This window comes from Trachypithecus francoisi, unplaced genomic scaffold (assembly GCF_009764315.1).
Source record: "Trachypithecus francoisi isolate TF-2019V2 unplaced genomic scaffold, Tfra_2.0 Contig00653, whole genome shotgun sequence".
Classification (NCBI taxonomy): Eukaryota; Metazoa; Chordata; class Mammalia; order Primates; family Cercopithecidae; genus Trachypithecus; species Trachypithecus francoisi.
Window position 1 is genome coordinate 157 of NW_022680798.1, and position 71,556 is coordinate 71,712.

Consider the following 71,556-nt stretch of genomic DNA (forward strand, 5'->3'; position numbering starts at 1 on the left):
GCACCTCAAATCAGGCACCTTAGCTCCAACAGTCATCGGTTTATACGTGGCTGACATCCCAGTTCAGAAGAGCTCATTTCACACTGTTTGGGACTGGGGGTTGATCAAGGAAAATGATAGGATCACCAGAGGCAATACCACACAAGCAGCTTTATTGGGTGGTGCTTGGACAGGGAATGCAGGGAGGGGACAGACTGTCCAGAGTCTGCGTTTCCAGGGTCACCATCAGAACGGGAGGAAGGCAGGAGAACTGATGGGCAGATGGGAATTGGAGAAGGACCTTATGAGTATAGGTGATATTGCTCAGCAGCTGGGCAAAGTGGCTTGGGAGTCTCGTAACCGTAAGATTCTATCTTATCTATGGTTAGCAGATGTTAGGTGAGGACTAGCAGGGTATGGAAGCCAGCAAGGCTCTGAAAGCCTAACAATCTGCTTAGCAGTGCCACGTTTCAAACAATCAAATGTGTGAAAAATTCAGTTTCGTGCTGATGGGCTTCTGAGCCAACAGGTCTCAGTCTTGTGAAGGAAAACGTAGAGAAACATGAGCAATGCTGCACGACAGCTGAGATGCTGCTGCAAGGCCCTTTGCCAGCCACATCCCATGTCTAAACAATAAGCAAGGCCTTCCTCCAGCCTAGGGGCTACACACACAGGTCATCTTTGGTTCATTTATAGAACACAAGCTGAAAGCTGTTTTTAAAGACTCTGAAGATGGATCTCCACCTGGAGACCGTCTCTCTTTTTCCATGTGGATTTCCTTCCTCCAGGGATCCCAGGAGGCAAGAATTATCACCTTCAGAAACGCTTTCTGTTTCCCATACTTGAAAAACTTAACGCAAACACACACGCAGAGTTAGACAGAAAAAGCGTGAAAGCAAATCCAAGCACTAGATATAGATTGATTGCGAATAATGTTAATACTACAATTCCTCACAGACAAAGTTTCCTCCAAAAGGCTTTTAAGATTCTGTAGAAAAGAAAATCAGTGGAAATCACGAGCATCCAAGTATCCCTATCTAGAGCAAGGGAGGAAAGCTCAGTGTTAAGCAAAGCTAGCACTGTCTCCTTTAGAAAGGCTGATTAACTGACCGGCCTGTGTGAAACACCATTCGGGGAGGCCACTGCTGTGGACTAGCCTCCTGCCCTTAGCCCCAGCTGATCACACCCGACCAGAATGGGGTCACTTGTGCTGAGTGCCACATAATCATCCTGAACTTTCCAATGGGCTAATTAAAAAGAAAAAAAAAAAAGAAAGAAAAAGAATAAACAAAACTTAGAATCTTCCAATTAACCTGAGCCAGCGAAATGAGGAAGACCCTTCTGCTCTAATCTTAGAAGGAAAGGAACTTTGAAATGCTGAATCTCTTTTCCTTTTCTTTCCTTTTCTTTCTTTCTTTCTTTTTTTTTTTCTTTCAGTTTCTGCTTTCTTTAGCACTGTTCTGCCTACAAAGCCAACCTCGTCTGCTTGGTTCATTGTAACACTCATTTTATTTTACAGAATGTAGTGTTGCTCAATTCTAGCATCGCCAATAAAAGCCAGTTTGATCTTTAAATCATATTTGCTGTTATTATTTTTTTGGCAGATTCTGGTGGTTTGGAGGGACCCAAAAGACACAGCTGATGTCTCTGGAGACCCCTTGACAAATGCAGGGGAGATGCCGCTGACAGCTTTGGAGGCCCCTCTCACCCTCACAGAGGCACAAGGGTTGTCAGTTCCTCTCGGGTCACATTTTTGCATTGATTCCCCTGATCCTTTTGGCTCTTGATTCCAGGATTCGTTTGTCCTGTGAGAGAGAACATGACCTGGGGGTTTGTGGGGGCTGACAAGTCACTGACAAGACGTGTAGTTTTAAAGGAAACTGATGGAGGGAGCAGATGATCACAGGCAGTGTGTGACTCTGGCTTTGGGAAATCTGCAGGGATCTGGGTTCTCCAGTTTCTTTTGCTTGTATGCTTCGGTAGGAGAGATTCACTGGTTACGTTAGTCAAGAGAAGCTCAGAGTCATAGCCAGGACTGACTGGTGGCTCCAGTTTGGGCACTCAGGAGCGACTGGAGCACTCGCCACCTAAAAACTAGATGTCTGTATTAGGATCAGCTGGTCATGAAACAAGTGAAATACCATGTCACCGCCAGCCTCAAGACAGCATCCATGCAGCAACAGGGAGGACTCTGTGCAGCTGCTGACACTTACTGTTGTATGTGGATGAAGAAGACAAACAGGCTGGTTGGTTAGAATGGGTAGATTCCTCATCTGGCTCATTCTTTGGTCTGTTCAATTTCAGTTGGTTTAGCTCATGGGAAGCCTGCCTAAGGGGCTGTTTTCAGAGCCCCCAGCCAACCTGAGATTCTAGTACCAGAGTATCTGGAAAGGCTGACCTAACTGGAAATGGAGGGGAGCTGATGGCAGGTTTTTCCAGCATGCTTTCCATAGGGTAATTCTTGTGCCTGGCAGACAGCCTAATATCCAGTTGTCCAACCCACCGGTGATCACGTGGCCCCTCATATGGGAAACTTGTTTACTCTGGCAGATGTCCTTGTGCTTCTTGTCTGATCTGTGTCCAGCTTATGCCTGCCTGTGACCATCATTCGGGCGCTTGGAGTTTGAAATTCTCTCCATCCCCCAGCATCCCAGATAAAGTCTGACCTTGGTTGCCATCTGATGTTCAGGTGAAAGGCACACCTTCAAATCACCACCACAACACAAAATAAATTCAAAGATTTGTTACTTACTGATCCTGGGCAGAGAGAGCTCAAAGAGTTGAGAGGACAATTCTCCGTTCCCTGATCACGTGAGGCAGAAACGAAGAGTCAAAGAATCAGGCAGGTAGAGAGAGAGAGAGGGAAGAGAGAGAGAGAGAGAAAGTATAAATATACAGGAATAGGGAATGGGTCAGGTAGGTTCACAGTCAAATGTCTGAATAGTCCTTTCAAAGAAAAGGATTTTGAGGGAAAAGCGGGGAGAGATGCCTCTAAAGTTTTATCTCTGCCCACAGGCTTGAGCCAGTTGAGTGTACTGTTCTACTTCAACTTCCTAGGCAGCAACCTCCACTCTGCCATTCCCATTACAAGGGCATACTCCGAACTATGGGTATGATCCTCTTGACAGTCATAAGAGTAGTCTCCCTGGTTCACTGCATCCTCTCAAAAAGGCTTATTAATCTCCATGCAGCCATTGTTGAATGCTATATGGTCTGTCTGCAGCTGGAATGATGAAAGCTCCAAGAAACACATGGTAACAAGGACACTGCAACATATGAATGGCATGTTAACTCCGGAAACCCAAAACTGATGGTGACTAAGTGTAGCATTCATGCCCTACGATTTGGTCATGGCCCAAAGGAAGGGAGACTGTGAAACAAAATTAATGGGAGGCCATTGTGCCAGCCTAGCTTCCTGTACTAGGCCCTGGAAGACAATAAAACCAGAATGGGGTCACTCATGCTAAGTGTCATGAAATCAAACTGAACTTTCACAGAGGCCAGTTAAAAAGTTTCAGAAGATGCCAATCAATATGACTCAGCATAATCAAGAGATGTGCTCTGCTTGAACCCTAAATGGAAAGGAACTTGGAAATGAGCAATCTGCTCTTTGCTTGCTGTTTCTGCTTTCTTCAGCACTTTTCTGTGTAGAAAGGCAAACTCCTCTGCACAGATCATTAGAATACCCATTCTAAATGAGTGAGGTTGCAGATCCGAGGGTCTGACCTTGTGGGCCTATTTCTGGTCCTCTACTTCCTCACTGTGGAGCCAGGGTCATGGCTCAATCCCACCATTGCAAAGGTTAGCTCATTACAGAGATGGCCTCATTCCTACTAACCACCCAAGGGAGGCTTGCACACAGAAAATGACACAGACCAGCAGAGCGCTTAGCAGAGCAGCTGCCTGGCACCCAGTAAACCCTGAACCAAGCAGGGTGAAGGGCAACTGGTGTGGCAGATGCCTGAGTGTGTGAAAAAGAGGAGTGCAGTGGCTGACAAAGAAGAAAGGAAGGCCTGAGACATCTGAGGAGTTGATGTCCATGCAATCAACAAGTTCTGAGCCGTGATTCAGCATATACTCATGTCCTGGGGACAGAATTCCTCTTCTGGCTGCTTTCTGGAAGGTAATACAGAAAAGGAAATTGGAACGATCATAGGTTCAAGAGAGATTTGCAGCTACTAAATAGGTAACCGCAGGCTGTTTCAAACCGTGAAAACAACTGTGTGGGCGAGACTGTGTTTCAAATAGCCATGTAGAGGGCTGCCCTGCATGTCTAAGCTGTGGCCGAAGAATTTGCAATGTGGCTTCAGCCCTCCTTAGAAACTTGCACCTGAAAGGTTGAGGACAAGCAAAGTGGGGGCATCCACAGTGTCCAGGCGGAGGACTCTCCTCTCAGAGCTTTTGAGTTGTGGGGATGGATACAGGCAGGGTGAGCCTGGAGAATGTCTTGGAAGACTCCCCCAGGGCCGACTCCCCCAGACACATGTATTGATCCTGGGTCTGGTTCAATAGCCCTGGCTGTCGTCCCAGGCAGGACTAGAACAAGTTCCACCATGCCTACACAGGTCTGAGATGTGAGATGATTTATCCGTGATGGCAGATTTTCAGGAGAAAAAGAAAATAAATGCATTAACCAATGTGCATGTGGATCATAAGACACATATAGGTTTAGAAATGTTAAAATATGGGGGGAAGTTACAACTTAGGCACACAGTAAAGAAAGCTACTTCTTATTCACCACGTCATTTGGGCCAGGCATTTTACATGCAGGTGACCTCAGGTATAAACTCACAACAATGCTCTTACTTCGTACTGTTCCATGTCCATTTTACAAATGAAGAACTGAGGCACACAGAAGGCACATGATTGGCTCAGCTTATAACCAGCAGCAGTCACATTTCACAGAGCCCTGCCCTCGCCCTGGCCTGGCTGTGTTCCCCACGACCAGGGGAGGGATGCGCTCATCAACAGTTACCCAATGTCCGAAGCCCCATGCCACATGGCTGAGGCCTGCAAGGAAGCCAGTGAGAGACTGTCACTGGATCCGGCCCACCTGGCCTCTCCCCAACCCCATTAGGACACCACCCTTTCTGAAATTCAGATGAGGGCTCTGCTGGAGACGTTGGGTTTAGAACAGAGTGAGTGAGGATGGAGAAGCTTCCACTTGTACATGGATGATGCAGGTCCCTTCCGCCCTTCAGAGGCTGCACTCCTGTCCCGGCGTGGGGCCTGCACCCCCATAAACCTGCCCCGACTCCTCCCCATCTCTCCCCGCTGACTGGGTGGCCCAATGATCTCCTGTGGACCAACTCTAATAGGTCAAAGAGGAAAATATATGAACAAATATTACTAAGGTTAGTAATTGTGTGCAGCCTTCTTCATAACTGCAGTCATATATGAAATACTGTGACCAGCAAGCTAAGTCATCCTAAGACATCTATCAAAAACCTTGACAGATCACACTGCATATAGTTTCACCCAAGGAGTCAAGATCATGAGAAATTTTTTCTTTCACAAATGAAGATTTAAAAAAGGACATCTCTTCATTTATTGAGCAAGTGTCAATGTTTATTCATGTACCCACAGTGCTTGCACACAGAGTTAACAATGGGATAACGTACGTTTGTGGAGTCAAATCTGAAAAATGCATAAAACAAATTAGAACTCTCTCAAAGTCTCCACACAATTTATACCTCCAGCATTGGAAATAATGCAAGGAAAGGAATAGGCACTACAGGTAAAGATATAAGCAATTGCCTGGGGATAGTCCTTAAGAGCTGGCTGAATTTCACAGTCGCTAACTATATGTTGAAGTTTTGCATCACATGTACCTGCTGTTTTTTCCTTTAGGACATGTGTGTCCTCAAAGGATATCTCACATTCATTTTCTATTTGGCGCTACTCTTTTAGAAATTCTATGATACACGAAATGAGCATTCCTTATTAACCCTCCCTATTTTCTGCTTAGGGGTATTGATCATTTCGAAATTAGATGTCAAAGATATTGACATTATGGGCTTCCAGCATTTGGCATTATGGCCTACGGGGTGGGGTCTTTTGGGATTCTGATCCAAACCCACTAGGTTTATGCACTACTTTTGTTCGTGTCTCTTAATCCTCTCTCCCTCTGCTTAATGAGTGCACAGATCGTAAATGTAGGGCTCTTTAATTGTCACCCGTGAACATCCTTGGGGAGCCCATCACCCACCACACAAAAAACATCTGCCATGAGGATTTCCCCTCATTTCCCTCCCAGTCTCTGTCTCCCAAGGTAGCCACTATCCTGACTTTAGTGCCATAGAGTAGTATTGCCTCTTTTGATCTCCATCTAAATGGAATTATGGAACTGATATTCTCTGCATTGGCTACTTTTGCTCAACATGAGGTTCGTGGTCTTCTTCCACGTTATGGATGTAGCCATAGCTTTTTTACGCTCAGGGCTGTATAGTATTCCTTTGTATGAGCTCCAACGTATTTCCCCATGCTCGTGGTGATGAACATGGGGGTTGCTTCTAGCATGCTCCTAAGGGCGTTCTTGTACACATCTTCTGTTGAATGAATGTGTGCCTTTCCACTAGTACATACCTCTGAGAGGACATTCTGAGGGGCTTAAAGTATGGGTGTTCAGCATTAGTTCATACATTTGGGTCTCTTTCAGTCTCTAGCAGACCTATGGCCCACAATGCCCTCCTGCATCCCACCATCCTTTTCCATTGTATTGACTTGTTGTAGCGGACTGATCAGTGGACCTACAGCATGTCTCACCACTACTCATTTGTCTGTCTGCTGCCTCATTGTGTCATTTAACGCTTGCTCCTTCCCATGGATTCTGATTATCGGGCTTTAGGCTCATATCTACGTTTGAGGCAGGTCTCACTCTTTTCTGACGAAAATGCTTCGTCGCTGGTTCCCTGTCTCCTACTGCATCCTAGCATGAGGCATATGATTTCTGGTTGTTTCACTCTTGAGCTTATTGACACTGACAGGTGGGTTCAGGTGATGACAGTCTCATTCCTCTCTTGTAGGATGCCTCACTGACCTTGAACCAAAGCGTTTCATCCATCCTACAGCAAGTGTCTCACTGGGAGTTGCAGATACTGGGTTTGGTTTTGGTTTTGGTTTTTTTCTGAAACATACCCTTTACCATCCTCAGCTGCAATGTTTCAGTGAGGAAGACCTCTCCCTCAACTACTGTAACTATTGTGAAATCTTGAAATACACAGGAAGGGCAGAAAAAAAATTAATGATTTCCAATGGATTGCCGATAGTCACCAAGTAAGGAGTGGTTGCACTTCTTCCTTTTTTTTTTTTTTCTGAGATGGAGTCTCGCTCTGTCCCCCAGGCTGGAGTGCAACAGCACAATCTTGGCTCACTGCAACTTCTGCCTCCTGGGTTCAAGCAATTCTCCTGCCTCAGCCTCCTAAGTAGCTGGGATTGCAGGCACCCACCACCACACCCAGCTAATTTTTGTATTTTTAGTAGAAGTGTGGTTTCACCATGTTGGCCAGGCTTGTCTCAAACTCCTGACCTCTGGAGAATCACATGCCTCTGCCTCCAAAAGTGCTGGGAATGCAGGCATGAGCCATCGTGCCCGGCTCGTACTCCTAATGACATCCAAGTGTCATTTTAAAATAAACTTTTAGATTTCAGAACAGTGTTAGATTTACAGAATTATTGCAAACATGTTACAGAGAATTTCCATACACTTCACACCCAGTTTCCCTATTATTAACATCTTACATTAGCATCTATATTTGCCCCCATTAATGAATCAATATTGATACATTGTTATTAAGTCCATACTTTATTCAAGTATCCTCAGTTATACCGAATGTTCTTGTGCTGTTTCAAGATCCCATCGACGATACTTCATGACATTTGGTCATCCTGTGTCCTTTGTCTTATCTTCGTTGTGACAGTTTCTGAGGTTTTTCTTGTTTCTGATGACCTTAACAGCATTGAGGAGTATTGATTAGGTCTTCTGCATAAAGTCCATCCAGTGGGATTTGTCTTATCTCTTTTCTCATGATTAGCATTGGAGGTATGAGCTCTCAGAGGAAGATCTCAGATGGAAAACCCCATTCTCATTACATCATGTCAAAGGAAGTTACCAGAAATATGACTTCTCACGACTGATGTTAGCTTTGGTATGCATTTCTTCTGTAAAGCGACACTAATCAAGAAAATATGGGTATTGGTGGAGGAATAGACACACATCGATGGAACAAAATAAAACCCCAAAATGGACCCACACAAATATTGTCAACTGACTTTTGACAAAAGTGCACAGGCTATCATATGGAGAAATTGTAGTTTTTTCAACAAATGGCACCTGACAAAATGAATGCCAAGACACAATGAAATGAACCTAGGGAGAACGTCACACCTTTCACAAAGAATTAACTCAAAATAGGTCATAAACCCAAATATAAAATACACGATTTTAAAATTTCTGGAAGAAGACACAATGGAACATGCACATGACCTTGATGTTGGAGATGGGTGTTTAGATACAACATCACAAACATGGCCCATAGAACACAAAATGGAAAAGGTGCACTTTCTGAAAATTAAAAAAAAAAAAATTGCTCTGCAAAAGACACTACTAAGAAAAAGAAAAGGCAAGCTACAGACTATAAGAAAATATTTGCAAGGCATACATCTGACAGAAGACTCATATCTAAAATCTTTACAGAAAGCTTAAAATTAAACAATAACAAGTATCTAAAATCTACAGAGAATGCTTAAAAGGAAATGATTTAAAAAATAGCTGAGGGGACTGTACCCTGCAGAGCCAAATGGGCAGAGATGCCCAAGGTCTTGGGAGCCCACCTCTTGCATCAGTGTGGTCTGATTACTAGACAACGTCAATGGAGATTATTTTTGAAGCTTTAAGATTTAATGACTGCCCTGTTGGGTTTCAAACTTGCCTGTAGCCCTTTTGTTTTGGCCAATTTCTCCCATTTGGAACGGGAGCATTTACTCAATGCCTATGCCTTCATTGTATCTTGGAAGGAACTAACTTGTTTGTTATCTTACAGGCTCATAGGCACAAGTGACTTGCCTTGTCTCAGATGAGACTTTCGACTTGGACTTTTGAGTTAATGCTGGAATGAGGTAAGACTCTGGGGGACTGTTGTGAAGCCTTGGTTGTGTAAGAACATGTAAGAAAAGACATGAGATTTGGGAGGGGCCAGGGGTGGAATGATATGGTTTGGCTCCGCGTCCCCACTCAAATCCCATGTTGAATTATAATTCTCAGTGTTGGAGGAGAGGCCTGGTGGGAGGTGATTGGATCATGTTGCGGGGGGACTTCCTCCTTGCTGTTCTCAAGGAGTTGATTGAGTTCTCACAAGATGTGGTTGTTTAAAAGTGTGAAACTATCCCCTCTTTGCTATCTCTCTCTCTCCTACTCCACCAAGTGAAGTTGTGCCTGCTTCCCTTCCACCTTTCCTCATGATTGTAAGTTTCCTGAGGTCTCCACAACCATACTCCCTGTACAGCCTGCAGAACTGTGACTCAATAAACCTCTTTTCTTGGTAAATTACAAAGTCTCAGGTAGTTCTTTACAGCAATGTGACAACAGAATAATTATCTACCTATCTATCTATCTATCTATCTATCTACCCCATAGTCCAACTAATTATATAGATGAAGGATGGTGAGAAGTAGCTTTCTCACTGTTGAAGTAAATACTTACAGATAAACAAAGGAAGGAGACTAAAAGTTCTTTGTGGTATTAGAGTAGTGTCGTGGACATCAGGCAATACTCATACAGAGGGTGCACACATAAACACTGATAAACAGGTAAATAAACACACATATATTTCTTTGTTCTGTAAATGAGAGAGCAAGAAGCAACATCTCCCAAGGAATGATGAGCATGCCTAGCACGAACATCTAGGATTCTAACACTTTTCCTCAATACAAGAAAGCAGAAATACTTGGAAAATGGATTCTTCTGTGACTGGAACAGAAGATATAAAAATGATAATCATTGTAATTATTCAATGAAAATGCAAATATAAAGAGCAGTACAATTTCTCTACACACCTAATACAATGAATACAATTCAAAGACCTGAAAATACCAGACTCTGGAGAGGATGTGGAAGTCTCATTCATTGCTGGGAAAGAAGAAAACTGTTACATTGCACGGCAGGACCTTTTGATTGTTTCTTACATAGAGAAACATAGAATTACCATTAGACTCAGCAATCCTACTCCTAGATTTCGCTTAAAATGAAAATGTAGGTTCCCATAGACAAAACTGTGTGCACAAACATATATAACAGGTTTGCAGTTCTCCTTGAAGAGATACTTCACGTCCTTTGTAAGTTGGATTCCTACGTATTTTATTCTCTTTGAAGAAATTGTGAATGAGAGTTCACTCATGATTTGGCTCTTTGTTTGTCTGTTATTGATGTACAGGAATCCTTGTGATTTTTGCACATTGATTTTGTATCCTGAGACTTTGCTGAAGTTGCTTATCAGCTTAAGGAGATTTGGGGCTGAGATAATGGGGTTTTCTAAATATAGAATCATGTCATCTGCAAACAGAGACAATTTGACTTCCTCTTTTCCTAATTGAATACCCTCTATTCCTTTCTCCTGCCTGATTATCCTGGCCAGAACTTCCAAAAATATGTTGAATAGGAGTGGTGAGAGAGGGTATCCCTTTCTTGTGCCAGTTTTCAAAGGGAATGCTTCCAGTTTTTGCCCATTCAGTATATTGGCTGTGGGTTTGTCATAAACAGCTGTTATTATTTTGAGATACGTTCCATCAATACCGAATTTATTGAGGGTTTTTAGCATGAAAGGCTGTTGAATTTTGTCAAAGGCCTTTTCTGCATCTATTGAGTTAATCATGTGGTTTTTGTCTTTGGTTATGTTTATATGGTGGATTACGTTTATTGATTTGCATATGTTGAACCAGCCTTGCATCCCAGGGATGAAGCCCACTTGATCATGGTGGATAAGCTTTTTGATGTGCTGCTGGATTCTGTTTGCCAGTATTTTATTGAGGATTTTTGCATCGATGTTCATCAGGGATATTGGTCTAAAATTCTCTTTTTTTGTTGTTTCTGCCAGGCTTTGGTATCAAGATGATGCTAGCCTCATAAAATGAGTTAGGGAGGATTCCCTCTTTTTCTATTGATTGGAATAATTTCAGAAGGAATGGTACCAGTTCCTCTTTGTACCTCTGGTAGAATTTGACTGTGAATATTTGTGGTCCTTGGCTTTTTCTGGTTGGTAGGTTATTAATTATTGCCTCAATTTCAGAGCCTGTTATTGATCTATTCAGGGATTCAACTTATTCCTGGTTTAGTCTTGGGAGGGTGTATGTGTCCAGGAGTTTACCCATTTCTTCTATATTTTCAAGTTTATTTGTGTAGAGGTGTTTATAGTATTCTCTGATGGTAGTTTGTATTTCTGTGGGATCGGTGGTAATATCCCCTTTATCATTTTTTATTGCAGGTATTTGATTCTTTTCTCTTTTCTTCTTTATTAGTCTTGCTAGTGGTCTATCACTTTTGTTGATCTTTTCAAAAAACCAGCTCCCGGATTGATTGATTTTTGAAGGGATTTTTGTGTCTCTATCTCCTTCAGTTCTGCTCTGATCTTAGTTATTTCTTGCCTTCTGCTAGCTTTTGAATGTGTTTGCTATTGCTTCTCTAGTTGTTTTAATTGTGATGGGTATCAATTTTAGATCTTTCCTGCTTTCTCTTGTGGGCATTTAGTGCTATAAATTTCCCTCTACACACTGCTTTAAATGTGTCCCAGAGATTCTAGTATGTTGTGTCTTTGTTCTCATTAGTTTCAAAGAACATCTTTATTTCTGCCTTCATTTAGTTATGTACCAAGTAGTCATTTAGGAGCAGGTTGTTCAGTTTCCATGTAGTTGAGCGGTTTTGATTGAGTTTCTCAGTCCTGAGTGCTAGTTTGATTGCACTGTGGTCTGAGAGACAGTCTGTTATAATTTCTGTTCTTTTACATTTGCTGAGGAATGCTTTACTCCAACTATGTGGTCAATTTTGGAATAAGTGTGATGTGGTGCTGAGAAGAATGTATATTCTGTTGATTTGGGGTGGAGAGTTCTGTAGATGTCTATTAGGTCCGCTTGGTGCAGAGCTGAGTTCAATTCCTGGATATCCTTGTTAATTTTCTGTCTTGTTGATCTGTCTAATGTTGACAGTGGGGTATTAAGGTCTCCCATTATTATTGTGTGGGAGTCTAAGTCTCTTTGTAAGTCTCTAAGGACTTTCTTTGTGAATCTGGGTGCTCCTGTATTGAGTGCATATATATTTAGGATAGTTAGCTCTTCTTGTTGAATTGATCCCTTTACCATTATGTAATGGCCTTCTTTGTCTCTTTTGATCTCTGTTGGGTTAAAGTCTCTTTTATCAGAGACTAGGATTGTAACCCCTCCTTTTTTTTATTTTCCATTTGCTTGGTAAATCTTCCTCCATCCCTTTATTTTGAGCCTATGGTGTCTCTGCACATGAGATGGGTCTCCTGAATACTGATGGGTCTTGACGCTTTATCCAATTTGCCAGTCTGTGCCTTTTAATTGGCACATTTAGCCCATTTACATTTAAGGTTAATATTGTTATGTGTGAATTTGATCCTGTCATTATTTTAGCTGGTTATTTTACTCGTTGGTTGATGCAGTTTCTTCTTAGCATTGATGGTCTGCAATTTGGCATGTTTTTGCAGTGGCTGGTACCAGTGGTTCCTTTCCATGTTTAGTGCTTCCTTCAGGAGCTCTTGTAAGGCAGGCCTGGTGGTTACAAAATCTCTCAGCATTTGCTTGTCTGTAAAGGATTTTATTTCTCTTTCACTTATGAACCTTAGTATGGTTGGATATGAAATTCTGGGTTGAAAATTCTTTTCTTTAAGAATGTTGAATAATGGCCTCCACTCTCTTCTGGCTTGTCGAGTTTCTGCCCAGAGATCTGCTGTTAGTCTGATGGGCTTCCCTTTGTGGGTAACCCGACCTTTCTCTCTGGCTGCCCTTAATATTTAATATTTTTTCCTTCATTTCAACTTTGGTGAATCTGACAAGTATGTGTCTTGGGGTTGCTCTTCTTGAGAAGTATCTTCTATAGAAGTAACTTGCCTTGCTGAGAATTAAAAAGAAAATTTTATATTTGAGTGCTATTCCTTTTGCGGCACTGAAACTTTATATAGAACAATTCCGGTGCTCGCCTGTGATACATTCCCCTCTGGGGATGTTCGCTGGTTCTCTCTTGTGAGGAGGCATGCTGCGCCCCCTTGTGGCAGCCTTAGAGGTGAGAAATCAAGACCCATCTAGTGCAAGGAGTAACCTGGGCTCTCAGGCAGGGGGAGGGGCAGGGACGGGAACTGTCCAGCAACCTAGCTTAAAGGATCTTCACATACTGTGGCGACGACTCTGTGCACAGACCAAGGAAGCAGAAGCCGAGGGAGCTGGTAAAGTATTTCCTTGGTGGTTGGGACCAAGGTAAGAAAGACGTGGCAGGGCAGGAGCGGTGAAGTACTCCTTGATCAGGGTGACTTAGAGGTTAAAAAGCGGTGAGACATCCCCATTGCGGGGAGGGGAACTGAACCTCACTCAAACCTCCAGTAGTAGAAATGGCAAGAAATTTCCAGTGGGGAAACTGAGCCTCACCCCAAAAGGTGAGAAATTCCCAGTATGGGAAATTGAACCTTGAACCTTACCCCAAAACCATCAATATGGGAAATACCCCAAGCAAGACAGGATAAAGATGGTAACAAAGATATCCCCTTGGATAGCCCCCTAGGTCTCATGCTAAAACACAGGAAGGATAATGAAAGGACTAAATATAAAAAAAAGCAACAAATGATAAAACATTGCTGTTTTATTTGAACTCAGGGACCCATCCTTAAACACTAATCTTCTGACCAAAGTTTAGGTTGAATGAGGATGTAATGTGTCACCTTCTAATCTGATATGTTAATGATAAAAGTCCAGTGTCTCAAGAAGAACTAGGCTATGGAGGCAAGTACCTGCCCTCCTTTTTTCCTTAAAAACAAATAGGAAGAACTCAATCTGGCACTTCAAAATGAAAAGTCAGAGGAGCCAGCTCTCATGCCTAAAAATTCCAGCACATGGGATCCTCTAGACTATCTTCCCCCATTCAGTGTCCCCAATCTTTCCCCTCAGACAGCCACTGCCACCTCAGATTCCATTCCAAATTATCCCTCTACTCATGTTATCCCTTCTTCTTAAAACACTGACTCTTGGGAATTACCATCCCATCAGCCTGTTCCCTCCCGACCTAATACCCCTCTCTAAAAGGACTCCAGCATGAGGTAGAACGATGTAAAAAAGATATTCAGAATTTCTCATTTCCCTCTGTACCTAAGAGGTTAGCCCCAACCCTCTTCCCTTTGAAAGACGTACCACAAGGAGGGTGGGGGGTGGAGGGGCATTGGCTTTGTTAATGCTCCCCTAACCAGTTCAGAAGTCCAGAATTTTAAAAAAGGAGCTGAAATCACTAGTAGATGACCCTTAGAGTGGCAGATCAAATTGACCAATTCTTAGGACTTCAGTTGTACACTTGGGTTGAGTTAATGTCCATCTTGGGCATTCTCTTTTCAGGGGAAGAAAGAGTAGCTCCACTCTTGCAGGTCCCTCCCCTAGGGGAAGGGGAAGGACAGGGGAGAACAGCAGCATAAGCAGCTGGCAGAGGCAGGGAAAGAACAGCAGAGAGGAAAGAGAAAGAGAGAGAGAGAGATAGGCAGAGAGAGAGAGGAAGAGACATAGAGACAAAGAGGGAATCAAAGAGAGAGAGAGAGAAAGAGAGAGGCAGAGAGAGAGATGAAGAGACAGAGAGACAAAGAGGGAGTCAGAGAGAGAGAGGGAGGCAGAGAGGAGGAAGAGACAGAGAGATAAAGAGGGAGTCAAAGAGAGAGAGAGACAGAAAGTCAAAGACAGAAAGAGAGAGAGAAAAAGAGAGGCAGAGAGAGAGGAAGAGACAGAGAGACAAAGAGGGAGTTAGAGAGAGAGAGACAGGGAGAGAGGGAGTCAAAGAGAGAGAAGAGAGAGAGAGAAAGTCAAAGAGAAGAAAGAGAGAAAGAGAGAGAAAAAGAGAGGCAGAGAGAGGAAGAGACAGACAAAGAGGGAGTCAAAGAGAGAGAGTCAAAGAGAGAAAGAGAGAAGTAGTAAAGAGAAAACAGTGTACCCTATTCCTTTAAAAGCCAGGGTAAATTTAGAACCTATAATTGATAATTAAAGGTCTTCTCCATGACCCTATAACACTCCAATACCACCTTGTTGTCAGTGTAAACAAGGGCATAGCCTGAAATCACTGAGGCCACTGACAACCCGTAGCCTTCCTATCAAAAATCCTTACCCAGTAACCGCGGATACCCCAGAGGCAACTAATCTGTAGCAGCAACTGCTTTGCTAGCAGAAGAAATTAGAAAAATAGCTTTTAGAGGAAACTTCATTGTGAGCACACCTCACAAGTTCAGAACTATCCTTAGAAAAAAAAAGGCAAAAAGGTAGCTTACTAACTCAAAAATCTTAAAGTACTGGGCTATTCTGTTAGAAAAAGATGATTTGGCCGGGCGCGGTGGCTCAAGCCTGTAATCCCAGCACTTTGGGAGGCCGAGGCGGGCGGATCACGAGGTCAGGAGATCGAGACCATCCTGGCTAATACGGTGAAACCCCGTCTCTACTAAAAAAATACAAAAACTAGCCGGGCGAGGTGGCGGGCACCTGTAGTCCCAGCTACTCCGGAGGCTGACGCAGGAGAATGGCGTGAACCCGGGAGGCGGAGCTTGCAGTGAGCTGAGATCTGGCCACTGCACTCCAGCCTGGGCGGCCGAGCGAGACTCCGTCTCAAAAAAAAAAAAAAAAGAAAAAGATGATTTAACATTCACCACTGATAATTCCTTTAACCAGTAGTTTCCTAACAGGGAATCTAAATCTTAATTAATTACTATACAAAGGTCTGACCAGACCTAGGAGGAACTCCCTTCAGGACAGGACAATAGATGGTTCTCAGGGTGACTGAGGGAAAACAACACAATAGGAATTCAGTAATTGATAGGGAAACTCTTGTAAAAGCAGAGTTAGGAAAATTGCCTAATAATTGGTCTGCTCAAACCTGCTAGCTGTTTCCACTCAGCCGAGACCTAAAGTACTTACAGAACCAGGAAAGAATCATCTATACCAATTCTAAGTAAATTTGGACTAAACAAGGTCCTATTAACAGCAAAGGATAATTGAAATCCCAAACTTACAAGATTTTCAACAAAAGTAGTTTGCTGAAAGTGAACAGTGTAACATGTATTATCCTACTCTAATCTTATGGCCTTAGGCAGTCTAGTCCACAGACATGAAGGAAGTTCGCTTTGGAAAAGAATGGTATCATCTTTAGGAAAAAATAAAGCGGGGGGGGGGGGGGGTTATGTAAAAAGAATGTATATGGCAAATTCTTGTCCTAAAATAAATCAACTGGTTGTTTAAAGAAAAGGATGTTTGCAACAAGTCAGAAAGTTGAAGCATGTTGAAGAATTGTCTGTGAAAGTCGTGGAAAAAAAAATTATAAAAGGGAATTTATGCAAGAAATGTTGTATAATTTAAAAGTAATTAGGCCTCCTGAATGTAGAACTATTGAAGAAACAGTTTATGTCCAGTCCAATGTGTATAAGGAAAGTAAAATATACCTTTGGTAAAAGGATTATAAGGAGGCATAAGAATGTGGATTTTTACCTACATTAATAGGTTAAAAAAACAAATATTTTGTTTTAAAGGTTTAAGCAAGTTTTGAAACGTTAATTGTAAAGGAAATTCTGCGTGTAAACATATTGGCTAAAGTTAAAGAGGTATCATCCAGTTTTTCTGTGAACTGGATATTGTAAAAAGTAAGGTAGAGGTTCGTCTTCAAAGACTTTCCTTCCCATCTGTCAGGCCTCTGAGCCCAAGCTAAGCCATCATGTCCCCTGTGACCTGCACGTAGACATCCAAATGGCCTGAAGCAACTGAAGATCCACAGAAGTGGAAATAGCCTTAACTGATGACATTCCACCACTGTGATTTGTTTCTGCCCCACCCTAACTGATCAATGTACTTTGTAATCTCCCCCACCCTTAAGAAGGTTCTTTTTTTTTTTTTTTTTTTTTTGTTGAGCCGGAGTCTCGCTCTGTCTCCCAGGCTGGAGTGCAGTGGCCGGATCTCAGCTCACTGCAAGCTCCGCCTCCCGGTTTACGCCATTCTCTCGCCTCAGCCTCCCGAGTAGCTGGGACTACAGGCGCCCGCCATCTCGCCCGGCTAATTTTTTGTGTTTTTTTAGTAGAGACGGGTTTTCACCGTATTAGCCAGGATGGTCTCGATCTCCTGACCTCGTGATCCGCCCATCTCGGCCTCCCAAAGTGCTGGGATTACAGGCTTGAGCCACCGCGCCCGGCCAAGAAGGTTCTTTATAATTCTCCCCACCCTTGAGAATGTACTTTGTGAGATCCACCCTTGCCCCCAAACATTGCTAACTCCACCGCCTATCCCAAAACCTGTAAGAACCAACGATAATCCCACCACCCTTTGTTGACTCCTTTTCGGACTCAGCCCACCTGCACCCAGGTGAAATAAACAGCCACGTTGCTCACACAAACACAAAGCCTGTTGGTGGTATCTTCACACGGACACGTGAAACACCATCTAATCAGGAATAAATAGTAACTTCTCTTAGAAGCAAAATTTATTCCAAGACCTGTGCTCCTAAATATTTGCCCTGGTATGCTTATACTGGTCCAAGCAAGCATTAGGTCATAGCCTGTTCCTCTTCCTTATCGAAAAGTGTTTTTACCTTTCTCAGCATTCCACAAGTTACTTACTCCTCCTTCTTTGTTCTCCTCTACCTTTGCCTCTTTTAAAAACTCCTAACTTGCTAGCCATTCGGGACAAATACAGAATGTGAGGTCCCATTCCAGCCAGTGGAAACCTCACACAACAGTAGGGTGGACGCGTCAGGTTATAAATGACTTTTCTCCTTTGTTGGTGTACTCTCATGGCAAAACTGCTGGTGAGTGTACCCTTCTGCAGGAAGTAAAAATGGCCTTACTAAATAATAATGTTCAAGAGCTATTTCTTTATGGCACTGGGGAACAAGCATTTCAAACAATTTGGTGGCCCATACGGGGATACATTCTCCTCCAGGGTGGTCTCCAGTCCTCTCTCATGAAGGAGCACACCCTTACCTCATTGCAAGGGCCGTATGGGTAAGAAAGTCAGACCCACCCGGTGTGATTAATAAACTCAGACTCTCAGCAACTCAAAAAAAAAAAAAAAAAAAAAGAGAGAGAGAGAAGAGAAAAAGAAAAAACTGGCCAGCAACTAGCTTAAAGGATCCTCATACTGCAGCGACAACTCTGTGCACAGACCCTGGAAGGAGAAGCCGCAGGGGCCAGTAAAGTATTTCCTTGGTGGTAGGGACTAGGGAAAAGCCTAGGCACGGTAAAGCATTCCTCAGCTCGGACATACTAAGGAGAGAAAAACTGCAGGGGTGGTAAAGTATTCCTTAGTCAGGATGTCTTGGAGGTTAGAAAGAGCTGAGAAATCCCTGGGGGTGGGGGTGGGGCTTGAACCTCAGAAAGAGCTGAGAAATCCCCAGTGGGGGTTGAACCTCAGAAAGGGGTGAGAAATACCCCCGGGGGCGGGGTTGAACCTCAGAAAGGGGTGAGAAATCCCCAGGGGGGGTTGAACCTCAGAAAGAGGTGAGAAATCCCCATAGTGGGCGGGGCGGGGGGGGTTGAACCTCACACAAACTCCAGTAGTAAGAAAAATATTTAGAAACCCGTTCCTTTCTTCTGGGGGGAAGAAAGAGTAGCTCCACTCCCGCCGTCCCTCCCCTCGGGGAAGGAGAAGGAAAAACAGCAGCATAGGTGTCTGGCAGAGACTAAGGAAAGACCAGCAGAGAAGAGAAAGAAACTAGGAGAGAGAGAAAGCAAGCAAAAATAGCAAGCACAGAGCCAAACAGGCAGGCACGCCAAGGGTTAAGTCCCTCTCCCCAGCCTGTCTCTGTGAAAAAGAGGGCGGGACCAGCGCAGGGAGGAGAGCAGAAGAGGTGAATAGCGCATAATTCTTGCAATTTGCGGCAGGCATCTGCCAAGCCTCTAGGCCAGTGACGGCCGGAGGCCCAGATTGCAGCCACGCAAATCCCACCCAGCCGAGAAACTAAGTGTAAAAAGAAAGGGGAAAAAAAAGTAAACAGGGAAATGGGGGAGGGGAGGAGGGCATACAAGAGAAACAGACGGCCAGCGGGCCGCACATGCGTTAGGGCGGGGCTGTGCCGTGGCCGGCCCGCTCAAGGCAGGAGCAAGAGAACTTGGAAAAGAAAGGAAACAGGATGACACAGAGGAAAATGGAGTGCAAATGAGAGAGAGAGAGAGAGAGAGAAATGGAAAGAGTAAGTAGAGAGAAACTGGAAGAGACAGAAATCAAAGGAAGACAACACAGGGTGAAACTAGAAAAAGAAATAGCGTAAAAGGAAGGCACAAAGTTAAGACATGTTGAAGATTGTGAAAGTCGTAAGAAAAGCTATAAAAGGGAATTTATGCAAGAAATATTGTATAGTTTAAAAGTAATTAGGCCTTCTGACTGTAAAATCATTTAAAACAGTTATGTATAAGGTATGTAGAAAAATAAAATATACTTTTAATAACAGGATTATAAGGAGGCATAAGAATATCGATTTTTACCTACATTAAAGGTTAAAAAATTTTTTTTTGTTTTAAAGGTTTAAGCAAGTTTTAAAATGTTAATTGTAAAGGAAAGTCTGTGTATAAACATATTGGCTAAAGTTAAAGGGGTATCATCCAGTTTTTCTGTGGAGTGGACGTTAGAATGATAGCACAATAGATTTTTCTTGAAGCACTAACCTGCTCTTTAACAAAAATTATAAAAAGTTAAAAAGAGTCTATAAAAGTCTTACCTTATAGTCAGACATTAAAATTAGATAATGTCTACAAAATTTTTTTAAAATTAGTTTAACATTAATAGTATATAATATAAAATAAATTTAACTTACCTGGTATAAAATCATACAAAAAACACTGTCAAATATAAAATGGTGTTTAGCTTTCTTAAGCCCAAAGGCAGCCAGGTAAGTCACAAGACCCCTTATCCTCAAGGTCATAGTGCATGGGGGCAGTAAAGGCCACAAAGGCCAAGGCATTAAGAAGGGGCAAGACCGCAGCATCCCCTACCCGTGGCACTGAGCAAGAATGGAGCAGGAGAAGTCACCATGAGGCCTCAAGCCCCAGAATGTGCAGCAAAAATTATATACTTATTTATCTTCCACTTTCCCTTCCCTTGGAACTAGAAGTCTTTTCGCACAAGTACCACCCCTAGAATTTCCAGTACACCAGCACCAGCCTGAAAACCACATTCTAATCAAAAGGTAGAAAGAAAAAACTCAAGCCAGCCTGGGAAGAACCCTATTTTATGCTGTTCACTGCTGAGACTGCCGTCCACACAGCCAAGAAAAAAAATGGACCCACCATACTCGAGTCAAAAAAATATCTTCCTCTCAAAATCATGGGTTACTGTACTAGGATCAAGCCCTACTAAGTTAAAGAAAGCTTATTTTCATATACCTTCTATAATTCTTCCTTTTCTTTCCTTATCTTCTTACTAGCTCCTTTGTTATTAATGTAACTAAGTCTAACTCACCTCAAATCATTGCCTTTAATGCTTGTTCTGTCACACCTTGTGGAAATGTAAAAGATCAATAACAGCTAGCCTTTTCACACTAATATTTATGCCCCAGCCCTCTAATTGACATAGTTACCCCAGCACTCATTGTTGTAATGACCTGCAGCTAAGATGCAATTTTCTGCTCCTATAGCCTGGCAACCTTGTAGTATGGGACTACATACATTAACTACTCAGGAGCAAAGTTAAACTTCCACAAAAAAGGTTTGTGCAGATCTAAAACCCATCTATTTCACTAAAAGGACTATCCATTCTGTCAGCCTTATCAATATAACCCTGTCCTTCTCTTTATCACCACCTCCACCTTAAGTAACTCTAAACCTGCTGTTAGTTGCTTCTACAATATAAGGATTGACATAAATGGAAAAGACCCCCATAGGTATTTTTAAAATATGCATTATTCCCCCATCTTCCCCTTCTTCAGTAGCCTCAGTTCTAGATCCCACACTGGTTGCTCCTACATCTAATAAAACCAGGATGTCTATTGTAAAAATAAGAGATCTAAGATAAACATTAGCCATCAAGACAAAATATCAAAATGCAAATGCCTGGCTGAAATTGATTAAATAATTCTTTAATAAAAGCAATTTACGCTTGTACACACGGTAGGCCAGAGACCCAGATTATCTCCTTTCCACTTGGATGGTCTCCTCGTTGACCAGATATGGACTGTACAGTGGCTCTTTTTCAAAATCCCACTGCTTAGGATAATCCATCATACTGAGCTCTCTCTGCTATCTCCTAAAATTCAACACCCTGTGGGTCAGCCCCTGAGGGCAATCCAGCTTCCACCTCTAAATGCCAAGTTTACTTCATACCTCTCATGGCAGGGGGGAAATTTGGTGTTTCTTGGAAATATAAAAGGATACAAAGAACTCAAGCCTTTCCAAGAGCTTGCCCATCAGTCCATGCTTAGTCATCCCCAAGGAAATGTATGGTAGTACTGTAGAGGACCTTTACTGGACACTCTGCCAAATAATTGGAGCAGTACTTGTGCTCTAATCCAATAGGCTATCCCCTTACCCTGGCATTTCATCCATCTAAAAAGGTAAAAATAAAACACCACAGGCCAAGGAAAACTCCTTATAAGTCCTTGTTAATCCTCAGGTTTACATAAATACTATTAAGGTCCTTAGGTTTACATAAATGCTATTAAGGTCCTGTGAGAAGTGCCAAATAAGTTTAAAGCACAAAATCAAATAGCTGCAAAATTTAAATCCACATTGTTCTAATAGGTAACTATAAATTTAAAAAAAATTAACTTCAGTTCTCATCTTGTTCATTCTTATTATTGGTGTACTTATTCTTGTAGACTGTTACATTATTCCTTGCCTTCAAAGTTTTATACAAAAACTTGTCTCTGCCACTCTTACAGAGTTAACTCCTAACTCTCCTATTGGGGAAACCAGCCCCCAATATTTCAGCGTAGGTTCTTTTCTGTTTTCCCTAAGTGTTGGCTGCTCTGAGAAATAAAGAGAAAAAGTACAAAAGAAAAAAAAAAAAAAAAAGAAATTTTACAGCTGGGTCTCGGGGGTGACATCACATGTCAGCAGGTTCTGTGATGCCCCCTGAGCTGCAAAACCAGCAAGTTTTTATTATAGATTTCAAAAGGGGAAGGGTGTATTAATAGGGAGTGTGTCACAGAGATCACATGCTTCAAAGGCAATAAAATATCACAAGGGCAGAGAGGCAGAGTGAGATCACAAGGCCAGGGCGAAATTAGAATTACTAATGAGGTTCCATGTCCCACTGTGCACTGCACGCACTGTCATTGATAAACATCTTAACAGGAAACAGGGTTCCAGAGCAGAGAACCAGTCTGACTAGAATTTGCCAGGCTGGAATTTCCTAATCCTAGCAAGCCTGGGGGCACTGCAGGAGACCAGGGCGTATTTCATTCCTTCTCTACAACTGCGTAAGACAGACACTCCCAGAGCGGCCATTTTAGAGACCTCCCCCTGGGAATGCATTCATTTTCCCAGGGTTATTCCTTGCTGAGAAAAGAATTCAGCGATATTTCTCCTATTCGTTTTCTGAAAGAAGAGAAATATGACTGTTCTGCCCAGCTCTGCAGGCAGTCAGACTTTATACTTATCTCCCTTGTTCCCTGAAAATCGCTGTTATCCTGTTCTTTTAGGATGCCCAGATTTCATATTGTTCAAATACACATGTTTTACAATTTGTACAGATAACGCAATCATCACAGGGTCCTGAGGTGACATACATCCTCAGCTTACAAAGATGATCGGATTAAGAGATTAAAGACAGGCATAGAAAATTATAAGAGTATTGACTGGGGAAGTGATAAGTGTCCATGAAATCTTCACAAGTTATGTTCAGAGATTGCAGTAAAGACAGGTGTAAGAAATTATAAAAGTATTAATTTGGGGAACTAATAAATGTCCACGAAATCTTCACAATTTATGTTCTTCTGCCGTGGCTTCAGCCAGTCCCTCTGTTCGGGGTCCTTTACTTCCCACACCACTCTCCTCTACCCTATTAAAAAAAATACTTCTTTTACAAGGACAAACAAAGCAATTAAGTCAAAATATATTAAACAAGTTTGAAGAGAAATTATGAAATAAAAAGAGGGGGAATATTGTAAAAAGTAAAGCAGAGGTTCCTCTTCAAAGACTTTCCTCCCCGTCTAATTAGGAATAAACAGTAACTTCTCTTAGAAGCAAAATTTATTCAAAGACCTGTGCTCCTAAATATTTGCCCTGGGATGCTTATACTGGTCCAATCAAGCATTAGGTCATAGCTTGTTCCTCTTCCTTATTGAAAAGTGTTTTTACCTTTCTTAGCATTCCACAAGTTACTTCCTCCTTCCTTTGTTCTCTTCTACCTTTGCCTCTTTTAAAAAGTTCTAAGTTGCTAGCCAATCAGGACAAATACAGAATGTAAGGTCCTGTTCCAGCCAGTGGAAACTGGACACAGTAGTAGGGTGGACGTGTCAGGTTATAAATGACCCTGTCTCCTTTGTTGAGTGTACTCTCATGGCAAAACTGCTGGCGAGTATACCTTACTGCAGGAAGTAAAAATAGCCTTACTAAATAAATTAAATTTATGTTCAAGTGCTGTTTCTTTATGGCACCAGGGAACAAGCATTTCAAACAACAGTTAAATAAAAGCACAACAGATTTTTCTTAAAGCACTATCCTGCTCTTTACAAAAAAATATAAAAGGTTAAAGAGTCTATAAAAATCTTACCTTATGGTCAGACATTAAAAATTGAATATGTATGTCTACAAAGCTTTATTAAAACTAAGTTTAACATTAATAACACACTAATATAAAGGTGAAATTGGCTTATCTGGTAAATCATACAGGAAGCATTGTCAAATATAAGATGATGTTTGGCTTTCTTTGATCTAAAAACTATTAAAAATGGGTGCTAAAGGAAATTTCTCAGTAAGAAGTCATCAAGGATGATAAAGTCCACTGCTGATGTCCCCACATTTAAAACAAAAGGTCAGTTTCTTAGAATTATATACTTGGTTTATCTTCCACTTTCCTTTCCCTCAAAACTAAAAATCTTTTAGCACAGGTACCACCCCTAGAATTTCCAGTAAACCAGCACAGCCTGAAGATCATGATCTCATCAAAGGGTGGAAAGAAGGAAAACTTGAGCCAGCCTGAGAAGGACCCTACCTTGTGCTGCTAACCACCGAGACTGCTGTTCGTACAGTGAAAAAGGGGTGAACTCATCACACCTGAGTCAAGAAAGCGCCACCCCCTCCAGAGTTGTGTACCATAGTCACAGGGAAAAACCCTACCAAACTAAAGCTAAGAAAAATTTAACTCTCATCTATTCTATTAGTCTTTCTTCTTTCCTCACTCTATTGCTGACCATCTAGTTATTAACATAACCAAGTCAATTTCACCTCAAACTATTGCATTTAATGCTTGTCTTGTTATAATACCCTGTGGGGACTTGCCAAGTCAAAGACATCTCTCTACTTCAGAAAAGTATCTCTGTCTCTCCTGACCCTCCTCAGACTGGGCATTAGTAAATTAGGACCATTTAATCTGGGGAGATTTCGATAAAGACCCCAGTGTCAACCAGGAGTCTTGTCCCCTGATGTAGAGCTTTTATGCCATAGTTGGTCCAACATTTTCTGGACCACTAAAGAGCAAGGACGGACTGCCCCAGCCAGTTTTTGTAATTTCCTAAAACTATACATTCATTTTACTAGAGGATCATAGAAGTTAAAGACTTAAAATGAACGTTGGCAATTAAGACAGGATACCAAGATGCAAATGCCTGGTTGGAATGGATCAAATATTCTGTCCACATGTTAAACAAAAGCAATTGTTATGTTCGTACACATGGCAGGCCAGAGGCCCAGATTGTCCCCTTTCCACTAAGGTGGTCCTCCAGTTGACCAGGCTGCATGGTAGCTCTTTTCCAGGATTCTACAGCCTGGAGTAATAAGTCATGCCAAGCTCGCTCTCTGCTATATCCCGAGGTCCAACACTCTGCGAGTCAGACCCTGAGGGCCATCCAGCTTCCGTCTCCCAACACTAAGTTCACTTCGTGTCTGTCACAACAGGGAGGAAACTTAGTGTTACTTGGAGACCTGAAGGGATGCAGTGAGCTTAAGAATTTTCAAGAGCTTATCAATCAGTCAGTCCTTGTTCATCCCTGAGTGGATGTGTGGTGGTATTGTGGTGGATCTTTACTGGACACTTTGCCAGATAACTGGAGTGGCACTTGTGCTTTAGTCCAATTGGCTATCCCTTTCACCCTGGCATTTCATCAACCAGAGGAAGGAAAAACAAGACACTGTAAAGCAAGAGAAGCCCCTTATGGGTCTTTTGACTCTCATGTCTATTTAGACACAATTAGAGTCCCATGGGGAATACCAGATCAATTTAAAGCCTGAAATCAAATAACTGCAGGATTTGAGTCAATACTTTGGTGGGTGACAATTAATAAAAATGTAGATTGGATAAACTACATCTATTACAACCAACAGCGATTTATTAACTACACTAGAGATGCTGTTAAATGGCTGAACAATTAGGGACTATTAGCCAGATGGCTTAGGAAAATAGGATAGCCGTAGACGTCATATTAGCAGAAAGAGGAGGAGTTTGCATCATGATCAAAACTCAGTGTTGCACCTTCATCCCAAACACCACCCCTAATGGAAGTATAACAAAGGCATTGCGGGGACAGGGCGGGGAGAGCGGCGGGTCCTGCAGGAGGACGCACGGTGGCAGACGCCGCCTGTCCCATGCCAGCGCCACGACCCCCGCGCCCCTGCCGCCTCCGCCCCAGGCAGCCCCTGCCTCCTGCCGCCCGGGCTTGCCGCTGGGGCTTGCTGCGCCGCACCGGCGCGTCTTTAGCGGGGCCACCGAGCAATGGCCGCCGGGCACCTGCGAAAGTTTGTCGGCTCTCGCTGAAGGGCCGCGGTGCCCCTGTGCCTCCGTGCCCCGCTCTGGCCAGAAGCCTTCACGTAAATGGGTCCAGTCATGCCTCCCAGTAAGAAGCCTGAAGCTCAGGAATTAGTGTCTCCAGTGGACTGAGTCAGTGTTACCCGGGCAGCGGTTTCTCCAAGGCCCTTCAGGAAGAAGATGACCTCGACTTTCTCTGCCTGACATCCGATTAGAAGAGGGGGCCATGGAAGATGAAGAGCTGACCAACCTGAACTGGCTGCATGAGAGCAAGAACTTGCTGAAGAGCTTTGGGGAGTCGGTCCTCAGGAATGTCAGCCCTGTCCAGGACCTGGACGATGACACCTCCCCGGTCCCCGCCCACTCTGACATGCCCTACGGTGCCAGGCAGAACCCCAACTGCAAACCCCCTACTCCTTCAGCTGCCTCATATTTATGGCCATGGAGGACTCTCCAACCAAGCGCCTGCCAATGAAGGATATCTACAACTGGATCTTGGAACATGTTCTGTATTTTGCAAATGCACCTACTGGGTGGAAAAACTCAGTGAGACACAATTTGTCATTGAATAAGTGTTTTAAGGAAGTGGACAAAGAGAGGAGCCAGAGTATTGGGAAAGGGTCGTTTGTGGTGCATAGACCCAGAGTATAGACAAAATCTAATTCAGGCTTTGAAAAAGACACCTTATCACCCACACCCACACGTATTCAATACACCTCCCACCTTTCCTCAGGCATATCAAAGCACATCAGGTCCACTCATCTGGCTGGCCAGTGCCTTCTTCAAGAGAAATGGAGCCCTTCTCCAAGATCCTGACATTGATGCTGCCAGTGCCATGATGCTTTTGAATACTCCCCCTGAGACACAAGCAGGTTTTCCTACAAGAGTGATCCAAAACGCAGTGCGAGTCCTGAGCCGAGGGCTGTTTCCCAGCGTGCGGCCGCTGCCAATCACTCCTATTGGGGTGACCGCGGCCATGAGGAATGGCATCACCAGCTGCCGTATGCGGACTGAGAGCCAGTCATCGTGTGGCTTCCGGTGGTCAGGGAGACCCCAAGGAGGATCACAACTACAGCAGTGCCAAGTCCTCCAACGCCCGGAGCACCTCGCCCACCAGCCACTCCATCTCCTCCTCCTCCTCCGCCGACAACAACTATGAGTTTGCCACCAAGGGGACCCAGGAGGGCAGCGAGGGCAGCAAGGGGAGCTTCCGGAACCACGAGAGCCACAGCAACACAGAAGAGGATGACAGGAAGCACAGCCAGAAGGCGGCCAAGGATTCTGGGGAATAGCGGGTACACATCCCGCACAAGAAGTGCCAGCGCTTCGCGAGGTCAGGAAGGTCCCCAGCGACACACTGCCTCTCAAAAAGAGACGCACTGAAAAGCCCCCAAGAGCGATGATGAGGAGATGAAAGAAGCTGCGGGGTCACTCCTGCACTTAGCAGGGATCCGGTCCTGTTTGAATAACATCACCAATCGGATGGCAAAGGGGCAGAAAGAGCAAAAAGAAACTACAAAAAATTAAAAAACAAGTCAGTGATTGTTTTGAACTTATGGCCATTTGGTTTCAGCACGTCAGGAGATTTCTAAGACTTGTGGCAATATCAGCAATTTTTTTCTTTTTTCTTGTTTTGATTAGGTTTTCTTTCTTTTCCTTTTTTTTGTTTTAGTTTGCCCCCCTCTTTGTTTTGGACCCTTAAGAATTTTATTTTTAAAGGAGATTGAAGCCATAGAACTCATATTGACATCAGCTGTTTTACAAAAGCTTTTCATTATCTGAAGACCACACCAAAAAAGCCAAAATTACCATTGCTTCCTCTAGCTTGTCAGAAACCTGTGGCTGAATCCGCAGGGATGTCAACATCAATACCACAGGAACACACATTCCGCACCTAGAAGGCACGTGGGCCAAATAATAATCGTTCAGGCCCAACCCTTCGGTTTAAAAAGTCAGGTTGTCCTTCCCATTGGGTTCACTGAGTGAAGGCACATAAGCAATTAAGGACAAGGAGGAACTCCTTGTCCCTCTAGGAGTAGACCCAAGTTTGTGGCACCAGGCATCTGATGGTGCCAAGAAAGCCACTGGAATTGTCACACGCCAAGCACAGAGGGCCGTACCAGTCCTCCATGCTTCTGAACTGAAGCCTGATGACGTCTTATGAGGTGGACCTTAGACTTTTCATGCACATCAGGGGTCAAGTGACTCATGGAGAAGAAATGGGGTAAATTTTTAGTGATGTTGCTAATCATTGAATTCTGTTCTCTATTAAATTAAGAAAATGTTCCAAAAGCCATAAGCCTGAAGGTTGGCCCTGTGCACACACACACACCACAACACAGCACACAGACACACACACACACATAAGAAGGAGAGAGAGAAAAAACTGATGCAGAAAACAAACTGAGTCTTCTTAACTGACGAAGTGAAAAGCAACCAAGTCCAGGAAATTACAATAGCTGTTAAGGAAAGGAAATAATGGTACAGATCTTTTCTATCAAAACTATTTGATCCAAGTGGAAAAAACAAAAAACAAAACTAGAAAGCTACGGAACCTGCTATTAGTATTGTGGTGTATTTTTAAGATTAAAGGCACACTGATGGACAAAAAAAAAAAAAAAAAAAAAAAAAAGTAAAACATGGCAAAAAATAAAATAAATAAAATAACTCCTATACTGCCCTCAAAATGGAGTTTGCAATTAATGTCAGGATTTATCTTTGCAAAGATCAATGATTTCCACATTCAGCCAGTATAGCCAGCAGAAATTTCGACCCACAATGCATGGATTCCTTTGAAGAAAAAAAAGAAAAAGGAAAAAAAATCGCAAAAACAAACTTTTTAAATTCAAAAGTAACAAAGTTCTTGTAAGGTAAATAATGTATTTAGCATGAAGCATGAATTATTTTCATATAAATATAGAAAATAGAGAAAAGGCCAATAGATGCAGAAAAGGCTTTTGACAAAATTCAACAGCCCTTTATGCTAAAAACGCTCAATAAATTCGGTATTGATGGAACGTATCTCAAAATAATAAGAGCTATTTATGACAAACCCACAGCTAATATCATACTGAATGGGCAAAAACTGGAAAAAATTCCCTTTGAAAACTGGCACAAGACAGGGATGCCCTCTTCACCACTCCTATTCAACATAGTGTGGAAGTTCTGGCTAGGGCAATCAGGCAAGAGAAAGAAATCAAGGGTATCCAGTTAGGAAAAGAAGAAGTCAAATTGTCCCTGTTTGCAGATGACATGATTGTATATTTAGAAAACCCCATCGTCTCAGCCCAAAATCTCCTTAAGCTGATAAGCAACTTCAGCAAAGTCTCAGGATACAAAATTAATGTGCAAAAATCACAGGCATTCTTATACACCAGTAACAGACAAGCAGAGAGCCAAATCAGGAATGAACTTCCATTCACAATTGCTCCAAAGAGATAAAATACCTAGGAATCCAGCTTACAAGGGATGTAAAGGACCTCTTCAAGGAGAACTACAAACCACTGCTCAGTGAAATGAAAGAGGACACAAACAAATGGAAAAATACCATGCTCATGGATAGGAAGAATCAATATCGTGAAAATGGCCATACTGCCCAAGGTGATTTATAGATTCAATGCCATCCCCATCGAGCTACCATGAGTTTCTTCACAGAATTGGAAAAAACGGCTTTAAAGTTCATATGGAACCAAAAAAGAGCCGCATTGCCAAGACAATCCTAAGTCAAAAGGACAAAGCTGGAGGCGTCACGCTACCGACTTCAAACTATACTACAAGGCTACAGTAACCAAAACAGCATGGTACTGGTACCACAACAGAGATATAGACCAATGGAACAGAACAGAGTCCTCAGAAATAACCACACATCTACAGCCATCTGATCTTTGACAAACCTGACAAAAACAAGAAATGGGGAAAGGATTCCCTATTTAATAAATGGTGCTGGGAAAATTGGCTAGCCATAAGTAGAAAGCTGAAACTGGATCCTTTCCTTACCCCTTATACGAAAATTAATTCAAGATGGATTAGAGACTTAAATGTTAGACCTGATACCATAAAAACCCTAGAAGAAAATCTAGGTAGTACCATTCAGGACATAGGCATGGGCAAGGACTTCATGTCTAAAACACCAAAAGCAACGGCAGCAAAAGCAAAAATTGACACATGGGATCTAATTAAACTAAAGAGCTTTTGCACAGCTAAAGAAACTACCATCAGAGTGAACAGACAACCCACAGAATGGGAGAAAATTTTTGCAACCTACTCATCTGACAAAGGGCTAATATCCAGAATCTACAAAGAACTCAAACAAATATACAAGAAAAAAAACAAAACAACCCCATCAAAAAGTGAGGAAAGGATATGAACAGACATTTCTCAAAGGAAGACATCCATACAGCCAACAGACATATGAAAAAATGCTCATCATCACTCGCCATCAGAGAAATGCAAATCAAAACCACAATGAGATACCATCTCACACCAGTTAGAATGGCAATCATTAAGAAGTCAGGAAACAAACAGGTGTTGGAGAGGATGTGGAGAAATAGGAACACTTTTACACTGTTGGTGGGATTGTAAACTAGTTCAACCATTATGGAAAACAGTATGGCGATTCTCAAGGATCTAGAACTAGATATACCATATGACCCAGCCATCCACTACTGGGTATATACCCAAAGGATTATAAATTACTCTACTACAAAGACACATGCACACGTATGTTTATTGCGGCACTATTCACAATAGCAAAGACTTGGAATCAACCCAAATGTCCATCTGTGACAGACTGGATTAAGAAAATGTGGCACATATACACCATGGAATACTATGCAGCCATAAAAAAAGGATGAGTTTGCGTCCTTTGTAGGGACATGGATGCAGCTGGAAACCATCATTCTTAGCAAACTATCACAAGAACAGAAAACCAAACACCACATGTTCTCACTCATAGGTGGGGAACTGAACAATGAGATCACTTGGACTCGGGAAGGGGAACATCACACACTGGGGCCTATCATGGGGAGGAGGGAGGAGGGAGGGATTGCTTTGGGGAGTTATACATGATATAAACGTCATGCACATGTACCTAGAACTTAAAGTATAATAAAAAAATAAAATAAATAAATAAATAAATAAATAAAAAAGAAAATAGAGAAAAGGCTATGCCTCTTAATTTTAAGCCCTTAGGCTTAGAGTTTCTTTTGGTTTCCTTCTTTCTTTCTTTTTCTTTGCTTCCTTTTTTTTTTTTTTCTGGTTATTTTGTTTTGGTTTTTTGAAGCATGTGTTTAAGGTAACCTTCTTCAGGGACAAATTCTGACTGTTGAGGAACTTACTCTGCAATACAAAAAATATCTTCATGCTCTGGTAGGGCTGGATGGTTGAACTCTGTACTGTCTTGTATGCACTTCAGCCCCGACCCCTCTGATTCTCTGTTGAAAAGTGTGTCCTTTCTCTCTGTCTGTATATGTTTAACATGATGCAATAATTTGAGGGCAAACTTAGTAGTGAGTGTGTACGATAGACTCAAGAGAATTATGGGACGCTTACTTGAGAAAATCATTACCATGATTTGGTTCTAGGGAAAAGGTAGTGAATAATTATGCAAATTAGCCAGAAGAAGGGGAAACATGCTAATGGGCCTTATTGGGTGAGGGGACGAGATGGGGTTCACATGAAGGAGGAAGGGAAGCGATGCTGAGGTAGAAAAGGCCAGTCCCAGACGTCCTATCGCCACAACGCCATGTCGCAGTAGGAAGCAGGGTCCATCCATCGCTACCTTCAGCAACTGACCAACCTGGAATTAAGACCACCTAGATTTTGAGAGCTGAATTTAGAAACCTGACAATGTCATGAGCCCAGAAACTCCTTGTTACCTTTGCCTAAGAAATTTTCTTTGGGGTGGGGGGTGGGGGGCGGTCCAAAGAGAAATCTCTAAAAGAATATGATCTTCATCCAAGTGGACGGAAACTTTAAAACACAAACACTCAGTACTGTGGCTCAGGATATGATGCGTGAAGAGAGGGAGGGAACAGAGATGACCTTAACTTTTGAAACAGGGACTGCTGTGGGGCAAAGCAGGCCCATCTGCCAGGACCAGGTAGTGCCAGAAGCTCCATCAGCCGGACAGTGGGAACTAACTGGTGCATTCCCCACACTTTACCTCCGGTGGGTTGCTGATGAGAGAACCTGAAAAAACTACACCTCTACAGCAGGTCGAATTCATGACCTGAAGCTGAATACTTCGGTATATTTGTTCAGGGTGTAATCTTTGCAGTGCTTTGTTCCCTCCGTCTCCCCAGACATCTGACACCCTAAAAGCCATCCACAGCTATGGAGCCTGAGTGACACCTTGATTGTGTCGTCACCTGACCAAGCCTAAAGACCTCCAGCTCAGTGCCCCACCTTCATCCCACCCCCCAGATAAAATTCAGACCTCTCTCCTGAAAGACAGAGGTTCAACATTCAGGACTGTTTCTGGCCGAGGACTTCTTCCAATTAAACCCCCACCGTGGGCTGTCTCCCCTCATTTCATTTTTCTAAAGGGGCAGAATCCTCTTTTAGAAAATAATAAAATGCAATGTGTGTGATTTACTTTTCTGATCTCTTTGAGAAATAGAGAAATATAAAAGTGGTTCTTAACTCCAGAACCACTCTTTTTGCATGAATACCTCATCGGGAAGCTTTCTAAGTGTGATTTCCTGAGTCTACCTTCGTTGGATCTGCCAGAAGACTTGTTGGGGAACTTTAGTGAGGGTACTTCTTCCTATTTTTCTTCTGTTTTGGAGGCATACACATTATGCATAACCAAAACAATGGCTCAATTGTGTTTACCTTTGTATTTTGATGTTGAGAACAAAAACAAAAAGTTTCAATGTGTATGTGGCTGTTTGCAGTGAATTCATTGCAGAATGAGGTTGTCCGTGTCCTTAACAAGCCAAGGGGCAGGAGGCACCCTCTCTTATCCCCTCCTCCAAAAGCAGTAGAGAATTTAAGCACAAGCCTATTTGTGAAATAATATTTTGCTTAAGTGTCATTCACTTTAGTCTTGGAATTCCTTCCCAAACGTTAGTTGTTCTTTTAGCTTCCAAACTAGCATATGTATCAGTCTGACAGATCGCCTGAACACCATTAAGAGGTGTGGTGTTTTTACTTTCATTTCTCCCGCTGGGAGAAGTGGCAGTTCATGTGTCATTCCAGTATCTCACATACTTACACGGGGCAGGCGGGAGGGGGAAACAGGGAACTATAGCAATATTTAAAGAAGCCTTGGAAACCAATCGTGAACACATCAACATGATGACGTGTACAATTACTTGCTATTGGCCCTTGGACACATTTAAGAGAAAGAGACAGTCGCTCTTTTTTTCTTAAATGATATACACATAGACAGTTTTATCCTATTATAATTGTCTTTTATCTTTATCTAGTACTATGTGGAAAGGGTTTGCATCATAGATTTTTCCCAGCCTTATAATATACCATAAGCTCCTACGTCCCTGCCCCTCTCTAATCAGTATTATTTCAAGAGTTCTTTGGTGAAGCCATCTATCTGAAACTAAAATGAACCAAACCCGTATTTCACTGGTGGTTGGAGAAAACCATGGCCAAAGCGATTGTGGCAGGTCTCAATCTTGGGAGTTTTTAAGAAGGAATGTGCCAGAGGCGTTTCCCAAGAACGGAGTTTTGTTTTGTTTTAAAGAGGCATTCAATGTGTCTAGTGCTTGCTGGCCACAGCAGTTACTACCACGAAGTCTTCTGGGAGGGGCCATTGTGTTGAAGGAGGCTCCTGCCTGAGGGACAGCATCAGGCAGTGGGCTCTGTAGAGTGAGAACCAGGTGGACACTTACTGTGCCCAGCTCAGAGTCCTGCACCATGCCAGGACTGCCAGGCCAAGGGTTACTGATGCAAGTTCCCCTCATTCCACTCTGTGGGGGGGTGGGGGGGGTGCCTTGCGCCTTCCTGGAAGAGCTCTTGGAGAAGGAATTGGAGTTACGTACAAGTGACCTAAATGGGAGGCTTTTCTAGATGAGATTGGATTAAACTCCATGTGATTTCTCTTTCCCTTTAATTCAGGTTGGGACTCGTTTCTTTCTGGTGGATCACAGCTGCCCAGATGTTGCAATTGATTTTTATGTTTCTGTAGAGAAGTATTTTCTTTCATCTTCAATATTTTTTTTTCCACCAAAAGAAAACATTGGAACTCTGTGTTTCCTCTTGATTGTGACTTCCCAGTGTTGACAGTTAAGTCCTTAGTGTCATAGGTCCCAGCCCACCAATATTATATCAAACACTGTTATGCACATGATGCAGCACAGTGATCTAATTTAAATAATACTTTTAATTATTATATACTATATATAATATACATCAACACTTTTGCTATATAAACTAAGTGATAACCCCTTTTAGTTACCTGCAAAACTTGGACTTCGTTTATATTGCAGTCAACACAGTTACAAAGTTGTAATGGAGTCTTTTTTCCTTTGGAACAGAATGTGTAAATCAAAGTATATACATTGGGTGTGTTTCTGTTTCTGGAGTTCATGAGGATTTACACATGGCATTCAGTGTTCTGTATAGATCTGCTACCTTTGTGAATTCATCTGTGAACCCCTCTCCTTTGAGAGAGCACTGGTGATGGTGTTTAACTCCTTGTGTTTTCTCTCTCTCTACTGGTTATTCTTGAATTAAGCACAGACTCGTCAGCTTGGTTGCTTTATCATGAATAATGTGTGTGACCTTGCAGTTCTTCCACAGTTTAGCAAACAAGTGCTAGCTTCACTGACCAAAAATTAAGGAAGGAAAACACAATTTTTAAAACGATCAATCTTTTAACAGCCGACACTGATGTGTCTATGGTGCTGCATCTTGCTGTTGTACTTCTGAAATCAGACCTGTGTGAACGATCATTCTGACTAACCGTGAGATGCTCACGAGTACCTTCTGTTGTTTTGTTAGCACTGAAATCAAGACTATTTTTGGAATATACACAATAGTGTTTTTCCACTGTATTTCATTTGCAAAATTTGAGAACTGCTTTCTCTACCTTTTGCAAAATAACTGATTTTCCATATTGGATTCCCAAAGACTTTCGATATGGCGAACCTATTAAACCTAGAAATTGTATTCATCCTTTCAAACTGTGGCCTGCGTTCCCCAGCCCCCTCCTCCTCTTTTTAGATGAGATTTAGCACACTCTCAGTTATTTAAATATGCAATATTTCTTGAGTATGTATGTTGAGGCCATCTGAGCTCATAGCTGATTCAGTAACCAGTTTCATGCCGTGTCATTCACACTCACTACTTAATACTTGCCATGGTGAAAATGTGGAGGAAAAATGTATCCATGTGTGTCTGGGAAGCATATACACTTGTACATTTTTTAATACTCTGATTCTGTAACATTTCTGAGTTTTGTTTTACAGAAAAAAAAAAGTGATAGAGCAATCAGAAGACCAAGAGGTTTACTATTGATGCTTAGGGTCGTCTGAGCTTGGCTGGCCAATAGACCTACAAGGCCAAATTAATTTACAAGAGTGATAATTTTTCAAAAGTCAATTTTTTTCTGTATTTTCTGTATGAAATGCCAATATCATGAATAGAAAGGGAGAAGCATAAAGGAGAAAGAACATGATGTTCTGTTATGTCGTTTGAACCTAAAGAAACAATGTGGAGGCAGGCATGATCAGCCAAACCCTAGGGAATTGATAGTGTTGCTTGGAAGGCATCCATACCTGCATTTTGCATTCTTCATATGTAATCATATTGCCAAAGACAAACTATTTCATCATTTATTGTAAATAACACTTTTCCCCAGACATACGATAAAGTTTCTGTGATGTATTGTCTTCCAGTTGCAATGAAAATTACTGAGTTGCATCAAAACAACAACAACAACAACAAAGGCATTGCACGTTCTGACTGCTCTATCCAATGAATTAGCCAGCAACTCAGGGATAAATGACCACTTTACAGGATGGCTAGAAAAGTAGTTCAGTAAATGGAAATGAATAGTAGCCTTAATCTTATTTCCCTTGCAGCATGATACGTGTACTTATTCTTGTCAGGTGCTGTGTCATACCATGCATCTGCAAGTGACACAGAGGCTCATAATAACGGCACTACTAAAACCACCCTTAACTATCCTCCACTTTATCCAGAGAAGCTTCTTCTTTGTGGAAAATCAAGCAAAACAACTAAGCCAAGACATGTTAAAAAAAAAAAAAAGTTGAGCGCATATATATTTAGGATAGTTAGCTCTTCCTGATGAATGATCCTTTTACATTATGTAATGGCCTTCTTGTCTCTTTCGATCTTTGATGGTTTAAAGTCTGTTTTATCAGAGACTAGGATTGCAACCCCTGCTTTTTTTTGTTTTCATGTGCTTGGTAGATCTTCCTCCATCCCTTTTTGAGCCTATGTGCGTCTCTGCATGTGAGATGGGTTTCCTGAATACCAGATTCATAAAGCAAGTCCTTAGAGACTTACAAAGAGACTTACACTCCCACACAATAATAATGGGAGACTTAAACACCCCACTGTCAACATTAGACAGATCAACAAGACAGAAAGTTAACAAGGATATCCAGGAATTGAACTCAGCTCTGCACCAAGCGGACCTAATAGACATCTACAGAACTCTCCACCCCAAATCAACAGAATATACATTCTTCTCAGCACCACATCGCACTTATTCCAAAATTGACCACATAGTTGGAAGTAAAGCACTCCTCAGCAAATGTAAAAGAACAGAAATTATAACAAACTGTCTGTCAGACCACAGTGCAATCAAACTAGAATTCAGGACTGAGAAACTCAATCAAAACCGCTCAACTACATGGAAACTGAACAACCTGATCCTGAATGATTACTGGGTACATAACAAAATGAAGGCAGAAATAAAGATGTTCTTTGAAACCAATGAGAACAAAGACACAACATACCAGAATCTCTGGGACACATTTAAGGCAGTTTGTAGACGGAAATTTATAGCGTTAAATGCCCACAAGAGAAAGCAGGAAAGATCTAAAATTGACACCCTAACATCACAATTAAAAGAACTAGAGAAGCAAGAGCAAACACATTCAAAAGCCAGCAGAAGGCAATAAATAATTAAGATCAGAGCACAACTGAAGGAGATAGAGACACAAAAAACCCTCAAAAAAATCAATGAATCCAGGAGCTGATTTTTTGAAAAGATCGACAAAATTGATAGACTGCTAGCAAGACTAATAAAGAAGAAAAGAGAGAAGAATCAAATAGCTGCAATAAAAAATGATAAAGGGGATATCACCACCAACCCACAGAAATACAAACTACCATCAGAGAATACTATAAACACCTTTACGCAAATAAACTAGAAAACCTAGAAGAAATGGATAATTTCCTGGACACTTACACTCTCCCAAGACTAAACCAGGAAGAAATTGAATCCCTGAATAGACCAATAGCAGGCTCTGAAATTGAGGCAATAATTAATAGCCAACCAACCAAAAAAAGTCCAGAACCAGACGGATTCACAGCCGAATTCTATCAGAGGTACAAGGAGGAGTTGGTATTATTCCTTCTGAAACTATTCCAATCAATAGAAAAAGAATCCTCCCTGACTCATTTTACAAGGCCAACATCATCCTGATACCAAAGTCTGACAGAGATACAACAAAAAAAGAGTATTTTAGACCAATATCCCTGATGAACATCAATGCAAAAATCCTCAATAAAATACTGGCAAACAGAATCCAGCAGCACATCAAAAAGCTTATCCACCATGATCAAGTGGACTTCATCCCTGGGATGCAACGCTGGTTCAACATATGCAAATCAATAAACGTAATCTACCATATAAACAGAACCAAAGACAAAAACCACATGATTATCTCAATGGATGCAGAAAAGGCCTTTGACAAAATTCAACAGCCCTTCATGCTAAAAACCCTCAATAAATTCGGTATTGATGGAACGTATCTCAAAATAATAAGAGCTATTTATGACAAACCCACAGCCGATATCATACTGAATGGGCAAAAACTGGAAGCATTCCCTTTGAAAACTGACACAAGACAGGGATGCCCTCTCTCACCACTCCTATTCAACATAGTATTGGAAGTTCTGGCTAGGGCAATCAGTCAAGAGAAAGAAATAAAGGGTATTCAGTTAGGAAAAGAAGAAGTCAAATTGTCCCTGTTTGCAGATGACATGATTGTATATTTAGAAAACCCTATCGTCTCAGCCCAAAATCTCCTTAAGCTGATAAGTAACTTCAGCAAAGTCTCAGGATACAAAATCAATGTGCAAAAATCACAAGCATTCTTATACACTAGTAACAGACAAAGAGAGAGCCAAATCATGAATGAACTCCCATTCTCAATAGCTTCAAACAGAATAAAATACCTAGGAATCCAACTCACAAGGGATGTAAAGGACCTCTTCAAGGAGAACTAGAAACCACTGCTCAGTGAAATAAAAGAGGACACAAACAAATGGAAGAACACACCATGCTCATGGATAGGAAGAATCAATATTGTGAAAATGGCCATACTGCCCAAGGTAATTTATAGACTCAATGCCATCCCCATTAAGCTACCAATGACTTTCTTCACAGAATTGGAAAAAACTGCTTTAAAGTTCATATGGAACCAAAAAAGACCCCACATTGCCAAGACAATCCTAAGCCAAAAGAACAAAGCTGGAGGCATCAAGCTACCTGACTTCAAACTACACTACAAGCCTACAGTAACCAAAACAGCATGGTACTGGTACCAAAACAGAGATATAGACCCATGGAACAGAACAGAGCCCTCAGAAATAATACCACACATCTACAGCCATCTGATCTTTGACAAAACTGACAAAAACAAGAAATGGGGAAAGGATTCCCTATTTAATAAATGATGCTTGGAAAATTGGCTAGCCATAAGTAGAAAGCTGAAACTGAATCCTTTCCTTACTCCTTATATGAAAAATAACTCAAGATGCATTAGAGACTTAAATGTTAGACCTAAAACCATAAAAACCCTAGAAGAAAACCTAGGTAATACCATTCAGGACATAGGCATGGGCAAGGACTTCATGTCTAAAACACCAAAAGCAATGGCAACAAAAGCCAAAATTGACAAATGGGATCTAATTAAACTAAAGAGCTTCTGCACAGCAAAAGAAACTACCATTAGAGTGAATAGGCAACCTACAGAATGGGAGAAAGTTTTTGCAATCTACTCATCTGACAAAGGGCTAATATCCAGAATCTACAAAGAACTCAAACAAATTTACAAGAAAAAAACAAACAACTCCATCAAAAAGTGGGCAAAGGATATGAACAGACATTTCTCAAAAGAAGACATTCATACAGCCAACAGACACATGAAAAATGCTCATCATCACTCGCCATCAGAGAAATGCAAATCAAAACCACAATGAGATACTATCTCACACCAGTTAGAATGGCAATCATTAAAAAATCAGGAAACAACAGGTGCTGGAGAGGATGTGGAGAAATAGGAACACTTTTACACTGTTGGTGGGACTGTAAACTAGTTCAACCATTGTGGAAAACAGTGTGGCAATTCCTCAAGGATCTAGAACTAGAAATAGCGTTTGACCCAGCCATCCCATTACTGGGGATATACCCAGAGGATTATAAATCATGCTGCTATAAAGACACATGCACACATATGTTTATTGCGGCACTATTCACAATAGCAAAGACTTGGAATCAACCCAAATGTCCATCAGTGACAGACTGGATTAAGAAAATGTGGCACATATACACCATGGAATACTATGCAGCCATAAAATAGGATGAGTTCGTGTCCTTTGTAGGGACAGGGATGCAGCTGGAAACCATCATTCTCAGCAAACTATTGCAAGAACAGAAAACCAAACACCGCATGTTCTCACTCATAGGTGGGAACTGAACAATGAGATCACTTGGACACAGGAAAGGGAACATCACACACCGGGGCCTATTGTGGGGAGTGGGGAGGGGGGAGGTATAGCATTAGGAGATATACCTAATGTAAATGACTAGTTAATGGGTGCAGCACACCAACATGGCACATGTATACATATGTAACAAACCTGCACGTTGTGCACATGTACCCTAGAACTTAAAGTGTAATAATAAAAAAAATTAAAAAATAAAAAAAATTAAGACAATTTCAAGGAGAATCTGGTCTCAGAACCTTCTCTAAAGAACGAAGAGTGTTATCACAGGAAAATTATAGTTTACATATACTTTCCTCTATTTGAAGCTTTGTTAAAAGTCGTTGCTTCTGAACAACTTTTAGAAAAAAAATTCTCGGCGGGCGCGGTGGCTCAAGCCTGTAATCCCAGCACTTTGGGAGGCCGAGATGGGCGGATCACGAGGTCAGGAGATCGAGACCATCCTGGCTAATACGGTGAAACCCTGTCTCTACTTAAAAATACAAAAAAAAAAAAAACTAGCCGGGCGACGAGGCGGGCGCCTGTAGTCCCAGCTACTCGGGAGGCTGAGGCAGGAGAATGGCGTAAACCCGGGAGGCGGAGCTTGCAGTGAGCTGAGATCCGGCCACTGCACTCCAGCCTGGGTGGCAGAGCGAGACTCCGTCTCAAAAAAAAAAAAGAAAAAATTCTCATATTGACGTCAGACATTTCAACTAGTCTTATCTATTTAAAGAAGTAACTTTTAGAGGCCAACACAGGCAGATCATCTGAGGTAAGGAATTTGAGAGCAGCTTGGCCAACATGGTGAAATCCCGTCTCTACTAAAAATACAAAAATTGGCTGGGCGTGGTGGTGGGCGCCTGTAATCCCAGCCACTCGGGAGGCTAAGACAGGAGAATTGCTTGAACCTGGGAGGCGGAGGCTGCGGTGAGCTGAGATTGCACCACTGCACTCCAGCCTGGGTGACAAAGTGAGATTCTACCTCAAAAATTTAAACAAAAAGTAAATTTAGTTCCATCAAACTCATTTATTATATTTCTATAATACTGAAATTATTTTTGATGTTCATATATATATATATTTCTTTTTTTGAGACAGAGTCTCACTCTGTCATCCAGGCTGGAGTGCGTGATCTCGGCTCACTGCAATCTCCGCCTCCTGGGTTCAACCGATTCTCCTGCCTCAGCCTCCTGAGTAGCTGGGATTGCAGGTGCCCGCCACCACGCCCAGCTAATTTTTGTATTTTTAGTAGAGACGGGGTTTCACTACCTTGGCCAGGCTGGTCTTGAACTCCTGACCTCATGATCCACCTGCCTCGGCCTCCCAAAGTGCTGGGTACCATCCATATATTTTTCTTGGCCTTAGGTTAATTTACTTTTGTTTTCTTGTTATATAAGATCAAAGTTTAATTTTTTTGTTTGAATCTTTTCTTACATTCTAATATAAGCATTGATCTAGGCACTACTTTACCTGAATTCCACAAATTTTTAAACATGACATTTACGTTTTAATTTATTTGGAAATATTTTCTAACTTTCCTCAAGAAATTTTTTGAAACATGGATCCCTAAAAATATGTTATTTAAAAAAATACAGGTATCTCGTTTGTTATATTTTTAATTTTATCCCGCTAAGGATTTTAAAAATATACTTTGTACATATTCAATTATTTTAAATTAGTTATGGGTTGATTTGTGATTTATTTTGGTAAAACTTCCACATATACTTGAAAATCTTGTATATTCTGCTGCTTTGCTGTGGTGCATAGAGCAAAAGCCAATCAGCTTGACTTGGTTCATTTTGTTGTTCAGGTCCTTCCATAACTTTGAGGACTTTCTGTCTAGTTCATTTATCATTACTCAGAGAGGAGTGTTGGAGTATCAAAATATGATTGTAGATTTGACTATTTGTCCTTTCAGTTCTATCAGATGATGTTTTGTGTATTTTTTTTTTTTTTTTTTTTTTTTTTTTTGAGACGGAGTCTCGCTCTGTCGCCCAGGCTGGAGTGCAGTGGCCGGATCTCAGCTCACTGCAAGCTCCGCCTCCCGGGTTTACGGCATTCTCTCGCCTCAGCCTCCTGAGTAGCTGGGACTACAGGCGCCTGCCATCTCGCCCGGCTAATTTTTTGTATTTTTTTAGTAGAGACGGGGTTTCACCGTGTTAGCCAGGATGGTCTCGATCTCCTGACCTCGTGATCCGCCCGTCTCGGCCTCCCAAAGTGCTGGGATTACAGGCTTGAGCCACCGCGCCCCGCCTGTTTTGTGTATTTTGAAGCTCTGCTTTTAGGGGAATTAACAGTTAGGATTATTATGTCTTATTTGTTAAGTGACTATTTTTTATCATTGCATAATGTCCTATTTATCCATGGCAAATTTCCTTCTTATAAAGTCAAAAAATTAAGTAATATAGTCACTGTAGCTTACTTTTTAATTTTTAATTTTATTCTCTAAAATATCAAATACTAAAATTATTTTCTTTTCTTTTGGTGTCCAGTTCTATGGGTTTTAGCCCATGTGTTAATTCACGGAACCAAAACGACTATCATAATACAATTTCATCACATTCCTCCCCCAAAACACCCCCTCCACCTGCTATTACAGTGAATCCTACCCCTCCACCACTAACTCTAGTATCCACTCATTTGCACACCATCATTTCAGTTTTCTCTTTCAAGAAGGTCACATAAATAGAATAATAGAAGTCGGGCATGTTTGGCACTTGTTCTTGTGGGGCAGTCGGGATTCTGGAATACTTTGGCTTTTGGGGTAGTCAGGCTTGTGGAGCAGTTGTGTTTCTGGTGTACTAGGCCTTGTGTGGTAGCCCGCTTGTGGGGCAGTTTGGCTTTTGGGACATTCAGGCTTTTGGTGCACTAGGGCTTTTGGGGTAGTCAGTATCGTCAGGCACTCAGGCTTGTGGGCCAGTCCGGCTTGTGGGGCACTCAGGCCTGTGGAAAAGTGGGGCTTCTGGAGCACTAGGACTTGTGGTGCAGTCAAGCTTCTGGGACAGTTGGGCTTGTGGGGCAGTTGGCTTGTGGGACACTCGGGCTTGTGGGGCAGTTGGCTTGTGGGACACTCGGGCTTGTGGGGCAGTCAGGCTTGTGGAGCACTCAGGCTTTTGGAGCACTAGGGCTTGTGGGGCAGTTGGGATTGTTGGGCAGTCGGGATTCTGGAGAACTAGCGTTTGTAGGGCACCTGGGCTTATGGGGCAGTCAGGCTTGTGAAGCACAGAGGTTTGTGGGGTTTTCAGGCTTGTGGGGCATTCAAGCTTTTGGGGCAGTTGGGCTTCTGGAGGACTCAGGCTTGTGGGGAACTAAGGCTTGTGGACCACTCAGGCTTGTCAGGCTTGATGGTCAGTCAGGCTTTCAGGGCAGCTGGCATGTGATGCAGTCAGGCCTGTGGGGCAGTCAGGTTTGTGAGCAGTTGGCTTGTGGGGCAATGGGGCTTGTGGGGAAGTTGTGACTCTGGAGAACTAGAGCATGTGCGGTAGTTGGGCCTGTGGGGCACTCGTTCTGCTCTTTTGCCTTCCTTTTTGTCTTTTTTTTTTTTTTGAGACGGAGTCTCGCTCTGCCACCCAGGCTGGAGTGCAGTGGCAGGATCTCAGCTCACTGCAAGCTCCGCCTCCCGGGTTCACGCCATTCTCCTGCCTCAGCCTCCTGAGTAGCTGGGACTACAGGCGCCCGCCACGTCGCCCGGCTAGTTTTGTGTATTTTTTAGTAGAGACGGGGTTTCACCGTGTTAGCCAGGATGGTCTTGATCTCCTGACCTCGTGATCCGCCTGTCTCGGCCTCCCAAAGTGCTGGGATTACAGGCTTGAGCCACCGCGCCCGGCCCCTTTTTGTCTTTTCATATCAGTTTTGAAAGTATCTATTTTCATTTTTTTCTGGCTTTCTTCTTGTTTCCTCAGCCATGTCCTGTCTATTGATGAGTTAATCAAAGTCATTCTTCATTTTTGTAACAGTGGGGATTTTGGGGTTCTTTTTTTTTTTTTTCTTTTGAGAAAGGGTCTCACTTTTTCACCCAGGCTGGGTGCAGTGGCACTGAGTGTGAGTCACAGCTCACTGCAGCCTTGACCTCACTGGCTCAAGTGATCCTCCCACCTCAGCCTCCCAAGTAGCTGGGACTACAAGCATGCACCACGCTGCCCAGCTAATTTTTGAATTTTCGTAGAGATAGAGTCTTGCAACTTTACCCAGACTGGTCTCAAACTCCGGATGTAAGCAATCCTCCTGCAATCCTCCCGCCTTGGCCTCCCAAAGTGCGAAGGTGAACAGGCATGGGCCACTGTACCTGCCCTGGTTTCATTTTTTTCTAATAAAACATTTTTATTTTGGTAAAATACACGTAAAATTGACCGTCGTAACCATTTTAAAAGTAGAGTTCAGTGGTATTAAGCACATTCATATGTTAGGCAACCATCACCACCGTTCATCTCAAGAACTTGTTTCCTGTGGCAAAAGTGAAACACTCCACCCACTAAACATTAGCTCCCCATTCCCTCTTATCCCGAAGCCCTGGCAACTACCTTTCTTCTGTCTGTATGAATTTGACCATTCTAAGTACTTCATGTAAGTAGAATCATAAAGTAATTCCTTTTTTTGTGACTAAATTATTTCACTTAGCCTAATGTCCTCAAGGTTCATCCATGTTGTATACTATTCCACAATTACCTACCTTTTTAAGGATGAATAATATCACATTGTTTTTTGTTTTTGTTTTTGTTTTTGTTTTTGTTTTGAGACGGAGTCTCGCTCTGTCGCCCAGGCTGGAGTGCAGTGGCCGGATCTCAGCTCACTGCAAGCTCTGCCTCCCGGGTTCACGCCATTCTCCTGCCTCAGCCTCCCGAGTAGCTGGGACTACAGGCGCCCGCCACCTCGCCCGGCTAGTTTTTTGTATTTTTTAGTAGAGACGGGGTTTCACCGTGTTAGCCAGCATGGTCTCCATCTCCTGACCTCACGATCCACCCGTCTCGGCCTCCCAAAGTGCTGGGATTACAGGCTTGAGCCACCGCGCCCGGCCCACATTGTATGTATATATCACATTTTTCTTATTCATTCATTTATCAATGAATTCCTGGAAAATCTTTCTCATAGATCTCTTCCTGTCCACACCTCATGTGCAGTTCTCATATGTGGGCTGACTGACTCCAGGCTTGGAGGTACAAGAGGAAAACATGGTACAGGAATTTTCACTACCGTATTGATCTTACTTCAAGTCTGGTTTCTTTCCCCAATGCTCTTGTTACTATTTACTTTTTAGAAACCTAACCATTTTGTTTTAGAATAGAGTTGGATTTACAGAAAAACTGCATAGATAGGACTCAGGGTTTCCTTCACAAAATGGGTGGAACAATAGAATCTATCTCAAAGGGGAGTGGTGAGGATTAAATTGGATGTTTGCAAACCATTGAGAACAGGCCTCGAGACCTAAGAAGCACTTAAGCAGGCTTGTGCATGATGATCCTTCTCAGCAGTGTCCTAATCTGAAATTCCCTGGAGTGGGAGATGGAAGGGATGGATAGGTGTGTCAGGGTCCCCAAAATGAAATGGGGGACCCCAAACCACTGAATCAGGTCCAGTAGCTCACTAGGAGAGCTCATAGGACTCATGATATAGTCCTACCCGTGACTACAACTTATTACAGTGAAAGGATACCAAGCACAATCAGCAAAGGGAAAGGGTGCACAGGGAGAAGTGCAGGAGACCAGATACAGGTTTCCAGAGTCATCTCATCTCCCAGTAGGGTCACACAGAATGCACTTAATTCCCCCACAACAAGGTGTGACCACACATGTAAAATGCTGCCAACCAGTGGAACTCGCCCATGAGTTGGACTTGGCACTGGTCACACAAGTAGTTCTTCCTGGCATGAACCAAAATTCCAGACTCCAGGAGGAAAGCAGTGTGCAGCTTTTTGTTTGCATAAGCAGCTTGGGTATAGTGAGCCACTCTGATCAGTTCTGAGAAAGGTAGAATCCCTTCCAAATGCAACTCCTCAGAATCCAGCCAATGGACAACATTGAAAGCAGCAGGCTTTGCCAAAGATAGCAGTGAGGCCGGCTGTGTGAACTCGTTTCTTCACAGTGCACCCCACTGGCCAAGACATATTATAGGAAAATTATCACAGGACCTGACACAACAGGGTGAAACCAAGCTGCATATAGATGTCACTTGTGCCGGTTAGGAGTCCTGTACTGAACCAGTTAACGCAAACCCCATTAACCAAAGAGGTGTATCTTAGACAGCCACGTGGCTTCCCTCTTAAATTTCAGCACTTCTTCTTTATACTTGACCAATTCAATCAATTGGGGCATCGATTCAGATAAAACACAGCTCTGGACAGGAAGTTTGAGTTGACCTGAAAGCCATCCAGGGCTAAGGCAGTGTCATGACAGGCAGGGCACATAAGCTGTACAATACCCGAGCATACACATGGTCTCCCTGCAAACTTAGAGTGTACCATAGTTTGGGCAACACAAGAGGATGTACCCAAGTCAGGCAGCACAGGTTAACAGTGCCACACTGTGGCCTCCCACTGTAGCACCTCGTGCCAGTCACAGGTTTTCCAGTACAAGCTATATAATCCAGTTCCATCCTTGGTTTCCCTTGCAGACAGTTTGACTTGTGCATGACAGGTCCATAGGATACCTGGAGGTGCTCTGAGGGGAACATGGAGAGGCTGGGGCCACCCCCTCTGTCCCCTAGTCAGTGGGGTCAGGTGTGGTCTCAGGCATGGCCATGATTTTGGATAGACAAAACTTGCAGAAGCTTGCAAAGGCAGCATGCGGTGTTCTCCTTCACCAAGAGGAGAAAGCTTTCAGGATCAGTTCTGAAACACCAAGATCACAATGCCTTCATGCCTTCTCCCACACCTCTCCAGATGTCTCATTCTCTTTTTACTCCATCCTTATAAAATCAGCATGGTCCACTCAACAATAAAAGTTTTACATTACTTCAATCATCTCTTACCCTCCCCCTGGCCTTCTTGCCTGGCAGGGCTATATTAAAGAGAGATGAAACTGTTTTTACAGAAAAACACTGTCATACAGCATCATGAGAACAGAAAGACCCATCATGTTTAGGAAGCAGTCTAGAAGAAATCCTGCATTTCCAAAAGATTCCAAAATGGGTTTACCTCTTTTCATCCTGCTCATTTATGCAGTGAGCAGTGTAGAACAAAATTTAAAAAATAATAATCCCTCCCTGGGCACAGCTGCATTTGATAATCCTACTGACTGACTTGCAGGCCAGAAGCGAGGAAAGAAAGTAGCCCGACTGTCTGTCCACTTTACCAAACTGAAACTAATGTGGATCATTGGACACAAGTCACCAGCAGTGGACATCACAGAGAGAAGGTCTAAGACTAATCTGTCACAATTGGGCAGACGGATCACAATCCCTGTTAGGTGTCCTCCATCAATGTGCAGCTTTTGACAGGCATTACCAGTAAAAAATGCAACCTGTCTACATAAAAAATACAGTGTTCATGAGCAGCTCCACTCTAGTTGGCCCCACCAGAGAACAATCACCTCATCATGGCATCTGCAAGAGATGCAGACAGTCCAGGACAGTATCTAGGTTGTGACAGTTTCAAACTCCAGAGAGGGGTGTTCAAAACCTACCAGAATCACAGGGTCAAAGACCCCTCCAGTGCATCGAGCTATGCCTGCTTTCTGTTCAGCACAGCTTGACATGAGTCTGAAACAGTCCAGAGTGCACATTTTTGGGTTTTAGCTTAGAGTCAAGACAAGCCTATTGTAATTTGTGACTTCTGGGTTCCAAAACAGTCAGAGTTTTCTACAGCAGCAGGAAAGCTGAGATACTTCAAGATGAGACAACAGCAGCATTCCACGTCCTGGTGAGAAGCTTGCCTGGTGTGCTTTTCTAAGGCCTTCTGGCCTTGTCAGTTTAACAGTCCAAACAGACCCCCTAAAATCATACAGCTCAGCTCAGACAATCATCAACCTCTAAGTGCAAGACATCCAAGTTCAGCAGAGTTCATTGCACACTCTGCAGGATTAGGGGGTTGATCAAGAAAAATGCTATGACCAACCAGGGGCAGTACCATACAAACAGCTTTATTGGGTGGTGCTTGGATAGGATGGCAGGAGCAGGGACATCCTCAGAGCAAAAGACTATCTAGAGTTTATGGGTGTGGGATCACCATCAAATGGGGAGGAAGGCAAGAGAACTGCTGGGGGAGATGGAATCGGAGAAGGAGCTTATGGGTCTAAGTGAGGTGTCTCAGCAGCTAGACAGTATGTCTTGGGGGTCTTCTAACCACAAGGCTCCATCTTACCTATGGTTAGCAGATGTGGGGTGAGGTTTGCCAGGGTATGAAAGCCAGGAAGGCCTCCAATACCTAACAATCTCCTTGGCTGAGCTATGTCGAAAGCAATTTGGAAGTACGCAAATCTCAGTTTTATGCTGGTGGACTTCTGAGCCCTCAGTGTGGAGAAGAAAAACAAAAGAGAAACGTCAGTGGTGTTGCAGGAGAGCTGAATTGCTGCAATGCCCTTTGATATCAACATCCCAAGTCTAAACGACAAGCAAGGCTTTCCTCCAACCTAGGGCCTATACACACAGGTCACCTTTGGTGCTTTTAAAGAACACAAGCTGAAAACTTCCTTTAAAATCTCTGAAGATGTATTGCTACCTGGAGACTGCCTCTCTTTTCCATATGGACTTCCTTTTTCCAGGGATCCCAAGAGGCAAGAATTATCACCTACAGAAGCTCTATGTCCTATACTTGAGTTTAACACACACACACACACACACACACACACACAATGTGTGTGTGTTCAGGCATTAGATATTAATTCAGAATAATTTTAACACAATTCCTCACAAACGTTGCTACGAAAGGCTTTTAAGATACTGTAGAAAAGAAAACTAGCCTATTTTACTCTGAGCAGGGCAATAGGATAAATTAATTAACTAATTTTAAAAACGTGCGTGGCCCGGTGTGGTGGCTCACGCCTGTAATCCCATCATTTTGGGAGGCCGAGGCGGGCAGACCATGAGGTCAAGAGATTGAGACCATTCTGCCCAACCCCATCTGGTGAAACCCCGTCTCTACTAAAAATACAAAAATTAGCTGGGCGTGCTGGCGCGTGCCTGTAATCCCAGCTACTCAGGAGGCTGAGGTAGGAGAATCACTTGAACCCAGAACGCAGAGGTTGCAGTGAGCCAAGATCACACCACTGCATTCCAGCATGGCTACAGAGAGAGACTCCGTTTAAAAAAAAAAAAAAAAAGAAAGGAAAAAAAAAAAAAAAAGCAAATTATGAGCATCTAGGTGTCCCTGTCTACAGCAAGAGTGGAAAGAGGGCGATAAGCAAACCAAGCAAAGCCTCCTTTAGAAAGACTCATTAACTCAGAGGCCTGTGTGAAACGAACTTCAGGGGATGCCACTGCTGCGGACTAGCCTCCTTCCCTAAGCCCCAGCTGACCAGACCCAACCAGAATGGGGTCACTTGTACTGAATGCCACATAATTATACTGAACTTTCAAAGGGGCCAATAAAAAAAAATACAAAAATACTCAGAAGACTCAGTCAACCTGAGTCAGTGTTATAAGCATGTCCCCTCATCTTTAACTCTAGAAGGAAAGTAACTTTGAAATGACTGTGTTGGTCAGTTTTGTACTGCTATAAAAGAATACCTGAGGCTGGGTAATTTGTCAAGAAAAGAGGTTCACTTTGACTCCCAGTTCTGCAGGCTGTACAGGAAGCATGGTGTCATCATAGCCTTTTTGTGAGGGCTCAGGAAGCTTCCATTCATGGCAGAAGGCAAAGCAGGAGCTGGCATATCACATGGTGAGTGAGACAGCAAGCAAGAAAAGGAGGAGCTGCCAGGCTCTTTTAAACAACCAGATCTCATATGAACTCACAGAGAGAGAGAACTCACTCATTATTGTGAGGACAGCAGCAAGTTATTCATAAAGGACCACCCCCATGACCCAAACACCTCTCCCACTAGGCCCACCTCCAACATTGGAGGTCACATTTCAACATGATATTTGAAGGGCACGAAGTACCTAAGCTGTTCATTCTGCCCATGTCCCCCTACAAATCTCACATCCTTTTCACACTGCAAAATACAAGCATCCCTTCCCAATAGTCCCCCAAAAGTCTCAACTCATTTCAGCATCAACTCAAAATTCCAAAATCTGAGACTCAAGGCACGTTTCTTCGAACTATGAGCCTGTAAGATAAAAAAACAAGTTATTTACTTACAAGATACAATGGTGATCTAGGCATTGGGTAAATACTCCAATTCCAAAAGAGATAAATCAGTCAAAAGAAAGGGGCAACAGGTACCACACAAGTCTGACACCCAGCAGGGCTGTCATTAAATCTTAGAGCTCACAACTAATCTCCTTTGTCTCCATATTCTGCATCCAAGTCACAGTGATGGAAGGGGTGGGATGCCAAGGCCTTGTGCATACCCATCCCTGTGGCTTTGCAGGTACAGCCCCCATGGCTGCTCTCAGCAGTTGGAGGTGAGTGCCGGTTGCTTTTCCAGGTTCAGAGTACAAGCTGCTGGTGGCTCTATCATTCTCAGGTGCCTTCCTACAATCCCACTCAGCAGTACCCTGATGAGGACTCTGTGCAGGGGCTCCAACCCCACATTTTCCATGAGCACTGTTCTAGTAGAGTCTCTCTGTAGAAGCTCTACCCTTGTGGCAGGCTTTTCCCTGGGCACCAGGCTTTTCAACACATACATCCTCTGAAATCTAGGTGGAAGCTGTCAAGCCTCTTTCACTCTTGCATTCTGTTCTCCTGCAGACATAACACCACGGGGAAGCCACCAAGTCTTATAGCTTGTATCCTCCAAGGCAGTGGCCTGAACTGTACCTGGAACACTTTGAGCCATGGGTGGAGCTAGATTAGCCAGGTGCAGGGAGCAGCGTCCAAAGGCTGCAAAGAGCAGCAGGGCCCCAGGCTTGGACCCAAAACCATCTTACCCACTAGGCTTCTGGGTCTGGGATGGGAGGTGCCTAGATTTCTGAAATGCCTTCAAGGGCTTTTTCCCATTGTCTTAGATAGGAGCACTTAGCTCCCTTTTAGTCATGCAAATCTCTCTAGCAAGAGGTTCCTCAGCATCCTGCTTGATTTATTCTTCGAAAATGCTCTTTCGTTTCCTACAATGTGGTCAGGCTGCAAGTTTTCCAAACTTTTATGCTCTGCTCCTCTTTTAATTATAAATTCCAATTTTAAGTCTTTCCTTTTCTCCTACATCTGAGATAGGTTGTTAGAAGCAGCCATGCAACATCTTGTATACTTTGCTGCTTAGAAATATCCCTTTGGCCAGATACACTAATTTATCACCCTTAAGTTCAAACTTCCACAGATCTCTAGAGCATGGACCCAATGCAGCCAAGTTCTTTGCTAAGATATAACAAGGATGACCTTTTGCCAGTAAATTCCTCATTTCCATCTGAGACCTCATCAGCCTGGCCTTCATTGTCCATATTTCTGCAGCAATTTGGTCAAAACCACTTAACAAGTCTCCAATAAGTTTGAAACATTCCTGCATCTTCCTTTTTCTGAGATCTCCAAACTCTTCCAACCTCTGCCCATTACCCAGTTCCAAAGCTGCTTTCACATCTTCAGATATCTTTATAGCATCACCCAACTCCTGTACCAATTTTATATGTTAGTCAGTTTTGCATTGCTATAAAGGAATACCTGAGGCTAGGTAATTTATAAAGAAAAACGTTTATTTTGGCTCATGGTTCTTCAGGGTGTACAGGAGGCATGGCACCGGTATCTCCTTCTGGTAAGGGCTCGGGAAGCTTCCAGTCATGGCAGAAGGCAAATGGGTAATCAGCATATCACATGGCAAGAGAGAGAACAAGGAGCTGCCAGGCTTTTTTAAGCAACCAGATCTCATGTGAACTTAGAGTGAGAATGTAAGGTTAGCAAAGAGAAAGGACGAGAGAGACAGAGAGCCCCAAGTTCAGGCAAGCCTTTATTAACCTGCCAGCTGCCCCCATAACAGTCAAGGAAAGCAGCTCCAAGCTTACAGAATGAGGGAGTTATACTGGGGCAGGGAGTTTGAGGGAGTCCTTTGGTATGGCTGCATCCCGGGGTTGTTTGCTGGTTAATTCTGCCACATAATCACCTTGTGATGTTTATGGTACTGGAGGATGTAGGTAAAGTTTGTTTATGCTTCCCATAACCTCCCCCTGTTCAGTCTGGATGGTTTGTAATTGGGGTTTGCTTTATCGCTCAAGGCCTGATAGGTAAAGTCTATCAGGCTGGCTTCACTGCGGTGCCTAGATAAGGACTTAGAAATGTAAAAAGGTTTGGGGAAAGGGTGGGCAGCACAGAGAGGTCAAGGAGAGCATCAAACCATTTATGAGAGATCCACCTCTATGACCCAAACACCTCCCACTAAACCCACCTCCAACACTGAAGGTCACATTTCAACACGAGATTTGGAGGGACAAAACAGCCAAACCATATCAATGACTAATATGCCCTTGTTTTCTGTTTTTGCTTTCTTCAGCCATTTTCTGCTTAAAAAGTCAAGTTCTGCTCAGATCATTGGAACACTCACTGTACTTGAGTAAGGTTGTAAGTCTGAGAGTCTGACCGTGTGGGCCTATTCTGGCCCTGTTGCTTCCTCACTGTGGAACCTGCACCATGGCTCAACCCCTCCATGGCCTAGCTTGGCTCATTGGAGAAATGGGCTCATTCCTAATACCCACTCAACAGATGGGTGTGCACAGTAAATGACACAGATTAGCAGAACACTTAGCACAACTCATTGACTATGAGTTGTCCAAGTCATTGGCGTTTTGAACCAAGAATTGAACAAAATGCACAAAGTAGCAGAGGAATGAAATGTAGCAACAAAGCAGTGAAAGCAGGAATTCATTAAAGCGAGAAAGCCCTCCGCAGGGTGGGAGTAGGTTTGAGCAAGTGGCTCAAGGGCCCAGTTACAAAGTTTTCTGGGCTTTAAGTACCCCATTTGAGGTTCTTAATGACTATTCCTTATCTGGATGAAGGATTTGGCCTGTGGCTAATTAAAGGCTGAAGTGAACTGGCACCCTATGCAGATGAAGGGATGGTCCCTGCTTGGTCCACGGTCAACAAGGCACTCTACCCTCCCTTTCCATCTGAGATGTGGTGAAAGAGGGATGGTTGTAGGGAGAGTAGCCTCTGATCCTTTGTTACTCAGCATGGTTTTTATCTTTGGTTAGCTTTAGGAAGTTTGTGCTAATTGGCCTTAGGTTTCCTGCCCCCAGACCCAGTATTTTCCTTTTGATCCAGCTTTGGGAAGTCAGAGTGAATTGGCCTTAGATTTCCTACCCCTAGACCCTAGTGTTTTCTCTTTTAGGAAGTCAGCACAGATTGGCCTTAGTTCCCTGTTTCTAGACCCTATTTTCCTGTCTCAGTAGGAGCTCACAATAATTGCCCTGTTATCACTGTTCTAATGTAGAACCATGTCCAAGGATGCTAAACCCCACTGAGCTGGTGACATAGAACTTTCTTCATCCAACCTGTATTGAGGGCTACATTTGCACTGTGGTCTTGGCCATCCTCATGGGCCTCTTAGTCCAGAGGGGAGACAGCCCATCAACATGCCTAAAATCACAGGAGTTCAGGATCCACCCAACCAATGGTGGAGAGCTGTGCTGGGCCAGCCCCTGGGAATAAGCCTTGCCAGCTGACCTCATGGAGTGACCTGGACCCTGACAGCTGAGTGACTTCTGGGTTGAAAAGGGCGTTCCTATAGGGGAGGAAGCACAAGCACCCTCACCAGCAAGGAAGTTCAGTGTGCTCAGAAAACAGCACCAGAGGGAACCAGAGGTTGAGAGTTGTCTTACCCAGGACCCAGCATCAAGCAAATGCTGAGTGACGGAGGGTTAAGGGCGGTGGCATGGTGGATGCCTGAGTGTGTGAGAAAGAGGAGCCCAGTGGCTAACGAGGCTGGGAAAGGAAGGCCTTGGAGGTGTGAGGAGGTGGTGCCTAAGCAACTGACAAGTTTCAAGCCACAGTTTAGAAAGACTCCTCTGGAGTGGGATGACCAACTGCAGGGACACATCCTGGAGCCCGGGAGAGATCAGCAAGGAAGAAGATCCTGAGAGGCCAGGGGGAGGATGAGGAGGGCCTGGGGGATCATGTGACAGGCAAGGCCTACACAGTGAGTCTTGGCCTGTGGCTGGCCTCATGCCTTGGGGCCCCACTGTCAAGAGCTCAGCATTGTTCTTGATTGCTGCACAGCTACAAAGAAGCTGCAGCGAGTCAGCACTGAGACCGCTTTCCACAGGGCCACTGGTCCTCATACCATAGTCAGTTGTGCTCTGCTTGGGTTGCCTGACCATGATGTTTTCATTCATAAAGCAGCAACACAGAGGGTCCATCAGAGCATGCAAGAGAAGACCAACCATTTTCCTCAAAGGGGCTTGCAGGCGGCAGGTGTCTCATAAAGAATGTCTGAATGGTTGCTGAAGGTTGCAGAGCTGATCTTTGGGGACTGAGCAGGCTTAGCTGGAGGAGGCTGGTTTTCCCACCATGCCTCTTCTTGACTAGACTTAAGTCAGTGCCCTGAATATTCCCTCCAGGGGACAAGAGGAGTTTGATGTCTTAGACTCGTAATCCCAGTGGACATTCTGTGACTTAAAACAAAGAAGAATGGTAGCTAATGGTCCTATAGAAGCCACATGACGTGGTGTGACTAAATCAAATCAATACCAGCTCTTGGCTGAATGCCACTGTGTAGTTTCCCTAGCCATTTTCTTCATGATCGTTCCCCTCCCACCCAATGGCTAAAAGCCTTTATATAAGTAATCAGCAGAGTTCATAAGTTCGCAAAAGCCACAACAAAATGTCATTCTCAGTCTTAAGAATTCCCCTATGAAAAAGCACTTGGGTATGTAAGTGAAAGATGCCAGCTGTGTAACTGAATACTCAAGGATCCTCATTTAGCGATGTCACCAAAGGCCTCTATTTTAATATTTAGCCTCAGAGTGCGTGTGCCTACAGGTTACACTGAGTCCTTGAACAAAACCTTTCTAAACCTGTTTAAAAAGCTTCATGACCATGAATCAAGCCTGCATCCAGGCATGGGGGGCACCATGAAGGATTAGAGAGCCCTGACATTGAAAAGCACCTTGGAAGAGCCTCTTCCAACCCTCTTCACACTCAGGGCCGACCCTGAGTGGGCAAAGGGTGCTACTCAGTGGGACAAGGACCCAGGGTCCTTTCAGCCTGGGGCCTTTCCACTGTACCACTCTGTCTCCCTATACAGAGTGAACACTAAGAACAAAGTTGTCTTTAATGGCTAGAGAAAATGTATCACCAGAAAGACTGTTGTATCCTCTCATCTGGGGTTGAAGATGACTTTCATTTGGGCTTCCTCCCTCCTCCTGCCCACCCCAACACACACTCATACACTCATCTGTTTTCAAATACACAATGATGGCACTTTTGTGCTGGATTACTTTAATCAGGTCTAACTAGAGAAGCAGAAACTTTTCTTAGGCTAGTTTGTGTAAAGCAGGTCTCAGAAATGAACATGTCTTGAGCAATGAAAACAGTATTTATGGGCAAAAACAAAAACTAAAGGTAATCTCCTGTTGTGATCTGCAAGAGGGTGAGATGCAGGGGCAAGCAGAGCTCCACAGGGGACTCCAAAGCACAGCTGAGGATGTGGCCATCCAACCACAAATGGTGCCCTGGGTAACATAGTGGTAGAGGAGTGAGGGGAGTGCTCCCACCAAGCTCAGGCACAGCACCACTCTGGGGACAACTCGACCAAATGGAATAAGGAACACTTCATCTGGGCCCACTAGAGCAGATCCAACCAATCATTAGGAGTACTTGGAAGAGACCAAAGCAGGAAGGAGATGGGGGGGACTGGAAAAGAGGGGTGCTACCACACAGATCAGGTCAAACAGCCTGATAGGGACCACCATCTCCTAGAAGGAAGTCACCTGTGAGGGGTCCATCTGACTCAGGCAGTCTTGGTGAAACCCAAGCTAGGGCTAACTAGGGGCTGGCTCTTGAGCAAACCAGAGGCCAGCAAATGGCCTCCCCTGTCTTCAGGGTTGGGAGTGGCCATAAAGCCATGGTTTCTCAGCTCATCTGGGGCCTGGCCCTATGACATAATGTGACTTTCAGAAGACGGGAGACTTTTCTGGGAACTTGAACCACGCCTGTTTATACTTTTAGAAAAGGGAGAAGCTGAAGGCCATGCCACCTGTCTACTCCCCCAACACTTGGCCAGGGCCCCCTCTCCAGATTGGCTGAGAGCCACCTTTGTGACATCGTGTGACAAATACAGCAGATGATGAGTTAAGCCACTGGTTGCCCTGATACCGAGACTCTAGAATTTTGTGGACAGTATTTATTGGGCACGCCTACTCTGACTGAAGGCATTTTGGACTTGCTAGGACAGTGATAAGGGTCTTGGGTACAAAATGCTCCTGATTCTGGTGTAGCTCTATGGCGAGTCAGAACACTGAACAGGAATACAAAGACAAGCTGGCCCCGTCTGTTGGTGGAGAGCCAACAAGCGGGGACCCATTTAGTTCTTCACCTGATCCAAATCCAGATTCCAGCGAGGTTTTGGACAGACACAAGGACCAAGTTGTGAGCCAAGATCCAGGCTCCCAAGATAACTCACCACCAGAAGACCGAAACAATGCGTGGTCAACACGGAAGACAACCACAACCTTTTTAGGCTCTCCTTCCCAAGAAAGCTTTGGATGATCGTGGAGGAAGAAACATTCAAGTCTGTGAGCTGGAACGATGATGGAGACGCTGTGATCATCGAGAAGGATCTCTTCCAGAGGGAAGTTCTTCAACGGAGAGGTGCAGAGAGGATCTTCGAAACAGACAGCTTGAAGAGTTTCATTCGCCAACTGAACCTTTATGGATTCTGCAAAACACGCCCAAGCAAAGGAAACAAGAAAATAATGGTAAAGTAGAAAGCATTTCTGTAATTTCTGTGATCCCTTTTCTCTCCTTCTCAAACATATCTTCATAGGACACCAATATAAATAATATACTGTAAGAGCTTAAGTGTCAAAGATAGCATTTTAAAATGTGAAATATTGTTTATTGAAAGATGAAAAGTACAGAACTTAAAAAGTATGGATTTTGATATTAAACTACAACCCCCTTAGAGATAATATAAGCATCATATTATGCAGACCTACATATTACTTCTAAGGGGTTACAGTTTAATATCAAAATCCATGTTATTTATATATTACTGCCTTGACCTATGAATTGTTTATCTCCAGTCAGGTCATGAGGTAGGGCATAACCACACTTGCTGCCACTTAAAGCATTCTTTTCTCCATTGCAGAACAAAATCATAATTTTGAGAGGTGGGAAAGGAATAATTTATTCCTGAACAACTAACATGTTTCATTTTGTTTCAGATCTACCACAACTCCAATTTTCAGAGAGACAAGCCCAGGCTCCTGGAGAATATCCAGAGAAAAGATGACCTCAGAAACACGGCTCAGCAAGCAACCTGTGTCCCAACTCCAAAGAGAAAGAAGCTGGTAGCTACAAGACGCTCCCTACGTATCTATCACATCAATGCCAAGAAAGAAGCCATCAAAATGTGTCAGCAGAGAGCCCCCAATGTTCAGGGACCCAGTGGCAGTCAGTCCTTCATGTTCTCTGGCATGTGGTCCAAGAACAGTATCACTGGGCATCCCCTGGGAAATAGGCCCCCTCAGGAACCAAATGGCCCAAGTTGGGAGGGCACCTCTGGGAATGCCACATTTGCATCTTCGGCTACTGCCTGGATGGAAGGCATAGGGCAGGTGCCTAGTAGCCCGGTTTACTCAGATAATGGTAGTGTATTGTCTTTGTACAATATCTGTTACTCATTCTGTTGGCCACCCTCTTAGTCATGTCTCCAAATGAGCCCTCTGACAATGACGAGGAGCAGGAAGGCTCCTCAGATTACAAGTGTAGATTCTGTGAACAGTTCAGAAACAATGCAAGTCCGTGAACTCAAGGCCACTAATGACCGATAAAAGTTGCCATTTGCTAATGAGAAACACATTTTTGGTCTTAATAAAGAAAAACAAAATTCCATGGAAATAAATAACAAACAATTTAAATGAGACCTGTTGTCTGTGTTCTTTTTAACCTTCTATATTATACACATCTCATTGGGACAAGCCAGGGGAGGCTGGAAATCCTGTCCAAGACAGGCTTTGGTCCCCATTGTCCTCGTTCATTTGGAGAAGCAGCATTTTCACACACTCAGCAAAGGATATTGCTAGAAGTGTCGAGGCCAAGCCAAGAAGACCTGGTCCCCTGAGATTGGCCTGCTAGTCAGGAGAAAGAATAGACTCACTCCTGATTCTGGCAGTATCTTCCTGTATCTTCAAACAGGAGATTGTTTCCTCATGGGTCCCTCCCAATGTTGCCAGGAAGTGTCTGATCAGCAGCTCAGCACCCCTAGCCTAGCATCCTAGCATCCAGGGGCCTCCAAAGAGGTCCAGTTGAAAGTCAGGCCATCCCATCTGCTATGGGATGTACGACCACCATAACATCCTGGCTCAGAAGAGAAAGGCCACTGCAGTCAATACCTAGGGGGAAATGCCCATCATCCTCAAAGATAACAACTAGAAACTTTGCTAAATCACCAAAAAAAAAAAAAAAAATTACTACAAAATAAAACAACACTACTGATCACATTTCCAAGTTAACCTCACTCTACCAGAGCTGTATTTTGGACGTATTGCTAGGATAGGAAGTAGCTATGTGATGCAGGTGACACACATGCTTCAGAAACCGACAGATACTTTCACAACAGAGTGAGAGTAACCTGAAAGGACAGACAGCTGCTCTAAGTCTGATGTCTCTTCATCGTGGTTGAGTCGGTTGATTAATGGCTAGTCACTACCAGGCAAACATTCAGTGCCAGGTCTCAGACTTTCTGCAATGTCTCCTGGATGCCAGTTATACATTTGATGAGTTTTGACCAGAACAAATCAGAGGAAAAGATAGAACGAAGTCTCAAACACTAACCAGTCATCTACAACACATTTACTTACACAATCCAGAAACTAGCAGGACCAAAATTAGCAGCAGTGCCGAGACATTTACTGGCAGCTTTTCCTTCTACCCAAAGATCAAAGTACTTGAGACATTGCCTGTGTGCCTAAAAAGGCATCACACAAGGAAAGCCCCTCCCGCTACTTCCTTCATCTGAATAAAGAAACCTGTTTACATGCACAGTGCTTAGTGGGTGGGACTCTCCAAAGCAGTGGAAATTCAGATTTAACCTAATGTATATAGGTCTGCGTCATGATGGTGAATTGAAGGTGTCATGATTTAGCTGGTTTCTCTGGAACATTCCTCTTAGGAGCCCACACTTGTCACACTTCATGCCCCAAAGGGATCAGGTGCTCTGGGATGTCTACCTGGAATATATCTTTGCCTCCTTTCCTAGGTATGGGCTCCAGTAACCACCTGGGGTTTGAAATCACAGTCAGGTACTTCTGCTTCAGGTTGGTCAGTACAGCCTGATTCTCTAGTTCCGTAACCTCATCGGGAGTTAAGTCTTCGGGGCATTGCAAAGTTTCCCCAATGTCAATGAGTCCTGTACACAAAGAGAGATACACATGAAAGCCTTTCACTTCCATAGCCCAAGGCCTGGCCATGTGACAACACGGTTACTCCAAGTCACAATCAGAGAGTAAGGTGGCATCAGCAAAATGACAAGAAGGGAGTCAAGTCCTTCTTCCATAGCTTTGATAACGAGCCAAACTCGATTCAGGAAATGCTGGGAGAGGCGGGGGAGGGCTCCAGAAGGCAGAGGAGAGGGCCTTGTCCTCGATGAAGCCACACAAGTAAGAGGCAGGTCCAAGCCAGACATCCGAGGGCAGCGGTTGCAGATTGGAAGGGCACCAGCCACTGCCTGGGAAGCTACAGGTGATGCCTGAGCAGGTCACCAGGGGACAGATGCTGTTGTCAGGCCTCAGTCACCTAGAGGCTAGGGGACTTGCCCAGGGTGCCGCAAGTGGTGGGGCTGGGGCAGGCTCGTGAAGCCAGGCAGGCAGCCCAACTCTAGAGGCCACCTGACCCATTCGGTGGGCTGGGCTGCTTTTCATGGTCTCTGCCACACATGTGCACTCACACATGTATCACACACACACATACACACACAGCCAAACACCACAAGCACCACATGCACATGGACCTGACCTGGTTTCTCACTGAGACCAGAAACAGGAACTGAGGCCAGAGTGGAGAAATGATTTACCAGAGCTCACGGAAGCTAGGCCTGCCAACCCCCAGCCCAGGGCCCTTGCCGTCCCTTTGAAGGTGTGCTGCCAAAGGAAACTGTGGTATACATGCCAATCAGTTCAGACGACAACAAAAGTCCCCAAACTCCCAAGCAAGATCTTGGGTGGCAACTCTAGGTGTTGTCTGCACATTTGGCACATCGTCACTTACCCGCTATCACTCCTCGACCAAACTTTTCCCCTTTCCTGAGCAAAGCCTGAATCTGAGCAGGAGTCATCCCCAGCCTCTCCACCAGCAGCTCCTGCCAGGCATCGTCATCCCAGTCCCTGTGAGCAATGTGGACGGCGATGGTACGGTTCCGCTGGCTGCTCAGCAGGGGACGCCAGCGCGTCTCCACAGTCTTGACTCCATTTAAGACAAGGCCAGCATAAGGCTGCCGGAAGGAGAGGCAGCCAAACTTCATCTTCGCAAGCGCCGCGGGCCTCCTATGGCCTGTGGAAGCACAGAAGCGCGTCACATGCCAGCCCTCCAAGCTCACGGGCAGTGGCCTGACCATACCCCTGTGTCTCTCAGGTGGCCTAAATCCCACTGACCCTGATGGTCCGCTGCTTCTGTCTGTCACTGATGTCCCGAGCCACGGCAGGTCCAAGGGAAGGGGCTGGGATTTGGCTAACTCAGGTTCATCCCACAGAGTCTTTGGGGCGGTCTGGAGTAGGGCGGAGACAGCTAGAGAAAGGCACAGGCAGGAGAGTATGTGGTCAGTGCTATGACAGAGGTCACTGAGCCCTAGGGCAACACAGAGGACAGAGGGCCCCCTCAGCCTAGCCAGAGTGGAGAGTCGGGGCGGGTGTTAGCCGTCTTCCAGCACAGAGGGACAGTCCCAGGCTCTGCTTCTCTTCCTTTCCCCCTGCTGTGCTCTGCCAATACTCAGTGCCCCGGCCCTGCCGCCACCAAGGCACTGACCTTCCCAGCTCCTACTCCAGGGCTGCTGAGCCCACATCGTTGATACCCAATCTCAGCTCTGCTCTCAGGATGCACTGTGACCTCAGATGGCCCTCAGTCAGATATCTCCTCTCCACCCCTCTGGGTACCACCTTCCTCAAGCCCCTTCCCCCACCACTGCTCTCCGCTGTCAGCAGATGCTCCTGTCCCAATCTGAGTGGAGAAAAGAAGAATGATAATCAGAACAACTGGCACCCCCACACACATGCCTTCCATGTGCCAGCCTCTGGGATGGCATAATCCTCGGATCATCAGATTGAATCTTCAAGTGACCCAGCAGGGTCAGTGGTACTGGGAGGCCTACTCTATGGCTGAGGAGAATGAGGCACCAGCCCACGGTCACACGGGCTCTGACTTCCCACAACTCTTGCCTGGCCTCCTGCGTGTGTGGCTTGGGAGAGGGTCCCCTCCTCCTGCATGGAGGACAGCCCTGTGCCTCGGAAGGAGCCCTGGGCTTGAAGCCAGAACCTCAGCCCAGTCATAGACTCTCGAGATGCCTCAGTTTCCACATGGCTGTGAGGATGGGAGACAAGGCACGAAGAGCACCCAGCCCAGTACTTGGCACCTAAGAGAACACTCACAAATAGTGGCTCCCCTCGCCCCTCACCGTCGTCACCATCATCAGGCCTGTGGCTCCGCCCCATGGCCCTGAACTCCACCCTTGAGCTGCCCCCCTCCATTCTGGTTACTATCTCTCTGTCCTTCCTTTCAGCACATAAACTCGACCTCTAATACATTCTATGATTTTAAGAAAATACACCCACCCTCATGAGACAAAGCCCTGACAGGACCAAAGCTGCCTGGTAGTCACTCCTTTCCCAATCTGCAGTGCAGCCTTCTGAGCGCCAGATCTCCTGCTCTTCTCCCGCCTCTGGGGTGAGCTGCCCCAGCCAAGCCGGTTGCCTGCTGTGCTCTGGACCCTGCTCCTCTGGCTCACTCCGGGCCCTGGGTGCCACCAGCCACCATCTATGCTTGCTGAGCATCCCTACTCTGAGCACACGCACGCCTCCTGCTCTGCCTCCCTTCTCTTAAACCCTGAACAGCCGAGACCTCAGAAAAGCTGTCTACATGCACAGTCTCTACTTCCTCTCTGAACCTTCTGCCCCCACCCCCACCTTTCTCCCTTTATTCCCCACCCCCCCACCCACTCCACTGACTGACCTATCCCCACAAGCACCCATGGCCGGCCTCATGCCAGTCCTGTCTTCATCTTATTCCATGCTCGGCAGCCCCAGCAGGCTGAGCACACTCCTTCCGGGACCCCCACATTACTCATAGCCTGCTCTGAATCCCGTGGTGCAGGGCCACGCCCCTTCAGACTCAGCCTTAGGTGGACAGGCCTGTACATACTCAGGACCCCAACCACCACCACCAAGTCTACCTCCCTTCCACTGTGAGTGGCATCACCAGCTATGCAGTGTTCCTGCCCCAGACCCAGCTGCTCTCTGCCCTCCCTCTCTGCGGCCCACATCCCGTGGCACTGTGTCCAAAACCGACACTGAATCTGATCCCTTTCCATAATCTCTATGGCCACAATCCCAATCCAATCCCCTAAAACCCCCTGCCTTCTGAAGAAGTCTCCTGATAGCACCCCACCCCTGCCTCAGCCCTTGTCCTTTGAACTCTTGTGACCACACTGCCATCAGAATGATCTTGGTACAGGGACAATGAGATTATGTCACTCCTCTACTGAAAGCTTTCAAGGGCTCCCTGCCCCAACTAGAACAGAATCCATACTTCCTCTCAGGGCACTCAAGGTCCCTCCTGATCTGCCTTCCTACCCCAGCCATGTCCTCTCCTCTCCCCTTTATTCACCACCCTGCAGCCACAAAGGCCTTCCATCCCCTGAGGGAACATGCCAAGCTTGTTTCTATCTCAGGGCCTTTGTCAGTTCTGATGGGTTGCATTGTGTCTTCTTAAAATGCGTATGTTGAAGTCCTAAACCTCAAAATGTGGCCTTATATATAAAGACAGAGTCATTACAGAGGCAATCAAGTGAGACTGAAGCCATTAGGGTGGACCCACATCCAGTGTGGCTGGCGTCCTTATGAAAAAGGGGATTTCAGAGACAGTCATGCACACAGGGAGAACACCATGAGAAGATGAAGGCAGAGATAAGGAAGATGCTTCTACAAGCCAATGAGTGCCAAAGATTGCCGGCTAGCCGCCTGCAGCTAAGAGATAGGGACAGACCAGATTGTCTTTCATAGCCCACAGAACAAACAAACCTGGCCAACACTTTGATTTCAGACTTCCATCCTCCAGAACAATGATTGTCTGTTGTTTAAGCCAGCCCCTTTATGGTCCTTTGCTTCAGCCATCTTGGCAAACTGCTGTTCCCAACACATCTCCACAGGATAGGGCATGAGTTTTCCATTTGACAGCACATCAAGTCCATTCTTTCCACCTGACAATCTTCATCTACCTTGTTTTACACTGCCTGTGTGATATCCCACTGTTGGCCGTCTCATAATTTGCCCGACCATTCCTCCACTGATGCAGAGTTACAAGCTGCTCCCCACTTTTGCCACTAGAAATGACATTACCTCTAACGCTGTGTGAAGACATGCTGAAGGGAATGCCTCGCCACCTGGCATGCCACCTAAGATGCTGATATCTGCCAGCAATGACTTTCCACAAAGACTCACCTGTGTATCCTCCACCAACCCATCCATGGCGCCATTTCCTCACACACTTGTGGCCCCTGAGCCTCATTATTCTCCTGATGGGTGACAAAACATCACCAGGTCCCAAAGTTCTGGATTACTTCTGACAGAGGCTGAATGTCCCCCACAAGGCCTGGCCACTTCCATCGGGATACATGGCTACAGTAAATGCCTCTTTTCTGCCGCCCAGTTTCTTAGCCAACCCTTTTCCTCATCATCACCACAAAATCGGAACAAATGCAAACTGTGTGTGTGTGTGGAATCCCTAGTGGGAACTGATGTAACTGAAAAGGCAAGAAGGGGTTGAGTCCCCTCCTACCTGGTGCTGCAGGGAGTACCTCCTTTGCGCCCTGAGAGACAAACACTCTTCCACTTAGCTTCTTTACCTGCACAACAAGGAAGATAAAGAGGAAAGGTCATTAAGTGCAAGACAGCAAAGCTGGTTCATGGCCCGAAGAAGGTCATCTACTTAGCAGGCATTGGAAACCAAGATGAGCTGAGAGGGCCGGTCCTAAGAGTAACACACCTGTGCACCTCATTCACGATTTGGTTCTGCTAATCACAGCAGTGGGACCCTCCGCACCTGTCTGGGTCACAGGGTGCATCAGCCCGCAGGGCAGAAAATCATTTCAGCAAGTTGAGTCACATTCCTACAGCTGAGCACGCTCCATCCGAGGGGAGAAAAATGCCACTTCCCCTCCCATTGTCACCGGGCGAGGCTTTGGGGGGCCTAAATCCCATTGTCCACTGTTTAATTCTGGGTAGGTCATGCTGAGCACGGGGCCATAGACCACAGAGCTGTGCACTGCCCGGCCTCAGTTCCAGGCGAGTTTACAGCACAAGGGCCAAGCGGGAGGCAGGGAAGTCCGGGCCGAGGTGGGGTCGCTGTGCGTGGAGCAGCACTTGCAGACGCTCGTCGCAGGTACACGCGCTTAGGAGGCGGGCCGAGACGCTGGCAAGAGCAGGGGGCAGGAAAAGGAGCCTTGGTCGCGCCCCGCACGGGTTCCCAGCCCCAAATCCAGGGAAACCCCAGCCCTCAGGTACGGTCTGCAAGAAGGCTGGGCACACAGGCTCCTGCACCACGGGCCCTGGTACCTTTCACCGGCGGCCAGTCTCACGGCCTCCGGATCCTGAGAGTCGTGGGCGTAGAGTCGACTCTGGCTTTTGGCCACAGGGAAGAACGGTCTTCCGCCTCCTCACGACCCAGCGAGGCCAGTGGAGCCAGCGAGGAGACGTGACCGCAGTGAGAAGAGAGAGCAGCCGGCTCCTGTCAGGGCTGCAAGGTAGCTGCCGCTAACTCCGGGAAATCGGGCGCCAGTAACAGGTGCTAGCGGTCCATAACTCTTCCGCTTTCAAGCGGCTCCCATAATCCTTTTCGCAAAGAACGTACGTGTGCACGTAACACGCAAGTACGTACACCACGCACGTACGCAGGAGGCACGTACTCAGTCACGCCTATAGCCGTCAAGTCGTTAGGAGTCCACGTATCACGAAGCCACGCATTGACGTCATCACGCACGCACGCACGGCCCGCCAGGAGACGCTGTTCAGTTTACCGGATCTTGACGCGCACCAGCCAACCAGGCCAAGGCCAAGGGAGCTCCAAACCGGCAGCCTGGACCAAGAACCGGAAGGAGGAAAAGGAACCCGAGGGAGGAAGAGGAAGAGGAGGGGCGGGACGAGGCCACCAGGCAGGAGTTTTAAGCCCAGAGCTGCAAGACCAGCAGGGAGGAGCTGGGAGAAACCACTGGGGAGGGGCTGGGGCGCGGGGCTGAGAGGAGGAAGGCGGAGCTGGGGGAGGGGAAGGGTGGGAGTGGGAAAAACCGCTGGGGCGTGGTTGAGAGCGGGGCAGGGATTAGAGGGAGGCGGGCGGGACTGAGGGAAACCACTGGGGCGGGTTGTGGGCGATCTGAGCGAGGAGAGGCTGCAGTAGGAGCTCGCGGACTCCTGATAACGAGCGCGGGGAGGAGGGGCTGATGAGAGGACGAAGGTGGGGCTGAAAGAAATTGCTGGGAGGGGCTGGGGGCAGGGCTTTGAAGCTGGTGCAGGAGAAGCAGGCGGGGCTCAGGGGGGGTGGGGCGGGGCGGAGCGGATGGAAACCTCTGGGGACGGGTTGGGGGCGGGGCTTTGGAAACTGTCCCGGGAGAAGCGGGCTGGGGGCGGAGCGGGGCCGAGAGGAACCCACTGGGTGGGGGCTGGGGGCGGGGCTTTGGAAGCAGAAGCTGGCGAAGTGGGGCTGGGGACGGGGCCGTGATAAAGCCCTGGGGTGGGGCTGGGGGCGGTGCTTTGGAAGCAGCAACAGGAGAAGCGGGGAGGAGCTGGGGAGAGGAGGGGCTCGGGGCGGGGCGGGGCTTCAGAAGCAGCTGCGGGAGAAGCAGGGCGGGGTTCGGGGCAGGACTGGGCTGAGAAACCACTGGGAGGGGCTGGGGGCGGGGCTCCGCAGGGAGCCGCTGGAGGAGCAGGGCGGGGCTGGGAAGGGGCGGGGTTGAGAGAAACCGCTGAGGAGGGGCTGGGGGCGGGGCCTTGGAGCAGACGCGGGAGGGGCGGGGCTGAGAGAAACCATTGGGGAGGGTCTGGGACCCGGGATTTGGAATCAGTGGCCTGAGAAGGGCAGTGGAGAACTGAGCAAGGAGCAGCTGCGGGAGGACCCCGCGGACTCCTGAGAACCAGCTTGGGGGAGAGGAGGCTTGGGGAGGTGTAGGGTGGAATCACGAGAAAGCTCTGTGGGAGGGCCTGGTGCACAGCTAAGCTGCAGGGTGGAGCTGAGGGAAAGCCCAGCGGTCCCAGAGGAGGAGAAGGGCGGGGTTGTGCAAAGCGCTGTGGGAGCAGATGGGGCGGGGCTGCGGGAAAGAACTGGAGGAGGAGGAGCCAAGGTGAAGTAAGGCTGCCATGTGAGAATGGCGGGGGAGGTGCTAGTGCAGAGCTGGAGGAAAGCCGAAAGGTGCTGGAGTGGGCAGAGGGGTAGGAGAAGCTTTAGGGGACTAGAGGAGGTGGGGCTGTGGGAAAAAGCTGTGGGAGGAGGAGGTGGGGGTAGGAAGCTGGGGCTGTGGCTGCAGCGGGAACTGGGCCAGAGCTGCTTGGGGAGCCGCATGCAAGAGGAGGGCGTAGTTGTGGAAAGAACTGTGGGTGGAACTAGTTAAGTGCTGGGTGGAGGAGGGGCTGGGGCGGAAGTGTGGGAGGAACAGCTGGGGTGGGACTGAGGGAGGAGGAGCAGGGGGCAGAACAGCTGCGGTGGAGCTGTGGGAGGAGCAGCTTGAGCGAAGCTGCAAGAAGAGAAGTTGGGGACGGAGTTTCAAGAGGAAAAGCAGGGTGGAAATGCTGGTGAGCAGAGCCGAACTGCAGATGGAGCTGTGGGTGGAACTGGGGAGGGAGCTGAGCCCTTTCTGTGATGCACCCTTAGGCAAGAGTCCAAACTTGCGTGCAGCGACCTAAGGGCGCCTCCAGTGTCTACCCCCAGAGGGCATGGAAGCAGCAAGAAGGTGGGAACACTTGCCTGGGTTCTATGCAGCTCTAGGCTAAGTCTTGCAGGGCTGAGCACCCCCAGGCCTGCTCTCCTGTGTGCTAGTCGCTGTCAGTGCCTGCCAGTGGGGTCCAGAGGGACCGTCTTTTTAACGCCTCTTTTGCAAGTGATGAGAAACATCTACACTCTTAAAAGTCTTGCCTCCTCCGACCTCAGTCGCCCGACACACAGCCCAACTTCCCTGGCAAACTTGCTTTTCAAACTCTCTTCTCCATCTCAGTCAGGGACTCAGGTTCTGTAGTGCTGCCATGCTTTACTCCTCTGTCCCTCCCCTTATCTAGTCTCCCGCATTGACTTCATAAGCCAGTTTTGAGTCCCTGCCTCTGGAGTGCCTGATGAGACAAAACTGCTTCTCATCCTGCATCCCTGCTGCTACTTCCAGAACTCAGGGCTCGTGGTCTGGAGCCTGCACTGTTCCATGAGCCTCCTGACCAACCTGGAAGCCTCTGTCTTTCCTCCCTCAGGTCTGTCCTCCACATTCCATTGGCTCAGTTTCTAAGTCACAGATCTGTCCCCAACAGTCCTCTAGTGAAAACGCGGCCGGGCCTTCTCAGGTTTAAGTCCTAACAGTTCAGGGAGTCGGCTCAGCTCTCCCCACCCTTAAGCCGAACACTCTTTGGGTTCACGCTGTGCTGTTTAGTCACTGGTCCCCACCAGCCTGCTGTTCCAGGTCTCCTTGCTTTGCACCGGTAGTTCCCATGGCCTTGTCCTGGTGCACTCCTGGCCTCCTTCAAGGCACAACTTTAATGTCACTTTCACAGTCCCACCCCGAGTATTAGGGACTTTCGTCTTCAGCTCTGATAGCATTTTGTACATCCCCCATCCGCACCCCACATTAGGCTCTTGCAACCCCTGGTGGCAATTGCTCTGTAAGAGTTTGTGGCTGCCGCAGGGTCTCTTGAGTTCCTTGAAGGCAAGGCCAGTGTTTTACCCATTTCTGAAACTGGGTGCCCAGGGCACAGTATCTGCTTAGTAAGTGTTAAACCAGCAAAGGGCTGCTTTCTTGTTTTTTCTAGTGAGATGCACTTACTTCTCCCTGGAGAAGCTCAAGGAAGCAGGAATGCTGGAGATGAGGTGAGGAGGAGAGGGTCCCTCTTTATGGGATGTAGGCCGTAGGGCTGCAGGGGACCTTCAGATCACCAGTTCCAATTCCTATGCATGCTAGCATGCCCTCCTGGGTTCCTTCCCCCCAAGAATGGTTGCCAGCTTCTGCCAAACACCCCAGAACCTGCTGGGAGTGGTTTCAAATCATGAGTGAGGATCCCCAGGATGGTGAGTTGCTGTTGCTCCTCCTGTGACCTCTTGTATGAAGAACTAGAACTTGCATAATGAGCTGGATAGTCACCGTGTGGCTGCTAGTGGGGAAGCCCGTGGTGGCCACATAAGGGCTCCCTTTTCCAACTCTCCCAGCTGCCCCTTGATTTGTTTTTCTAAGACCACCAGAGCGAGCACAAAAGAACCAGCGAGTAGCAAGGTTAGGAGCAAAACTGCAAATTTATTCTTTGATCACCTAGCTTCAGGGAAGAAGGTGTGTAGGGTGAGGTCTGTCGGCCTCCGGCAAAGGAGGCCGAGAGAGTCTCCTGGTGGAGCTCTCGGGTGGAGTTCCTGATGCAGTCCCGACAAAAGTGGGGGCTGAGGAAGCCCGCGCGGGGCGCTCGCCGGGAGCGGCTTTTCTAGGAGTGGAAGGGCAATAGGCGGGGCACGGGCGTGTCGGGGGGCGTTCTGTAGGTGCGACCAGGTGAATCTTGGTCTCCTCGAATTGACATCACCTGGTGCATGCCCGGTTGGTCTGAACCTTCCTGGGCGCCTTCAGAGGTCTCATCTGTGGTCGGATGAGGAGAGGAAGTCCAAGTAAAGCAGCTGCAGCGGTGAGTGGGCCTAGGAAGAATGGCATCACCAGGCCAGGTAGGGATGCGGGTGGTGTTCAGCTATCCCTGAGAAAGGGACCAGAATGCACCTGAGTCTTGATTTTCATTCCCAATAGCAGGTCAGCACCAGACCCGAAAACGCTCTGATTTCTGCCCTCCATGCCACACTCTCTTCACCTGCTGCCTCCTCATTCCTCCCATTAACAATGTCCTGGCAGGAACAAGACTTTCCCCGCCCTCTCTGCTTGTCTCGTAGCAGATGAGGTCAGCCTTCACCTCCCCAGGCCTGTCCTGCTCCTGCCTTCCCCTGTGGGGCCCTCCGTGGATGCTCTGGAGCCCCAGGCAATAATCAGCCAACGTGGGCATGGGGGGCCTTCTCGGGTTCCTTGCTGTGGTCCCATGAAACCGCTCTGCCTGGCTGTACCCTGCTGGCACACTCAACTGACCCCAACTCCTGGGGCTGGGGGTGTGTCTCCTCAAGGTTTGCTTTCTTATTCAGGCCTTGCTTGCATGCCTATCGTGCCACACATCGTATCTCTTTTAGGAAGTCCTTGCCTTTTCCAAAGATCCTGCTTTGTAGCTGACTGTACCCTCTGCCTGCCTCCCCAGGATACTGCCTCCTTCCTGAAACCAACCCCCGCCCCCAGGTCTTCCTTCCTTCTTCATCCCCAGGGAGCCCCCTGCCAAGCTCCCTGTCCATCCCAGTAACCTTCTGAGCCTTGCCTCCCGTTCCTTCCCCTCCCCTCCCTTCCCCTCTCCCCTGCTCCCCTCCGCTCCCCTCCCCTCCCCTGCCCTGCACCCCCGTGCCCTGCCCTCTCTTGCTCTGTCTTCTCCCTCCATGGCAGGGTAGCCTCCCTGGCCACAGCTGTCCCCTGGGAATTTGCCATCACCCTCCCTCTCTGTGCTCAGTATCCTGACTGTGTAGTCCCTCTGTTCTGCCCACATGCTTCCCTAGGGAAGCATTCTTTTTTGCTCAGCGTGATTTCTGTGTGATTCCTCCTGTTTTCTGAGCCTGTCACCCCCTTCCTCTTCCTTTGCCTCCCACTGAGACTTTCCAGAGTGCAGCCACCTCCCCTCGCTGTCCTTTTTGACTCTGAGGCCCAGGGGGAAGTTGCCCTCCTCTGGAGAGGGTTCACATTTGATCCAACCTAGTGTTCTGGGGCACGGCCAGTCTGGGACCGCTTTGACCCTAATTCATGGTTTCCCTTCAGATGCTTCTTGTTCAGCCTGCCTTCCTCGTCTAGGAAATGGCTTTTGCCCGTTTTTCTTTTCTTTTCTTTTCTTTTCTTTTTTTTTTTAGATGGAGTTTCGCTCTGTTGCCTAGGCTGGCGCAATCTTGGCTCACCACAACTTTCGCCTTCTGGGTTCAAGTGATTCTCCTTCCTCAGCCTCCCCAGTGATGGATGACAGGTATGCACCACCATGCCTGGCTAAGTTTGTATTTTTAGTAGAGATGGAGTTTCTCCATGTGGTCAGGCTGGTCTGGAACTTCGACCTCAGGTGATCCACCTGCCTCGGCCTCCAAAAGTGCTGGGATTACAGGCGTGAGCCACTGTGCCCGGCTTGCCCATTTTTCTATTGAGTCACTTGCTTTGTTGGTATGGAGTTGTAGGACCTCTTTCTGAATTCTGCCACAAACCCCATGTTGGTTTTTTGTATTTCAGAGACCTGTCCGCTCAGGGGCTTATTCTTCCGTCTCTTTGCAGGGCTGTTTTGGACTCAGTATTCACCTAAGCACTCCAAATTTTAAGTAACCCCAGAGGTCATGGAGTGTGCCACTGCCCCTCCATCTGGAGGCTGTGGCGCCTCCCCCGAAGAGGAGGTGCTCCCATGCGTCCAGAGCCCTGCCCATTAGGTTAGAGAGGGCTCCCTTCTTTGCTCTCTTGCACTCATTTGTCCGCCTTTTAGCTTTCCTTTTCTGCCCTGGACTCACACAGGGTCGCGTGAACGTGTGGTGTAGCAGGAGGGGACAGGTAAAGTGGAGGAATAGGAGCTGGAGGGGAGCAGGAGGGAAGAAAAGAGGAGGGGGAAGGGGAAGAGAGGGAGCGGGTTGGAGGAGGAGAAGGGGAGGAGGAGGAGATGAGACCAAGGAGAAGAGAGAGATGAAGGAGGAGAGGAGGACACAGAAAAGAGAAGAAAGAAGAGAGGAGGAGATAGAGAAGAGGAGGAGGAGCAGCAAAGGAGGAAGAAGAGAGAGGATAAGAAGAGCAAGTGAGGAGGACGGGGGCGTAGGAGGAGAGGGGAAGG

At 45.5% G+C, this 71,556-nt stretch overlaps 2 protein-coding genes and 1 pseudogene across 5 annotated transcripts; 2 read left to right on the top strand and 1 right to left on the bottom strand.

Moving 5' to 3' along the window:
* Window positions 1–26,074: 26,074 nt before the first annotated feature.
* Window positions 26,075–27,627, top strand: LOC117087436 (annotated as a pseudogene).
* Window positions 27,628–56,369: 28,742 nt separating this feature from the next.
* LOC117087438 (protein CXorf40A) lies at window positions 56,370–65,316 on the bottom strand. Of its 4 annotated transcripts, none has more exons than XM_033217674.1 (5): window positions 64,241–65,316; window positions 60,847–60,979; window positions 60,464–60,745; window positions 59,428–59,606; window positions 56,370–56,912 (listed from the first exon to the last, which is right to left on the bottom strand). In XM_033217674.1, the coding sequence occupies exons 3-5, from the start codon at window positions 60,714–60,716 to the stop codon at window positions 56,904–56,906; spliced, it is 441 nt and encodes a 146-aa protein (XP_033073565.1). In that variant the 5' UTR covers window positions 60,717–60,745; window positions 60,847–60,979; window positions 64,241–65,316; the 3' UTR covers window positions 56,370–56,903. The 4 variants fall into 4 exon arrangements, with proteins under 4 accessions (XP_033073565.1, XP_033073542.1, XP_033073555.1 ...); XM_033217651.1 differs by lacking the exon at window positions 56,370–56,912 and having other exon boundaries at window positions 59,036–59,606; window positions 64,241–64,307; window positions 65,017–65,316; XM_033217664.1 differs by lacking the exons at window positions 56,370–56,912; window positions 64,241–65,316 and adding an exon at window positions 63,484–63,849 and having other exon boundaries at window positions 59,036–59,606.
* LOC117087437 (heat shock transcription factor, X-linked member 3-like) lies at window positions 56,477–58,255 on the top strand. The gene is given in 4 exon segments (XM_033217635.1): window positions 56,477–56,675; window positions 56,678–56,952; window positions 57,421–57,874; window positions 57,877–58,255. Coding segments are annotated over 4 exon segments (1,056 nt in total). The 3' UTR covers window positions 58,005–58,255.
* Window positions 65,317–71,556: the final 6,240 nt, after the last annotated feature.

What these genes read in the sequence shown, in the direction of transcription:
- LOC117087438 (XM_033217651.1), bottom strand. Translation starts at nt 60,716, where the DNA reads ATGAAGTTTGGCTGCCTCTCCTTCCGGCAGCCTTATGCTGGCCTTGTC. An exon ending in TGGTCGAGGAGTGATAGCGG is followed by an intron (nt 59,607 to 60,463) that starts GTAAGTGACGAT and finishes CTTTGTGTACAG; the next exon opens with GACTCATTGACATTGGGGAA.